Consider the following 72,089-nt stretch of genomic DNA (forward strand, 5'->3'; position numbering starts at 1 on the left):
GTATCCGGACTCCCGAATAACTTCAAGGTTTGTCTTTTTCGCCACATAATGTCTTTCTAATGCCGCATACAACCCTGCAGTCCGCCCAAGGATGATCTTCCCGCTTCGTCGAGCGGGTCCTTAGGTGCGTCGGATATGGATTCTCTTCCGACTGCCTCCACCCCCCATGCCGCGGACGATGCCGAGGTGGGATCCCAGGAAGGGACCCACCAGGAGGAGGAGGCTCCGGAGGTGTCATAGGACAACCTCCCGGACTTTGCACCGGACTCGGCCCCGGAACCCACAGTGGCTTCGGAGTCCGGCGGTCGACCCCTTCACAAGAAGGGCAAGACCGTGACGCTGGCTGCCTCCGTCCAATCGGAGGCGCCGGATAATTTGCTGGAGGCGCTCAACGGCGCCTCCATCAAAGAGGAACACCGCACTGTTATGAGTGCGGTGATTCAAAAGGTTCAGCTCGCCAAGAGTAGGCTGACCGAAGCCTGCAGCAGCCTTCTAACAGGCTTTGAGGTAAGAATTTCAATATGTATAAAATGATATCGCATAGACAGTAGCCCCTGATGCTCGGTTCGGTGTTCGGAAAGAAAAGCCGGACTAAGGATCTAAAAGGATAGACGTAGGAGTCATAATAAATATGTCAATATGGGATTGCAGGCTGCGCTGCTGACCTTTGCCGCACTGACTGCGAAGGTCAATACGTTGAAGGAAAGCCTCAAGCGGTCTGAGAACGAGCTCGGCCGTGCCAATAAGCAGCTCGAGGACAAGGAAGGTGAGTAACACCTTACTAAAATTGTACCTTACAGAAAAGGATTTTGGTTGCAAAAAGAATGACAAGGATAACGTGGGTATTGCAGGGGCCACTAACGGGGTGGCGACCCTGAAAGAGGCGGTGGCCGTGGCTGAACGCAATGCAGCCGCGGAGCGCACCGAGCGAGAGAAGCAGGAGGCCCGGGTGGCGGAGGTACAACAAGAGCTCCAGGATCTCGTGAAAAAACATGAGAGCCTGGAGCGTGACTTGAAGACTCGAGAATCTGAGCTTGCAACGGCTCTTGAGAGTGCCAAAGCCGCTAAGGCCGAAGCCTACAAGGCCCTCCAGGAGATTGAGGCGGTGAAGAAAATAGCAGCGGGTAAGGCGTTTTTCATGCAAAGTAAGCATGTCAGTGTTAATTACCTGTTGCTTACCCGAATTCGGAGCTCTCCAGGAGCGTTCGCAGATCTTCCTCGCAGCGTGTCCGATGCTGCCGCATTCTACCGGGCCGAGGAGGGGAGCTTGACGGAGAAGGTCTTTTGGTCTCAGTATGCTGAGGCCGGACATCCGGTGCCCCTTAGCGACCAGCTGAAGCAGCTGGTCGAGCTCCACAAGGCGGCCGAACAGGCCATGAAGGGCCTCATAGTTTGGCTGTGGCCTAAGGAGGCTATGCCTGGGAGCTACTTCGGCCTGGTGCGGCGGCTAGTGGATGCGTGCCCGTGGGTTGAAGTCATCAAGCACTCCGCCTGTATTGAGGGTGCCCGTCGGGCCCTTGCCCGCGCAAAGGTGCACTGGGGAAAGATGGATGCCCAGAAGCTTGTGACGGACCCGCCACCAGAGGGCAAGGAGCATCGCACGCCCGAGATGTATTATAAGAGTGTGCTGAAGGGCGCCCGCACTATTGCGGGGGAGTGCTCCAAAGATGTAATTTTTTAGTAGACTCGCATTTTGTTATCCTGTGCGCTGAAAACTTAGTTCATATGCGCTAAGCAACGCTTGTTCATTTAACATATTACCTTCTGTGCAGCTGTTTATCGAATCTGAGAGATGGCAAGTCGTCGGCTTCAGCCCCCATGCCACGAGTGCTGGGGTGTTCGGGATAAACTTGAGCACTCTTGTTCCCATTTTAGGGTCCATCTAGGGAGGCGCTCAACACAACAAACAAGGCAACCGGACTAATAATGCTTGAACACTCTCACTTAGCCATAGAATTCTATAATTTTAAATTTCGGCGAAGCCCCTAGTCTTCGGAAGGCCGGATTTGGGGCGCTATCCACGCCTGGGCCGGACAAGATCCGGCTCCTCGCTCTAAGCGGTATAAGTCTTTAAGGACTCGCAAAAAACCTCTCGAACAGCGACCGGCTCTTGCCTCATCATGACGGTCAGTTTTAGCTTTCTCCACTGAGGCGTTAACCCAGCTCAACTGGGGCGCAATCGCAGTGGTTCTCCCAGTGCTACCTTAGCCGATACAACGGAACGTAAGGTACCAAAACATGGGAGCCGGGCAAACCCAACTATTGACCCAAGACATGATTCGGGGCCGATGCATATAGTGCTATAAGTTTGGGGTGCCGCACTTGTGAAAGTGTTCGGACTTATCACACCATGATGCGGGAAACATAAGCCCCTGGTGTATTTTAGCCGTACCAAAGTGTACGGGTGCAACATGTCGTAAATGAACATATGTATAAAAAGGAAATGCAATTATAAGCAAAAAGGTGCTGCATTGTTTATTTAAGAAAGACTGATGTAAGTGCAGAACAATACAAATGGTGCGATAAGCAAGGGATGGGACTGTTAAACATGTCCCCCTCTAGGGGTAGGCTGCCGAATGGTGCGTAAAACAGATTTAATGCTCGTAATGGAGACCACCTGGATATTCGTTGTAGCCATTATCCTTCCCAGGCTGTTGCATCATTAGTTCGGCAGGTCTGCTGCCGGACAGGGCCTCTGACGAACGGAGTCCTGTGGGTAAAAAAGGAAAAAGAAAAGAAAAAAGAACGACACACTTGAGAGCCCCTGGTGTGGTTGAGCCGCAGTCTGGGCTTATCGTGGTCGTGCCCCTCTCCCCATGCCCATGGTATCTTCAGAGCGTAATGGTGTACGTGAAGGACCTGTTTTGATGTTTTACAGGGGCCGGGGTTGGGGCCGCACTGCTACGCGTGCTCAGAACGGTGGTCTTGTTGTAGGTTACTCCGGGCGCGCTTAGCTGTGTCCGGCCGCTTAACGGCCAGACTCGAGAATTGCCTTAAGAGGCTGCATTGTACTTCTGCCGTGAGAGCCGCTGTATGTTCCTCCGTTCAGAGAGAACGTTCAGTGTTTCCGTTGACCGTGATGACTCCTCGAGGGCCTGGCATCTTGAGCTTGAGGTATGCGTAGTGCGGCACCGCGTTGAACTTTGCAAACGCGGTTCGTCCGAGCAGGGCATGATAGCCGCTGCGCAACGGAACTATGTCGAAGATTAACTCCTCGCTTCGGAAGTTATCCGGGGATCCGAAGACCACTTCCAGTGTGACTGAGCCTGTACAATTGGCTTCTACACCTAGTATGACGCCTTTAAAGGTCGTCTTGGTAGGTTTAATCCTTGAGGGGTCTATGCCCATTTTGTGCACTGTATCCTGATAAAGCAGGTTCAGGCTGCTGCCGCCGTCCATCAGGACTCTGGTGAGGTGAAATCCATCGACGATTGGGTATAGGACCAATGCGGCGAATCCGCCGTGGCGGATGCTGGTGGGGTGGTCCCTTCGGTCGAAAGTGATCGGGCAGCAGGACCATGGATTGAACTTCGGGGCAACTGGCTCCATCGCGTATACATCCCTTAGCGCATGCTTCCACTCCCTTTTGGGTATGTGCGTTGCGTATATCATGTTCACCGTCCGCACCTGTGGGGGGAAGCCCTTCTGTCCTCTATTGTTGGGTGGTCGGGTCTCTTCCTCGTCATCGCTATGCAGCCCCTTGTCATTGTTTTCGGCAATTAACTTGCCTGCCTGCTTGAATACCCAACAGTCCCTATTGGTGTGGTTAGCTGGCTTTTCGGGGGTGCCGTGTATCTGGCACAAGCGTGTTGGAAATATGCCCTAGAGGCAATAATAAATTGATTATTATTATATTTCCTTGTTCATGATAATCGTTTATTATCCATGCTAGAATTGTATTGATAGGAAACTCAGATACATGTGTGGATACATAGACAACACCATGTCCCTAGTAAGCCTCTAGTTGACTAGCTCGTTAATCAATAGATGGTTACGGTTTCCTGACCATGGACATTGGATGTCGTTGATAATGGGATCACATCATTAGGAGAATGATGTGATGGACAAGACCCAATCCTAAGCCTAGCACAAGATCATGTAGTTCGTATGCTAAAGCTTTTCTAATGTCAAGTATCATTTCCTTAGACCATGAGATTGTGCAACTCCCGGATACCGTAGGAGTGCTTTGGGTGTGCCAAACATCACAACGTAACTGGGTGGCTATAAAGGTACACTACGGGTATCTCTGAAAGTGTCTGTTGGGTTGGCATGAATCGAGATTGGGATTTTGTCACTCCGTGTAAACGGAGAGGTATCTCTGGGCCCACTCGGTAGGACATCATCATAATGTGCACAATGTGACCAAGGGGTTGATCATGGGATGATGTGTTACGGAACGAGTAAAGAGACTTGCCGGTAAGGAGATTGAACAAGGTATCGGTATATCGACGATCGAATCTCGGGCAAGTACCATACCGCTAGACAAAGGGAATTGTATACGGGATTGATTGAGTCCTTGACATTGTGGTTCATCCGATGAGATCATCATGGAACATGTGGGAGCCAACATGGGTATCCAGATCCCGCTGTTGGTTATTGACCGGAGAACATCTCGGTCATGACTACATGTCTCCCGAACCCGTAGGGTCTACACACTTAAGGTTCGATGACGCTAGGGTTATAAAGGAAGTTTGTATGTGGTTACCGAATGTTGTTCGGAGTCTCGGATGAGATCCCGGACGTCACGAGGAGTTCCGGAATGGTCCGGAGGTAAAGATTTATATATAGGAAGTCCTGTTTCGGCCATCGGGACAAGTTTCGGGGTCATCGGTATTGTACCGGGACCACCGAAAGGGTCCCGGGGGCCCACCGGGTGGGGCCACCTGCCCCGGGGGGCCACATGGGCTGTAGGGGGTGCGCCTTGGCCTACATGGGCCAAGGGCACCAGCCCCAAGAGGCCCATGCGCCTAGGGAACCCTAGAGGGAAGAGTCCTCAAGGGGGAAGGCACCTCCGAGGTGCCTTGGGGGGGATGGACTCCTCCCCCCCTCTTGGCCGCACCCTTTTCTTGGAGTAGGGGGCAAGGCTGCGCCTCCCCCTTCTCCCCTGCCCCTATATATAGTGGAGGGGAGGGAGGGCATCCATACCTGAGCCCTTGGCGCCTCCCTCCCTCCCGTGACACCTCCTCCTCTCCCGTAGGTGCTTGGCGAAGCCCTGCAGGATTGCCATGCTCCTCCATCACCACCACGCCGTTGTGCTGCTGCTGGATGGAGTCTTCCTCAACCTCTCCCTCTCTCCTTGCTGGATCAAGGCGTGGGAGACATCGTCGAGCTGTACGTGTGTTGAACGCGGAGGTGCCGTCCGTTCGGCACTAGGATCATCGGTGATCTGAATCACGACGAGTACGACTCCATCAACCCCGTTCACTTGAACGCTTCCGCTTAGCGATCTACAAGGGTATGTAGATGCACTCTCCTTTCTACTCGTTGCTGGTCTCTCCATAGATAGATCTTGGTGATACGTAGGAATTTTTTTGAATTTCTGCTACGTTCCCCAACAGTGGCATCATGAGCTAGGTCTATTGCGTAGATTCTTTGCACGAGTAGAACACAAAGTAGTTGTGGGCGTCGATATTGTTCAATATGCTTGCCGTTACTAGTCTTATCTTGATTCGGCAGCATCGTGGGATGAAGCGGCTCGGACCAACCTTACACGTACGCTTACGTGAGACCGGTTCCACCGACAAACATGCACTAGTTGCATAAGGTGGCTGGCGGGTGTCTGTCTCTCCCACTTTAGTCGGATCGGATTCGATGAAAAGGGTCCTTATGAAGGGTAAATAGCAATTGGCATATCACGTTGTGGTTCATGCGTAGGTATGAAACGTTCTTGCTAGAAACCCATAGCAGCCACGTAAAACATGCAAACAACAATTAGAGGACGTCTAACTTGTTTTTGCAGGGTATGCTATGTGATGTGATATGGCCAAAGGATGTGATGAATGATATATGTGATGTATGAGATTGATCATGTTCTTGTAATAGGATTCATGACTTGCATGTCGATGAGTGTGACAACGGGCAGGAGCCATAGGAGTTGTCTTTATTTATTTGTGACCTGCGTGTCAACTTAAACGTCATGTAATTACTTTACTTTATTGCTAACCGTTAGCCATAGTAGTAGAAGTAATAATTGGCGAGGCAACTTCATGAAGACACGATGATGGAGATCATGATGATGGAGATCATGGTGTCATGCCGGTGACGATGATGATCATGGAGCCCCGAAGATGAAGATCAAAAGGAGCAAAAATGATATTGGCCATATCATGTCACTATTTGATTGCATGTGATGTTTATCATGTTTATACATCTTATTTGCTTAGAACGACAGTAGTAAATAAGATGATCCCTTACAACAATTTCAAGAAGTGTTCTCCCCTAACTGTGCACCGTTGCGACAGTTCGCTGTTTCAAAACATCACGTGATGATCGGGTGTTTTATTCAGACATTCAAATACAACGGGTGTTGACGAGCCTAGCATGTACAGACATGGCCTCGGAACACATGCAAAACACTTAGGGTTAACTTGACGAGCCTAGCATGTACAGACATGGCCTCGGAACACGGAGACCGAAAGGTCGAGCATGAGTCGTATAGAAGATACGATCAACATGAAGATGTTCACCGATGATGACTAGTCCGTCTCACGTGATGATCGGACACGGCCTAGTTTGACTCGGATCATGTAATCACTTAGATGACTAGAGGGATGTCTATCTGAGTGGGAGTTCATAAGATGAACTTAATTATCCTGAACATAGTCAAAAGGTTTTTGCAAATTATGTCGTAGCTCACGCTATAGTTCTACTGTTTAGATATGTTCCTAGAGAAAAATTAGTTGAAAGTTAATAGTAGCAATTATGCGGACTAGGTCCGTAAACTGAGGATTGTCCTCATTGCTTCATAGAAGGCTTATGTCCTTAATGCACCGCTCAGTGTGCTGAACCCCAAACGTCGTTTGTACACGTTTTGATAACTACGTGATAGTTCAGTGAAACGGTTTAAAGTTGAGGCACCAAAGACGTTTTTCGAAATGTCGCGGAACATATGAGATGTTTCGAGGGCTGAAATTGGGATTTCAGGCTCGTGCCCACGTCAAGAGGTAAGAGACCTCCGACGATTTTCTTAACCTGCAAACTAAGGAGAAAAGCTCAATTGTTGAGCTTGTGCTCAGATTGTCTGAGTACAACAATCATTTGAATCGAGTGGGAGTTGATCTTCCAGATAAGACAGTGATGGTTCTCCAAAGTCATTGCCACCAAGCTGTTAGAGCTTCGTGATGAACTATAACATATCAGGGATAGATATGATGATCCTTGAGGTATTCGCAATGTTTGACACCGCGAAAGTAGAAATCAAGAAGGAGCATCAATTGTTGATGGTTGGTGAAACCACTAGTTTCAAGAAGGGCAAGGGCAAGAAGGGATACTTCATGAAACGGCAAATCAGCTGCTGCTCTAGTGAAGAAACCCAAGGTAAAACCCAAACCCGAGACTAAGTGCTTCTGTAATAAGGGGAACAACCACTAGAGCAGAATTACCCTAGATACTTGGTAGATAAGAAGGCTGGCAAGGTCGATAGAAGTATATTGGATATACATTGTACTTTGCTAGTACTCCTAGTAGCACCAGGGTATTAGATACCGGTTTGGTTGCTAAGTGTTAGCAACTCGAAACAAAAGGCTATGGAATAAACGGAGACTAGCTAAAGGTGAGCTGACGATATGTGTTGGAAGTTTTTCCAAGCTTGATATGATCAAGCATCGCACGCTCCCTCTACCAAAGAGATTGTTGTTAAACCTAAATAATTGTTATTTGGTGTTTGCATTGAGCATAGACATGATTGGATTACGTCTATCGCAATATGGTTATTCATTTAAGGAGAATAATGGTTACTCTGTTTATTTGAATAATACCTTCAATGGTCTTACACCTAAAATGAATGGTTTATTAAATCTCGATCGTAGTGATACACATGTTCATGCCAAAAGATAGTAATGATAGTACCACCTACTTGTGGCACTGCCACGTAAGTCATATCGGTATAAAACGCATGAAGAAGCTCCATATTGATGGATCTTTGGGCTCACTCGTTTTTGAAAAGTTTGAGACATGCGAACCATGTCTATTGGTGTATATGCATGAAGAAACTCCATGCAAATGGACCGTTTTGACTCACTTGATTTTGAATCACTTGGGACATGCAAATCATACCACATGGGCAAGATGACTGAAAAGCCTCGTTTTCAGTAAGATGGAACAAGATAGCAACTTGTTGGAAGCAACACATTTTGATGTGTGCAGTCCAATGAGTGCTGAGGCATGCAGTGAATATCGTTATGTTCTTACTTCACAGATGATTCGAGTAGATGTTGAGAATATTTACTTGATGAAACACAACTCTGAATTATTGAATGGTTCAAGTAATTTCGGAGTGAAGTAGAAGATCATTGTGATAAGAGGATAAAATGTCTATGATATGATCATAGAGATGAGTATCTGAGTTACGAGTTTTGGCACACAATTAAGACATTGTGGAAATTGTTTCACAATTAATACAGCCTGGAACACCATAGTGTGATGGTGTGTCCGAACATCATAGTTGCACCCTATTGGATATGGTGTGTACCATGATGTCTCTTATCGAATTACCACTATCGTTCATGGGTTAGGCATTAGAGACAACCACATTCACTTTAAATAGGGCACCACGTAATTCCGTTGAGACGACCCCGTTTGGAGAAACCTAAGTTGTTGTTTCTTAAAGGTTTGGGGCTGTGACGCTTATGTGAAAAAGTTTCAGGATTGATAAGCTCGAACCCAAAGCGGATAAAATACATCTTCATAGGACACCCAAAACAGTTGGGTATACCTCCTAATTAAGATCCGAAAGCAATATGAATTGTTTCTAGAATCGGGTCCTTTCTCGAGGAAAGGTTTCTCTCGAAAGAGTTGAGTGGGAGGATGGTGGAGACTTGATGAGGTTATTGAACCATCACTTCAACCAGTGTGTAGCAGGGCACAGGAAGTTGTTCCCGTGGCACCTACACCAATTGAAGTGGAAGCTTATGATATTGATCATGAAGTTTCGGATCAAATCACTGCCATACCTCGTAGGGTGACAAGGATACGTACTACTTCAGAGTGGTACGGTAATCCTGTCTTGGAAGTCATGTTGCTAGACAACAATGAACCTACGAGCTATGGAGAAGTGATGGTGGGCCCAAATTCCGACAAATGGTTAGAAGCCATGAAATCCGAGATAGGATCCATGTATAAAAACAAAGTATAGACTTTGGAAGAACTACTTGATGGTCGTAAGGCTGTTAAGTGTAGATGGATTTTAAAAGGAAGACGGACAATGATGGTAAGTATCACCATTAAGAAAGCTCGACTTGTCGTTAAGATGTTTTCCGACAAGTTCAAGGAGTTGACTACGATGAGACTTTCTCACTCGTAGCGATGCTAAGGGTCTGTTGGAATTATATTAGCAATTACTGCATTATTTATGAAATCTTGCAGATAGGATGTCAAAACATTGTTTCCTCGACGATTTTTGAGGAAAGGTTGTATGTGATACAACCGGAAGGTTTTGTCCATCCTGAAATATGCTAATAAGTATGCAAAGCTCCAGCAATCCTTCTGAGGACTGGAGTGAGCATCTCGGAGTTGGAATGTATGCTTTGATTATGATCAAAGATTTTGGGTGTATACAAAGTTTATGAGAAACTTGTATTTCCAAAGAAATGAGTGGGAGCACTATAGAATTTCTGATGAGTATATGTTGTTGACATATTAATGATCGGAAATGACGTAGAATTGCATATAGGGTTATTTGGAAAGTGTTTTCAATGGAAAACGTGGATTAAGCTACTTGAACATTGAGCATCAAGATCTATAAGGATAGATCAAAACGCTTAATGGTACTTTCAAATGAGCACATGCCTTGACGTGATCTTGAAGGTGTTCAAGATGGATCAGTCAAAGAAGGAGTTCTTGACTGAGTTGTAAGGTATGAAGTTAAGACTTAAAGCTCGACCATGGCAGAATAGAGAGAAAGGAACGAAGGTCGTCCCCTATGCTTAAGACATAGGCTCTACAGTATGATATGCTGTGTACCGCACCTGAAGTGTGCTTTACCATGAGTCAGTCAAGGGGTACAAGAGTGGTCCAAGAATGGATCACAGGACAGCGGTCAAAGTTATCCTTAGTAACTAGTGGACTAAGGAATTTTCTCAATTATGGAGGTGGTAAAAGAGTTCGTCGTAAAGGGTTACGTCGATGCAAGCTTAACACCTATCCGGATAGCTCTGAGTAGAGATACCGGATACGTATAATGGAGCAACAATTTAGAATAGCTCCAAGTAGAACAGTTATTTGGGATAGCTCCAAATAGAACGTGGTAGCTGCATCTAGGAGATGACATAGAGATTTGTAAAGCACACACGGATCTGAAAGGTTCAGACCCGTTGACTATAACCTCTCTCACAAGCATAACAAGATCAAACCCAGAACTCATCGAGTGTTAATCACATGGTAAATGTGAAGTAGATTATTGACTCTAGTAAACTCTTGGGTGTTAGTCACATGGGGATGTGACCTTGAGTGTTGATCACATATCGATGTGAACTAGATTATTGACTCTAGTGCAAGTGGGAGACTGTTGGAAATATGCCCTAGAGGCAATAATAAATTGATTATTATTATATTTCCTTGTTCATGATAATCGTTTATTATCCATGCTAGAATTGTATTGATAGGAAACTCAGATACATGTGTGGATACATAGACAACACCATGTCCCTAGGAAGCCTCTAGTTGACTAGCTCGTTAATCAATAGATGGTTACGGTTTCCTGACCATGGACATTGGATGTCGTTGATAACGGGATCACATCATTAGGAGAATGATGTGATGGACAAGACCCAATCCTAAGCCTAGCACAAGATCATGTAGTTCGTATGCTAAAGCTTTTCTAATGTCAAGTATCATTTCCTTAGACCATGAGATTGTGCAACTCCCGGATACCGTAGGAGTGCTTTGGGTGTGCCAAACGTCACAACGTAACTGGGTGGCTATAAAGGTACACTACGGGTATCTCTGAAAGTGTCTGTTGGGTTGGCACGAATCGAGATTGGGATTTTGTCACTCCGTGTAAACGGAGAGGTATCTCTGGGCCCACTCGGTAGGACATCATCATAATGTGCACAATGTGACCAAGGGGTTGATCACGGGATGATGTGTTACGGAACGAGTAAAGAGACTTGCCGGTAACGAGATTGAACAAGGTATCGGTATACCGACGATCGAATCTCGGGCAAGTACCATACCGCTAGACAAAGGGAATTGTATACGGGATTGATTGAGTCCTTGACATCGTGGTTCATCCGATGAGATCATCGTGGAACATGTGGGAGCCAACATGGGTATCCAGATCCCGCTGTTGGTTATTGACCGGAGAACATCTCGGTCATGACTACATGTCTCCCGAACCCGTAGGGTCTACACACTTAAGGTTCGATGATGCTAGGGTTATAAAGGAAGTTTGTATGTGGTTACCGAATGTTGTTCGGAGTCCCGGATGAGATCCTGGACGTCACGAGGAGTTCCGGAATGGTCCGGAGGTAAAGATTTATATATAGGAAGTCCTGTTTCGGCCATCGGGACAAGTTTCGGGGTCATCGGTATTGTACCGGGACCACCGGAAGGGTCCCGGGGGCCCACCGGGTGGGGCCACCTGCCCCGGGGGGCCACATGGGCTGTAGGGGGTGCGCCTTGGCCTACATGGGCCAAGGGCACCAGCCCCAAGAGGCCCATGCGCCTAGGGAACCCTAGAGGGAAGAGTCCTCAAGGGGGAAGGCACCTCCGAGGTGCCTTGGGGGGGGATGGACTCCTCCCCCCCTCTTGGCCGCACCCTTTTCTTGGAGTAGGGGGCAAGGCTGCGCCTCCCCCTTCTCCCCTGCCCCTATATATAGTGGAGGGGAGGGAGGGCATCCATACCTGAGCCCTTGGCGCCTCCCTCCCTCCCGTGACACCTCCTCCTCTCCCGTAGGTGCTTGGCGAAGCCCTGCAGGATTGCCACGCTCCTCCATCACCACCACGTCGTTGTGCTGCTGCTGGATGGAGTCTTCCTCAACCTCTCCCTCTCTCCTTGCTGGATCAAGGCGTGGGAGACATCGTCGAGCTGTACGTGTGTTGAACGCGGAGGTGCCGTCCGTTCGGCACTAGGATCATCGGTGATCTGAATCACGACGAGTACGACTCCATCAACCCCGTTCACTTGAACGCTTCCGCTTAGCGATCTACAAGGGTATGTAGATGCACTCTCCTTTCTACTCGTTGCTGGTCTCTCCTTAGATAGATCTTGGTGATACGTAGGAAATTTTTTGAATTTCTGCTACGTTCCCCAACAAAGCGGTCGAGTATTCGGTCCAAATTGGACGGACCCGGAGCAGTTCTTTTGAATGGCTTTTTCCGCTGACCGGGTTTAGAGCCTCTGAATCCGGCATTGACTGCCGTATCCTCACTATTGTCGCCGTTAATGCGGCGTTTGTTTTTGTTACGACGCGACCTGCCACTATGGTCCTTGATGTCCGGACTGCCAGAATTTTTGCTGAGGTTGTTGCTGCGTGCTAGCCAGCTGTCCTCACCCGCGCAGAAGCGGGTGATGAGTGATGTGAGGGCTGCCATGGATTTCGTATTTTCCTGTCCCAGGTGCCGGGCAAGCCACTCGTCGCGGATATTATGCTTGAAGGCCGCGAGGGCCTCCGCATCCGGACAGTCGACGATTTGGTTTTTCTTGGTTAAGAACCGTGTCCAGAATTGTCTGGCCGATTCGTCTGGCTGCTGAATTATGTGGCTTAGGTCATCAGCGTCTGGTGGTCGCACATACGTGCCTTGGAAGTTATCGAGGAATGCGGCTTCCAGGTCTTCCCAACTCCCAATTGACTCTGCTGGCAAGCTGTTAAGCCAATGCCAGGCTGGTCCTTTAAGCTTGAGGGGGAGATATTTGATGGCATGAAGATCGTCACCGCGGGCCATGTGGATGTGAAGAAGATAGTCTTCGATCCAAACCGCAGGATCTGTTGTGCCATCGTAAGATTCGATATTCACGGGTTTAAACCCTTCAGGGATTTGATGATCCATTACTTCATCTGTGAAGCATAGTGGGTGTGCGGCGCCTCTGTACTGGGCGATATCACGACGGAGCTCAAAAGAGCTTTGTCTGTTTTGTTCGGCCCGGCCGGACTTACTGTGCCCGGCGCGACGGTTGTCGTCACGTACCGTGGGGCGCCCACGCGATCCATAGATCGATCTTGATTGTCTTGCCTTATCCTCCAATATATCTCGCAAGTCCGGAGTGTTCCCCTGTGGCCTTGTGCTTTTCGAGCGATGCCGGGGTACGGGTCTAGTGAAGGGCCAAGAGGCCTCTCTGTCGCGACCACGTGGTGGTCGGTCAGCCGTATTGTCTCCTGGTGATGCGGGTTCATACGCTTCCTCCTCTAATCGGGGGAGCAGCTTGCGTTTGGGGTAGCTTTTGGAGGGGCGTTCGAGCTCATGCTCTTCGGCCGCGAGGACTTCAGTCCATCTGTCGGCTAGCAGATCTTGATCAGCTCTAAGCTGTTGCTGCTTTTTCTTGAGGCTGTTCGCCTTGGCCATAAGCCTGCGTTTAAAACACTCTTGTTCGACGGGATCCTCAGGCACGACGAATTCATCGTCATCGAGGCTTGCTTTGTCTCCGGAGGGAGGCATATAATCCTCTACCTCTTCTTCTGCCGCTCTCTCATGAGGGCTGGCGTCTCCGTCCTCTTGCGCTGGATCTTGCTGGAGTGGGTTGTCTTCGGCACTGTCCGGTGTATTATTATCTTTGGTGCCGGAATCTTCATTCTTGTTGTGGCGGGATTTAGAGCGGCGCCGCTGACGCCGGCGCTTGGGCTGTTTCTTGGAGGGGTCATCCTCCGCTGTTCCTTCGAGATTCCCATCTTTTGGGATATCCACCATGTTTATGTCATATGATGACGTGGCTTTCCAGTGCCTGGTGGGCGCTGGTTCTTGGTCGTCTCCGGCATCGTCGTCCATACCGTCGATGTCTTCGGAGTCGTAGTCTAGCATGTCGGTTAGATCGTCGACAGCGGCTACCAAGTGGGTGGTGGGTGGGCTTTGAATTTCTTCGTCGTCCGTATCCCAACCGTCCTGACCGCAGTCCGGCCAGGGCTCTCCTCATAATGAGAGACACTTTAGCGAACTCAAGATGTCGCCAAAAGGTGAGTGTTGAAAGATGTCCGCTGCGGTGAACTCCATGATCGGCGCCCAATCGGGTTCGATCGGAGGAGGCGCTGGAGGTTCGGAGTCCGGCGAGGAGTCCGACACCTCGGAGTCACGAGCTTTATGAGGGACAAGGTCAGTGTTCGGCTCTATCGCCGTAGAGGTTGCAGCCCCCGAGGCGGTGTCTAGCCATCCGTCCTCGATTTGCGCAGCCGGCTCCGAATTGAAGATCGGAGCGGGTTCGAGTGCGGCCTCCAGGGTACTGTCCGGCTGCAGAGCTAAATCATGCTCGCCGTGACAGTGCGGCACGCTCGGCTGTAGCTCGAATCCATCGAGGATCAAGTCCCCGCGGATGTCACCCGTGAAGTTCAAACTTCCAAATCTGACCTGACGGCCAGGGGCGTAGCTTTCGATCTGCTCCAGATGGCCAAGCGAATTGGCCCGCAGTGCAAAGCCGCCGAGTACGAAGATCTGTCCGGGGAGAAAGGTCTCACCCTGGACTGCATCGTTGATGATGGTCGAAGAAGCCATCAAGCCTATCGGTGACGACACAGAGGAACTCTCAATGAAAGCACCAATGTCGGTGTCAAAACCGACAGATCTCGGGTAGGGGGTCCCGAACTGTGCGTCTAGGCGGATGGTAACAGGAGACAAGGGACACGATGTTTTACCCAGGTTCGGGCCCTCTTGATGGAGGTAAAACCCTACGTCCTGCTTGATTATTGATGATCTGTGTTACAAGAGTAGATCTACCACGAGATCAAGGAGGCTAAACCCTAGAAGCTAGCCTATGGTATGATTGTTGTTCGTCCTATGGACTAAAGCCATCCGGTTTATATAGATACCGGAGAGGGCTAGGGTTACACAGAGTCGGTTACAATGGTAGGAGATCTACATATCCGTATCGCCTAGCTTGCCTTCCACACCAAGGAAAGTTCCATCCGGACACGGGACGAAGTCTTCAATCTTGTATCTTCATAGTCTTGGAGTCCGGCCGATCATGATAGTTCGGCTATCCGGACACCCCCTAGTCCGGAACTCCCTCACTTACCGTTACTAGTCCTATCTTGTTTCGACGGTATTGTGGGATGAAGCAGCCCGGACCGACCTTACACGTACACTTACGTGAGACAGGTTCCACCGACTGACATGCACTAGCGGGTGCCAGTCTCTCCCACTTTAGTCGGATCAGATTCGATGAAAAGGGTCCTTATGAAGGGAAAATAGCAATTGACATATCACCGTTGTGGCTTTGCGTAGGTAAGAAACATTCTTGCTAGAAACCCGTAGCAGCCACGTAAAACATGCAACAACAATTAGAGGACGTCTAACTTGTTTTTGCAGGGTATGTTGTGTGATGTGATATGGCCAAAAGGATGTGATGAATTATATATATGTGATGTATGAGATTGATCATGTTCTTGTAATAGGAATCACGACTTGCATGTCGGTGAGTATGACAACCGGCAGGAGCCATAGGAGTTGTCTTAATTTATTGTATGACTTGCGTGTCATTAAATAACGCCATGTAATTACTTTACTTTATTGCTAAACTGTTAGCCATAGTAGTATAAGTAATAGTTGGCGAGACAACTTCATGAAGACACGATGATGGAGATCATGGTGTCATGCCAGTGACGAAGGTGATCATGTCGTGTCTCAAGATGTAGATCAAAGGCGCAAGATGATATTGGCCATATCATGTCACTTTATGATTTGCATGTGATGTTTGTCATGTTTACATCTATTTGCTTAGAATGACGGTAGCATAAATAAGATGATCCCTCTTAAAATTTCAAGAAAGTGTTCCCCCTAACTGTGCACCATTGCGAAAGTTTGTTGTTTCGAAGCACCACATGATGATCGGGTGTGATAGATTCTAAAGTTCACATACAACGGGTGTAAGCCAGATTTACACACGCAAAACACTTAGGTTGACTTGACGAGCCTATCATGTACAGACATGGCCTCGGAACACAAGAGACCGAAAGGTCGAACATGAGTCGTATAGTAGATATGATCAACATGAATATGTTCACCGATGATGACTAGTCCATCTCACATGATGATCGGACACGACCTAGTTGACTCGGATCATGTATCACTTAGATGACTAGAGGGATGTCTATCTAAGTGGGAGTTCATTAAATAATCAGATGAACTTAATTATCATAAACATAGTCAAAAGGTCTTTGCAAATTATGTCGTAGCTTACGCTTTAGTTCTACTATTTAAGATATGTTACTAGAGAAAATTTTAGTTGAAAGTTGATAGTAGCAATTATGCGGACTGGGTCCGTAAACTGAGGATTGTCCTCATAGCTGCGCAGAAGGCTTATGTCCTTAATGCACCGCTCGGTATGGTGAACCTCAAGCGTTGTCTGTGGATGTTGCGGACATCTGACATACACATTTTGATGACTACGTGATAGTTCAATGCATAATGTTAAACGGTTTAGAATTGAGGCACCTAAGACATTTTAAAACGTCGCGGAACATATGAGATGTTCTAAGAGCTGAAATTGGGATTTCAGGCTCGTGCCCACGTCAAGAGGTGTGAGACCTCCGACTAGTTTCTTAAGCCTGCAAACTAAGGGAGAAAAGCTCAATCGTTGAGCATGTGCTCAGATTGTCTGAGTACTACAATCGCTTGAATCGAGTGGGAGTTATCTTCCAGATGAGATAGTGATGGTTCTCCAAAGTCACTGCCACCAAGCTACTAGAGCTTCATGATGAACTATAACATACCAGGGATAGATATGATGATCCTTGAGCTATTCGCGACGTTTGACGCCGCGAAAGTAGAAATCGAGTAGGAGCATCAATTGTTGATGGTTAGTAAAACCACTAGTTTCAAGAAGGGCAAGGGCAAGAAGGGATACTTCATGAAATGGCAAATCAATTGCTGCTCTAGTGAAGAAACCCAGGTTTGAACCCAAACCCGAGATTAAGTGCTTCTGTAATGAGGGAACGGTCACTGAAGCAGAACTACCCTAGATACTTGGTAGATGAGAAGGCTGGCAAGGTTGATAGAAGTATATTGGATATACATTGTATTAAATGTGTACTTTACTAGTACTCCTAGTAGCACCAGGGTAATAGATACCGGTTCGGTTGCTAAGTGTTAGTAACTCGAAATAAAAGGCTACGGATAAACGGAGACTAGCTAAAGGCGAGATGACGATATGTGTTGGAAGTGTTTCCAAGGTTGATGTGATCAAGCATCGCATGCTCCCTCTACCATCGAGATTGGTGTTAAACCTAAATAATTGTTATTTGGTGTTTGCATTGAGCATAGACATGATTGGATTATGTTTATAACAATACGGTTATTCATTTAAGGAGAATAATGGTTACTCTGTTTATTTGAAAAATGCCTTCCATGGTCTTGCACCTAAAATGAATGGTTTATTGAATCTCGATCGTAGTGATACACATGTTCGTGCCAAAAGATATAAGATAGTAATGATAGTACCACACACTTGTGGCACTACCACTTGAGTCATATTGGTATAAAACGCATGAAGAAGCTCCATATTGATGGATCTTTGGACTCACTCATTTTTTGAAAAGATTGAGACATGCGAACCATGTCTATTGGTATATAAGCATGAAGAAACTCCATGCAGATGGATCGTTTGGACTCACTTGATTTTGAATCACTTGAGACATGCGAATCATACCACATGGGCAAGATGACTAAAAGGCCTCGTTTTCAGTGAGACGGATCAAGAAAGCAACTTGTTGGAAGTAATACATTTTGATGTGTGCAGTCCAATGAGTGCTGAGGCACGCAGTGGATATCATTATGTTCTTACTTCATAGATTATTTGAGTAGATGCTAAGTATATTTACTTGATGAAACACAAGTCTGAATTATTGAAAGGTTCAAGTAATTTTAGAGTGAAGTTGAAGATCGTCGTGACAAGAGGATAAAATGTCTATGATATGATCATAGAGATGAATATCTGAGTTACGAGTTTGGCACACGATTAAGACATTGTGGAAATTGTTTCACAACTAATACCGCCTGGAACACCATAGTGTGATGGTGTGTCCGAACATCATAACTGCATCCTATTGGATATGGTGCATACAATGATGTCTCTTATCGAATTACCACTATCGTTTATGGGTTAGGCATTAGAGACAACCGCATTCACTTTAAATAGGGTACCACGCAATTCCGTTGAGACGACACCGTATGAACTATGGTTTAGAGAAACGTAAGTTGTCGTTTCTTAAAAGTTTGGGGTTGCGACGTTTATGTGAAAAAGTTTCAGGCTGATAAGCTCGAACGCAAAGCGGATAAATGCATCTTCATAGGACACCCAAAAATAGTTGGTATACCTCTTGTCTCAGTTCCGAAAGCAAAAGGGATTGTTTCTAGAATATGGTCCTTTCTCGAGGAAAAGTTTCTCTCGAAAGAATTGAGTGGGAGGATGGTGGAGACTTGATGAGGTTATTGAACCGTCACTTCAACTAAGTGTGTAGCAGGGCACAGGAAGTTGTTCCTGTGGCCCCTACACCAATTGAAGTGGAAGCTGATGATATTGATCATGAAACTTCAGATCAAGTCACTATCAAAACTCGTAGGTTGACAAGGATACGTACTACTTCAGAGTGGTACGTAATCCTTTCTTGGAGGTCATGTTGCTAGACAACAATGAACCTACGAGATATGGAGAAGCGATGGTGGGCCTGGATTCCGACGAATGGCTCGAGGCCATAAAATCCGAGAGAGGACCCATGTATGAAAACAAAGTATGGACTTTGGAAGAACCACTTGATGGTCGTAAGGCTGTTGGGTGCAGATGGATTTTAAAAGGAAGACGGACAATGATGGTAAGTATCACCATCAAGAAAGCTCGACCTGTTGTTAAGATATTTTCCGACAAGTTCAAGGAGTTGATTACGATGAGACTTTCTCACTCGTAGTGATGCTAAGAGTCTGTTGGAATTATATTAGCAATTACTGTATTATTTATGAAATCTTGCATATATGATGTCAAAACATTGTTTCCTCGATGATTTTCTTGAGGAAAGGTTGTATGTCATACAACCAGAAGGTTTTGTCAATCCTATAAGATGCTAACAAGTATGCAAAGCTCCAGAAATCCTTCTAAGAACAGGAGTAAGCATCTCGGAGTTGGAATATACGCTTTGACGAGATGATCAAAGATTTTGGGTTTATACAAAGTTTATGAGAAACTTGTATTTCCAAAGAAGTGAGTGGGAGCACTATAGAATTTCTGATGAGTATATGTTGTTAACATATTGTTGATCAGAAATGCTGTAGAATTTCTGGAAAGCATATAGGGTTATTTGAAAAGTGATTTTCAATGGAAAACCTAGATTAAGCTGCTTGAACATTAATCATCAAGATCTATAAGGATAGATCAAGATCGCTTGATAGTACTTTCAACCGAATACACACCGTGACAAGATTTTGAAGGAGTTCAAAATAGATCGGCAAAGAAGGAGTTCTTGGCTGTGTTATGAGGTGTGAGTATTGAGTAAGACTCAAGACCTGACCACGACACAAGATAGAGAAAGGATGAAGGTCGTCCCCTATGCTTTGGACGTAGGCTCTACAGTATGCTATGATGTGTACCGCACCTGAAGTGTGCCTTGCCATGAGTCAATCAAGGGGTACAAGAGTGATCCAGGAATGGATCACATGACAGTGGTCAAACTTATCCTTAGTAACTAGTTGACTAAGGAATTTTCTCGATTATGGAGGTGGTAAAAGAGTTCGTCGTAAAGGGTTACGCCGATGCAAACTTTGACACTAATCTAGATGACTCTGCGTAGTAAACCGGATTCGTATAGTAGAGCAGTTATTTGGAATAGTTCCAAATAGCGTGTGGTAACTGCATCTAGAAGATGAAATAGAGATTTGTAAAGCACACATGGATCTGAAAGGTTCATACCCATTGACTAATAACCTCTCTCACAAGCGAGATATGATCAAACCCCATGGGTGCTGGATTCATTATAATCACATAGTGATGTGAACTATATTATTGACTCTAGTGCAAGTGGGAGACTGTTGGAAATATGCCCTAGAGGAAATAATAAAATGGTTGTTATTATATTTCCTTGTTCATGATAATTGTCTATTGTTCATGCTATAATTGTATTGATTGGAAACAGTAATACATGTGTGAATACATAGACCACAACATGTCCCTCGTGAGCCTCTAGTTGACTAGCTCGTTGATCAATAGATGGTTATGGTTTCCTGACCAGGGACATTGGATGTCATTTATAATGGGATCACATCATTAGGAGAATGATGTGATGGACAGGACCCAATCCTAAGCATAGCACAAGATCGTGTAGTTTGTTTGCTAAAGCTTTTCTAATGTCAAGTATCATTTCCTTAGACCATGAGATTGTGCAACTCCCGAATACCGTAGGAATGCTTTGGGTGTACCAAACGTCACAACATAACTGGGTGGCTATAAAGGTGCACTATAGGTATCTCCGAAAGTGTTTGTTGGGTTGGCACGAATAGAGACTGGGATTTGTCACTCTGTATGATGGAGAGGTATCTCTGGGCCCACTTGGTAATGCATCATCATAATGAGCTCAATGTGACTAAGTAGTTAGTCACGGGATCATGCATTATGGAACGAGTAAAGAGACTTGCCGATAACGAGATTGAACAAGGTATAGGGATACCACCGATCGGATCTCGGGCAAGTAACATACCAATGGACAAAGGGAATTGTATACGGGATTGATTGAATCCTCGACATCGTGGTTCATCCGATGAGATCATCGTGGAACATGTGGGAGCCAACATGGGTATCCAGATCCTGCTGTTGGTTATTGGCCGGAGAACGTCTCGGTCATGTCTGCATGGTTCCCGAACCCGTAAGGTCTACACACTTAAGGTTCGGTGACGCTAGAGTTGTTATGGGAAATAGTATGTGGTTACCGAAGGTAGTTCGGAGTCCCGGATGTGATCCCGGACGTCACAAGGAGTTCCGAAATGGTCCGACGGTGAAGATCGATATATTGGACGAAGGGTATTGGAGTCCGGAAGTGTTCCGGAGGTACCAGGCTATGGCCAGCATGACCGAAAGGTGTTTCGGGAGCCTCGACAAGTGTTGGAGGGCCTCATGGGCCAAAGGGGAAGGGGCAAATCAGCCCACTAAGGGGTGGTGCACCCCCACACCCTTTCCCACGTTATTTGGGAAGGTGGGGCGCCTCCACCTGGCTTGGGAGGCAATCCTCCACCTGCTTGGCTTAGGGGGCAAGTCTCCCTAGGATTTTCCCTAGGGAGATCCAATCTGCTTGGCCGCCGCCCCCTAGGGGAAACCCTAGGGTGCCTCCCCCTCTCCCCTTGCCCCTATATATTGTGGAGGGGTGGGAGGGCAGTCGCACCTCTTCCCTGGCGCAGCCCTCTCCCTCCTCCAACACCTCCTCCTCCTCCTCCGTAGTGCTTGGTGAAGCCCTGCTGGAGAACCACGAGCTTCACCACCACCACATCGTCGTCCTATTGGAGTTCTCCCTCAACTTCTCCTCTTCCCTTGCTGGATCAAGAAGGAGGAGACGTCCCCGGGCTGTACGTGTGTTGAACGCGGAGGCGCCGTCCGTTCGGTGCTAGATCGGATCTTCCGCGATTTCAAATCGCTGCAAGTACAACTCCATCATCCGCGTTCTTGTAACGCTTCCGCTTAGCGATCTTCCAAGGTATGAAGATGCTCATTCTCTCCCTCTCTTGTTGCTAGAATCTCCATAGATTGATCTTGGTGATGCGTAGAAAATTTTGAATTTCTGCTACGTTCCCCAACAAATTCTACACTCACTGTTTCTATAGTGAGGCACACTGGTTATATTTGCAACTGCATGTGGATCGACTGCAGTCTGCAGCCTCACTATTTTTGCCTACAAGTATATCATAGTTTTGGACAGACTTGTCACATACATTGTTGGTGCTAAATTTGTTTTTGGTAATTAATGCTACATTTACACTGAGCCTTGCAACCCCAACTTGGTGACATGTGTTTATTGTAAAAGTAGTGTGTTCGTGCATATCTACTTTGAAGGCCTTCACTTGCTAACATGAGTGACATCTAAGAATCAGAGTCCACTGATTATAATTGCACTGTATATCATTTCTCCTGGGGGTTATTTGTTAGTCTTCTCTGACAATTATCTGTAAAATGCGTATTTTTATCATTTCATTGATAGTATAATACTGACTTAAACATGTATTCTTGGATGATATGTGTGAGTTGTGGACTTCCTACCCTTTATCACAAATCGACAGTACGTACTTCAGAATTTGGTTGACATAAGATTAATCACACTTCCTATTTTGAGCAGGAAAGAATACCTTGTTGAACCAACTCTTTGGGACTAATTTCAGGGAGATGGATGCGTTCAGGGGAAGGTATCCTCAATTTTCTTTACATACATTTCTTTCATTTTTCACTTCTCTTATCATGAAACTGTACTTCAAATGTAGTACACCCTTAGATTTGATAGTATATTTCTATCACTAGGAGCCAAACTACCAAAGGCATCTGGATGGCACGCTGTGTTGGTGTCGACCCTGTACCGTTGCAATGGATTTTGAAGGAATTGATGGAAGAGAAAGAGGAGAGGTATGTTTACTTGCAGTTTGATTCCCTTGTTCTTTTGACCTTTCGAGTAGCAAAGTGCAACATTAGAGAGATACTGGAAGGTTATGGACTTGGTAACTAGAATAGTTACTGGTACGGTTTGACATAACAATCACTAAACTGCCAATTAGACCTAGAAGATAAGAAATAAAGACACTATGCATTTCTTCTTCTTTCTGTCATTCTGTGAGTATTCAGTGCCCCAACCAGAAAAACTTGGACCTTAAAGCATATAATGTACATCTGTTCATCAGAACTGGCCAGAGTTATATAACTGTAGACCTCTTGCGTTCGATTACAAATGAAGCAATTGAGGAAAATTGCCATATCTGTGACCTCTTATGTGTAGATTCTTGCCTCCTTGGTTGAAATTTGTAGCTGCTGGTACCAATGCCATTCTAGCTTTTCCCCCAAATTCTTGATTGATCGATCTTGAACTGTGGGAAGTGCTCACAAACTTAACAAATGTCAGGGCCTTCAGTTTAGTGCAGAACCAGATGCAGCCATAAATGCAGGGCAGCTGGTGACTCCACTATATAAAGATCTCCGAAGAAATGAATTACATACAACTTTATAGCGGTCTGTATAGAATGGAAGCAAGTCATGTCTCTCGCTGGAAGGGGAAGAAGGAGAGCTCGACCGGAGCTCAGCGGATGAGGGTCGCCTTGATCCACCCGTTGGTGAAGGCGACTGCCTTCAAGATTAGAAGGGGAGACCATCGCTCACTATACATACGCTTTAGTGGGAAATCACAAGTGCATTTTCTATACAAAACCATTACGTGGTCATCTATCTTACAAACTATTCACACCAGATTCATAGGGAATAGCACTCATGGAGGCAGTTGAACCAAGCTATCTATGCCTAACTATGACTTCATAGTTTTATCGCCTTCATTGCCGCTGTGGTGGCTTTTGCTCTCTTATATTCCTGCTCGTATAACTGGACTTAATGTGAGCTAATTAGTTTTTGTAATCTCAGGACTGCATTGAACTTGTTGTTGCGCTACTTCTGGGACGAGTTGGTTTTTACAATCTCATGATTTTGTTGAACTCGATGATGTTACTCTTCTCGAATGTTTATTCTTTCCCCTGAACTAGAAAATCGGTTGCTGACGTTTTACATGTGCTAAACTTGCTTCCTACTGATGCATCATGCGGTTTGATCTTGCACCGCTTGGCCATATCGGTTGGACTAGCACCCTCTTGCCGATCTAGTCAACAAGATTGCAAGCATGATAAGAGCATCATCAGCTCGACATGGCAGTCAAACGTCGCGTTGTGGTTGGTCAACAACTCTTTGCCACAACGTGACAAGTTTGTATACCCATGTGTTACATTTTGAAAGTTTGTGGACCAAACGACCACATGCGAGCCAAATTTATACTTTTACGTATTACCTTTGTCCTGATTTATTAGTCCCTTTTGAATTCCGTGCCAAAGTTTGACCTTAAATTTAACTAACAAAATATTAATGCATGTCATAAAAATAATATAATTGGAAACTATGTTCGAATACGAATTCAACAATATAATTTTTGATGACATACAATAATACTCCCACCGTCCGGAAATACTTGTCGAAGGAATGGATATATCTAGACATATCTTAATTTTAGATACATCCAATTTTATTCATTTCTCCGACAAGTATTTTGAGACGGAGGGAGTACTTTATTAGTTAAATCTATAGTCAAAATTTGGCATAAAATATAAAAGGGACTTATAAACCAGAGGTAGTACTTGAGAAGAGTTTAAACTTCCACTGACAAAACTCTCACTTACAAAAGCCAGCCATGTGCATCATAGACCTGCTCAGGGAGGGAAGGGGAAAAAAATGCCATGGGCGTTGTTGCCTCATCTCAGTCAACATTGGGCACATACTAGCGAAGCGAGTAAAAAAGGCTTTGGGTGAGAGTGGCGTGGGCCTCCACCACCGCACGTCCTAGATTAGCACGAACCCAGAATAGTAGAAGAATCTAAAATCCAGAACCCACGCCAAAAGAAAAGAAAAAACAATGGGCGAGACAGGGGCACCGCCCGCCCAGGCGCCCAGCCCACTCCCAGAGACGGAAAGAAAGTGGGGAGAGAGGAGAGACCGAGATACAGAGGCCGACCGCGACGACCCTGACGGACCGCCTCCCTCCATTTCCGACTCGTCCTATTCCTGGCTTGGCCTCCCCTATCGCCTCGCCCGTCCGCGATCGCATGCCGCCCCGACCCAAAAAAAAGGGCGACCGATTTCCTCGGTGCCCGGACGAGGGAGCGCCCCGTCCGATGGTGGTTGTGGTGGTCAAGCAGGAGCAGGACGACGACGCGGCCGCCGCCGCCTGGGGCACGTGGGAGGAGCTCGTGCTCGGCGGCGCCGTCCTCCGCCACGGCGCCGCCGACTGGCGCGCCGTCGCCGCCGAGCTGCGCGCCCGCTCCCCGTGCTCCTTCTCGCCCAAGGTCCGCCCCCACGGCCGAACCCTAGCCTGATACTGCTCGGTCGATTACGATTGCGGGTCGCGTGCCTGTAATGTTGCTTCGATAAGGGCGGATTAGGGCATATATTCAATTTTTTTCGTATTATTAGGGATGCCGAAATGGTTATCCTTGGGGCTGGGAGGGATTGCTTGGTGCTGGCTAGGGTTTCGTGATCATTGCTGGAGATACACCCTCGGCCTTGTTGATGTAGAATGGTTTCGTAGGGATGCAGAGCAAATGTTAGGTTCTCATTTTAGAGATAGTGATTAGGCTGTCATTTAGAGATTGTGCTTAGGCTGCCATTTTGGAGATTGTGATTAGGCTGTCATTTTAGAGATTGTGCTTAGGCTGCCATTTTAGAGATTGTGAGCGTAGATTGATCATGAGTTCCGCGTTCTGAAAATGCAGCAAATGATGACTTGAACCAAACGAGTTGAATCAACGCCCAACCACCATCCACCGATGGAATGTGGCATAATTTCTTCATTTCTTTGTGAGGAAGAATGTGGTCAATTTCAGTTGGTCCTATATTATATAATTACAGTACGACACAGGTTGCACAATTTTTGCTTGCTTTGGTACCAATTACCCAGCGCAATTTGTCCAACAGTTTGGATATGTGGGAGCTCTGTGCCTATACACAGAAACATTTTGAACACTCGCACAGTTGCTTTTACAGATCAAAATATTTGTAATTTTGAAATTGTGTGGGGAGCAGGGAACTTGAATCCCTTACGGCCTGTCCCATCTCATGTTTGGAAGAAGTTACAGTATTGATTGGTTGGCTGTTTTTCTTGTTTGCAGGAATGCGAAGCAAAATTTTCAGAGATTCAAGCACGCTACTCTGCATGCGAGTAAGTGTTACCTATCCCTGTGATGTCTGTACTAACTTGTCCATGTTAATGATCTTCCCATTTAGTTTGAGGTTGTGTATACTACATACCATGATGTATTCCAAGGACAATGTTTGACTTTTTAGTAGAAGAATTTTCAATGTTAATCTATCATTGGCACTGGGCAGGACTGGGAATCAGGTAGAGGTGATAGAAGAAGAAATATATTCAATAATGATTATCAACATTCTCGTATGCAAATTTTAGTATCTTAGCCAATATGCGCAGAACATTTCAACGGACTGTAGTTTAACATAGATAGTTTTGTGTTCTATAGCGAAGTAACTTCTACAATGATGTAATAGTACTTAGCATTGTATTTGCTTCATTGCAGTGCTTGGTTTGAGGAGCTTCGCAAGCAGAGAGTTGCTGAATTGAAAAGGGAGCTGAGGAAATCAGAAAGTTTTATTGGGTTAGTACTTAGTATGTCAATATACACCTTGTTCTTGTTTTTTTTTTGGCATTTTCACATGTAATCTTCATAATTTGTTTTGGATATATTTTAGTTACTTATTGTCCTGCACGTGCAATGCACGTCTTTCTCTATACATAATGCATCAGCTAAACTAGCCATTGACCAGATGACTGAAAGAATGATAGAAGTTGATTAAAAATAGCTCCTCCGAAATCGTCTTTGCTGATAATTAGTCATTAGTTTTTCTCATATAGACTGAAGTTCAAGGAAATGTATGAAGGGAAGGGCATGAGGCAGGGGAGAGAGATTGAGGGGCTGGGAGCACTTTTTGAAGAATTTAAATTTTGATAAATAGAACCAAATAAAAATGCAAAAAGGACAGACCCAGTGCATAGAAGCTCCCACACAAGGTGGGGTCTGGGGAGGGATTATAGGAACCTAGTCTTACCCCTGCAAAGTGCAATGCAGAGAGGCTGGTTCGAACCCAGGACCTCTTGGCACAAGTGGGGAGGACTTCACCACTGCGCCAGGCCTGCAAACATTAGATTAATCATGTTATACAGTGGGGTTAATTATATGGCTTATTTAAACACTCTTTGAACTTAAGACAAATAAAATATAATTAGCAGTCATGAGAAAAAGTCCCACCTTGTTATCGTCGTTGATCAGGTTTCATGGATGGTTAAGGTGATCAGTATCCCAACACAACTTGTACTAAATTAGTAGTTTAGATATTTTTATATTATTCTGTCATCTTGAAGCCAAGTGAAAGTTATCTTAGACACTACTTATGCCATCTGGCTGGAAAATTTTCTTTTTGTTTAATAATGTGCGATTTGGCTTTTCCCTGTTCCAGGTCCTTGCAGTCTGTGATCGAGAGTCTCAGCAATAGCAAACATGATAATGGTAATAACTTAGGATGTCACACTGAATCATGTTCACACACTGAAAATGCAGCTGATACTACTTCCTCGAGCAAAGAATTGTCCAAAGACAGATCATCCGCTGCTAGTTTCACAGAGGAAGCAAGCAACAGTCAAAAATCTCAGAAAGTTCAAAATACATCAGCAGAGACATTATCAAAGCCCCATGCTGAAAAGAAGCTCTGTGCCAAAGATGGTTTGCTTTGGGGCTCTAGAAAGAAAAGGGGATTGAGGGATAAAAGGGCTATTCTGATGGCTGTTGATAGTAGCAGAGATGGTGAAAATACATCTACGCCATGCATACAGGGAGAGGGTTCCTCTGAGGGCTGCATGAAGAAATTGAAAACTCCAAAGGTAGAGCCTGGTGTATCTGTGTGCAAAGCTCCATGCGTACAGAGAGAGGTTCCATCTGAAGTCTGCATCAAGGAACTGAAAAATCCAAAGATAGAGCCTGGTGTATCTGCGTGCGAGGGAGCAAAACCAAAATTGGCAGATATTATGAATAGTATATCCGCTCAAGGTGACTGTAAGATGTTGCAACATCAAATTGATATCCAGGTATTTAATCAGTCTTGTATCCGTACTGCTTCAGTGGGCGTTTTAAATTGTAGTCTTATCTTTTAAAAAAAATTATTGGAGTTGCCCGCTATTTGTTCTGAGAGGATCAAGAAAGTCAGATCTTTGTGGACATAGTGAATTTCCTTTTCGTTTTCTTATTACCTGAGTTACACTATAGTTGGTTAGTGTGGGCGGATTGGGTAAACTGTACATAGTAATATTATATGCTCTGAAAGAGAACTTTTAAGTGGCTCAAATCTTCTGTACAGTTGATCTATTCTAGAGATGAACATAATAGCACAGGTACTTCTGATTTTGTCATCTTATGTCCAATTGTTTCCATCTACAGCGGAAGAGAGCTAGATACAAGAAGATGATCCGTCAGCATATGGATTTCCGAATCCTTCGTTCAAAGATCAAGAGTGGTGCTATCTCTTCTGCCAAGGAGCTCCTAAAAGACATGCTTGTGTTTGTGAATAATGTCCTCACTTTTTTTCCAAAGGCCACACTGGAGCACATGGCTGCAATCGAACTTCGAGGTCTCATATGCAAAACGTTGCAACAGAGTTCAGTTGTTCTCTCCATGAATTGTGAAGCGGGAGGGACAGCTGGTGACCCTGTAATCAAGAAGACCAAGGCAAGGATCGCTAGTGGCCCTGTAATCAAGAAGACTGCTGCTGCAGGGATAGCTGCTGAGCCTGTATTAAAGAAGGCCATGGCAGCGATAGCTAGTGAGCCTGTAATAAAGAAGACAATGGCTGGGATAGCAAGTGAGCCTGTGATGAAGAAGACCGGGGCAGGGATAGCTAGTGAAGCCGTAATCAAGAAGACCGCTGCAAGGGTAGCAAGTGACCCTGTAAGCAAGAAGGTGGCGGCTGGGGCCACTAGTGCCCCTGCATCCAAGAAGATTTCTCGAACATTGCCGCCAGTACGTCATGTGCCTCGTGATGCAAAGAGAAGCAAGGTTTCCTCAAGGGAGACTGGAAGCATTGTCAGTCAGGGTGAGAGCGAGACCAGGGACGTCCACGCCAATGCAGCGGCAACAGCTGAGGAAGAAACTGTCGAGAGAAGTGCGCCAGCCGCCAAGAAGCGAGGGGTCGGGCGGCCTCCAAAGAGTGGTCAGAAGCGTGCTGCACCGCGGCCGCAAGACAGTCCTAGCAAAGGCAGGAAGAGGACTCGACGGTGACAGGGAGAAGCAACGCGGCGGATATGCAGTAGTGTTGTGTACAAATCCTACAAGGAGGTCCTAGAGTAGCTCCATCCAGTGTTGTGTACCACCCTGTCAAAGACTAGGTCAGGGAATCAGGATGTTTTGTAACAGGAAGGAGTGGTGGTTTTCCTGGTGTTTTGTTCAAGGTCAGCTAGATGAACCGCAGCTTTTTGCCTGTAGAGATGTGATCCGAGTTGTTAGGCGCTATACATGTGTCTGTGTTATATAACTGTATGTAATACCCATAGAACTTTCGTTGGTCAAGTATATGGCATCGCAGAATTTTGGAGACAAGTGTTGATGATGTGGACATAGCCATTATAGATATGTCTACAAATATTACATGACATATTTTTCAGGTGATTTCTAGTAATAAATATTTAATTATTTGTTTTAATAACAAGCACAAATATACTACAAATTTATTTATTGTATGTGGAATCAAAGAAGATTTTGACAAGGACATACATGCTATAGAAACAATTACTATCATCTCAAGATTTTACTACCAGAAACAAATCCAACATATATGCATTCATGCCACGCTCCAAAATGAGCTAGTGTCATGCAATGCAACGTGGAAGTGCCCATTGCCTTTTTTTTAGGACAAAGCTAAGCTTTATTGATCATAAGCCACATGAAGTGGGATACAATTCGGATCATGAGGGTTAGCCAACCACATATGGCGCCCCGCACCGAGAGAGAGTGCATGCTTAGCTAAACTATGAGCTTCACCATGTGAAGAACGGTTTTTAAAAACGAAATTACAAGTAAAATCCAAAGAGCGAAGTTTAATTTCTGTTATCACCGAACCATAAGATCCTGGGTTCCCGAGCTTGATGTCATCAACAATCTGCTTGCAATCAGACGCGACAATTAGGTTCCCCAGGAGAAGATCATCAGCCAAAGCGAGGCCTTCTCTACATGCAATTGCCTGCAATGTAGGAGGGTTGATGATCCCTGGCAAAACCAGAGCAGAACTTCCCAGGTAATTTCCCGCCTGGTCCCGGCATACCGCCGCCGCAGACCCTCGTCGATCGCGAAAGACCGCTCCATCGACATGGATCTTTGCAAATCCCGCCGCTGGTGCTTTTGGCCTTGCATGTGCTGCCATATTTACCTGAGGGGCTCCCTGCAAATTGTTTTGAGGTTTTGCATGAATCAGCTCTAGTTCTTTGATGAACCTGCTCACAAAAAGAGAAATGGCCTGCGGGCTTTGTGTGATTCTCTCGTGTATATACTTTCGTCGTGCCGCCCAGATGGACCAAAGAGTGACCGCCACTCGGACAAAGCTGTTATGAATCAAAGACGCCATGAGAGTGAAGATCCACTGTTTCGCGTTTGGTTCCTTCGTGGCGATCATCCGGTCCACCGTTTCACCATCTTCTAACGCCCATACACATCTTGCCACTGAACACTCGAGGAGGGAATGTCTCCAAGAGTCTTGCGAGCCACAGAAACAACAAGAGCTAGTGGTAGACATATTACGGTGAGCTCATACATCTTCTATAGGGAGGGATTGTCTTGCTAATCGCCACAGCAACATTCTGATTTTTGCTGGTACCTGCACATTCCACAGTTGCTTCCATGACTTCTCTTCATTACGCACAGTCGAGGGTCCTGCCGCTCCTTCAAGCCAAGCTCCCCTGCGATTTCGTGTCGCCACCATCATTTTGTACGCCGAGCGGACTGTAAAGTTGCCGCTTCTTTCGAAGTGCCAAGCCCAATAATCATCAAAGTTGCGGGTGCAGATAGGAATCGCTAGGATAGCTTCAACATCCATAGGCATGAAAGTTTGTTCAACTTTTTGCTTGTCCCATGAGGCGGTACTTAAGTTGAAGTAGTCTGAAGCAAGCCTTGGTGGATTAGCAACCTTGCTTCCATAAGATCGGAGCGTTTCATCCCTGGGTATCCAATTATCCATCCATACACCAGTAGTATTCCCATTACCAATGCGTTTTATCAGACCCAACTTCAAAAATATCCAATCCTTCTTTGATAGCTCTCCATATTTGACTTGGGCGGGAGCCTAACTCCGCTTGCAATATCGTTGAATCTGGGAATTACACACTCTTTAGAATCCGGGCGCTCAACGAGTTTGGTTGTTGCAAAATTCTCCAGCCCTGTTTTGCTAGCATTGCAAGGTTAAAAAGTTCAAAGTCTTTGAAGCCTAATCCACCCATAGCCTTCGGTTGAGTCATTGCCTCCCAAGATACCCAACTTGGTTTCCGGTGACCATCTTTGCTGCCCCACCAAAACTTCCTTATTAGCATATTGAGATGTTCACAAAGTCCCCTCGGAAGTTTAAAGCAAGACATGGAGAAAACAGGTATAGCTTGTGCCACCGATTTTACCAATACTTCCTTGCCTACTGTAGAGAGTGTCTTTTCAATCCACCCTTGTATTTTACTGCATAATCTATCTTTCAAAAACTTGAAAGCTTCGTTCTTTGAAGATCCCACATCAGAAGGCATACCCAAATATTTCTCATTTAGAGATTCATTAGGGACTTGGAGAGTTTGCTTGATTTCATCTCGAACACTTTCCGGAACACCCTTGCTGAAAAATATTGATGATTTACCGTAGTTTATACATTGTCCCATGGCTTGACAATAGATGTCCAAGACCTGGTTAACCTCATCTGCTCCCACACTATTCACCTTGAAAAACAATAGGCTGTCATCTGCAAAAAGAAGATGGTTTACATGTGGCGCCTAGGGTGCCACTTATACTCCATTAAGGTTTGATGACTTGTCTCGAGATTTTAACAGGCACGAAAGGCCCTTTGCTGCTAACAAGAACAAGTACGGGGAGATTGGGTCCCCGGGTCTGATGCCTCGTGAAGGGATAAATTGTTCCAACTTCTTACCATTAAACATTATCGAGAATTTCACCGATGTGGCCATGCCCATGACAATATCCACCCATCTCTGTGTGAAGCCGATATTAACCATAATAGCGCGGAGATATGCCCACTCGACCCTATCATAGGCTTTCATCATATCCAGTTTCAAAGCACAGTGTTGATTCTTCTTTGCCTTATTTCTCTTCATGAAGTGTAGGCATTCATAAGCTGCAATTATGTTGTTAGTGATCAACCTACCCGGGACAAAGGCAGACTGCTCCGGAGAGATAATGTCAGGGAGTACTACTTTCAAGCGTTTCGAGATCACTTTTGAAGCAATTATATATAGGACATTGCAAAGACTAATTGGACGGAATTGAGTTAACTGGTTCGGATCCTTTACCTTAGGGATCAAAACGAAAAGAGTCTCGTGTTGGGGAACGTAGCAGAAATTCAAAATTTTCCTACGTGTCACCAAGATCTATCTATGGAGAGACCAGCAACGAGTAGAAAGAGAGTGCATCTACATACCCTTGTAGATCGCTAAGCGGAAGCGTTCAAGTGAACGGGGTTGATGGAGTCGTACTCGTCGTGATTCAAATCACCGATGATCCTAGTGCCGAACGGACGGCACCTCCGCGTTCAACACACGTACAGCCCGGTGACGTCTCCCACGCCTTGATCCAGCAAGGAGAGAGGGAGAGGTTGAGGAAGACTCCATCCAACAGCAACACAACGGCGTGGTGGTGGTGGAGGAGCGTGGCAATCCAGCAGGGCTTCGCCAAGCACCATGGGAGAGGAGGAGTAGGGAGAGAGGTAGGGCTGTGCCAGAACTTCGTGTATAGCTCCCATGCGCCTCCCCACTATATATAGGGGTGGAGGGGTTGGTTTCTTGCCCTCCAAGTCCATTGGGGCGTTGGCCAAGGTGGGAGGAAAGAAATCTCATTATTTCCTTCCCCACCGATTGTTATCCCCCCTTTTTAGGGATCTTGATCTTATCCCTTCGGGATATGATCTTATTCCTTCTAAGGGGGGATCTTGGTGCGCCTTGACCAGGGGTGTGGGGCCTTGCCCCCACTACCCACGTCCATGTGGGTCCCCCCATGCAGGTGGGCCCCACTCCGGAACCTTCTAGAACCTTCCCAGTACAATACCGAAAAATCCCGAACATTTTCCGGTGGCCAAAATAGGACTTCCCATATATAAATCTTTACCTCCGGACCATTCCGGAACTCCTCGTGACGTCCGGGATCTCATCCGAGACTCCGAAGAACATTCGGTAACCACATACAAACTTCCTTTATAACCCTAGCGTCATCGAACCTTAAGTGTGTAGACCCTACGGGTTCGGGAGACATGTAGACATGACCGAGACGTTCTCCGGTCAATAACCAACAGCGGGATCTGGATACCCATGATGGCTCCCACATGTTCCACGATGATCTCATCGGATGAACCATGATGTCAAGGACTTAATCAATCCCGTATTCAATTCCCTTTGTCTATCGGTATGTTACTTGCCCGAGATTCGATCGTCGGTATCCAATACCTTGTTCAATCTCGTTACCGGCAAGTCACTTTACTCGTTCCGTAACACATCATCCCGTGATCAACTCCTTGGTCACATTGCGCATATGATGCTGTCCTACCGAGTGGGCCCAGAGATACCTCTCCGTTTACACGGAGTGACAAATCCCAGTCTCGATCCGCATAAAACAATAGATACTTTCGGAGATACCTGTAGTGCACCTTTATAGTCACCCAGTTACGTTGTGACGTTTGATACACCCAAAGCACTCCTACGGTATCCAGGAGTTACACGCTCTCATGGTCGAAGGAAGAGATACTTGACATTGGCAAAGCTCTAGCAAATGAACTACACGATCTTTTGTGCTAGTCTTAGGATTGGGTCTTGTCCATCACATCATTCTCCTAATGATGTGATCCCGTTATCAACGACATCCAATGTCCATAGCCAGGAAACCATGACTATCTGTTGATCACAACGAGCTAGTCAACTAGAGGCTCACTAGGGACATATTGTGGTCTATGTATTCACACGTGTATTACGATTTCCGGATAATACAGTTATAGCATGAATAAAAGACAATTATCATGAACAAGGAAATATAATAATAATACTTTTATTATTGCCTCTAGGGCATATTTCCAACATCTCGTTGATGCATTCAGTAGACTCATTGCCTTCAACTATTCTCAGCACCATTTCAGTGGCTTCTTCCCCACACAACCCCCAATGTCTCTGGAAGAAATGAGCGGGAAAGCCATCGGGACCAGGTGATTTCATAGGGAACATCTGAACAAGGCGTCCTTTTACCTCTTGCTGTGAATAGGGCGCATTCAACTGGGCATTCATATCATCTTTTACTTTCCTTGGCACGGTCCCAATTACTCTCTCCATATCATGAACTCCCTCGGACATGTATAAGTTTCTGTAGAAAGAGTTTACCATGTCCTCCATCTCACCAGTTTCCTCCATTGGGCTACCATCGGACCGGAGGAGGGCCTTAATCTTGTTCTTTCTTCTTCTACTACTAGCTCTTAGGTGGAAGAAATAAGTGTTTTTGTCCCCATGAGATAGCCACTCAATTCTAGCCCGTTGGCGCCACAAGATCTCTTCACGGTGGTAAAGTCCCACCAATCTGTCCATCACCTTCGTCTCTAGATGAGTCGGCCCAGACCTGCCTGGTTGGGCACGCAAGGCATCCAGGTCAGATTTTAGTTTCTTTATCTCTGCCAAAACTGATCCAAACTCCGTTCGGTCCCAAGCAGACAATCCTTTAGAGAGGTTTTTAAGTTTTCCATGCAGCTCCCCTACCGTGGTAGCAGTAGATTTGTTCTAGTTCTCATTTACCATATCCAAGAAATCTGGGTGTCTTTCCCACATAAGCTCGTACTTGAATGATCATGGCCGCATAGTGAACACACTCTCATCGACCAGTGTTCAGAGGATAGCTGCATGATCCGAGCTGGCTGTGTTTTTGTGTTCTAACTTTGCTGGTGGAAATCCCAAAGACCAATCCGGCGAAGCAACACACTGATCCAGCCTTACCCGAGTAAAAGTGCCCCATGTGACTCTTTTTTCAAACGTCCAAGGGTTCCCCTGATATCCAATATCCGCTAACCCACAAGTGTCGAGCGCATCACGGAATGCATCCATTTGGGCCTGACTTCTGTTGCCAACTCCATCGTGTTCATCTGCTCGCAGGACCTCATTAAAATCCCCCAAGGCCGCCCAAGGTAAAGAGCTTGAGCTAGTTATGCCCCTCAACATATTCCATGTTTTGAACCTCTCATTTACCTGGGCCTCTCCATAGACGAAAGTAAACCTTGCGTGAACACCTAATAAGCAATCCACCTCAACATCCACATGGTACTCAGAGTAACCGATAATTTCAACCCTTATTGAATCATTCCAAAACACACCTAAACCACCACTCCTACCAGAGCTAATAACAGCAAAACCTTTATTGTAACCAAGTGTTTCAGCTAAACTTTCCACACGACTACCCTCTAATTAAGTTTCAACAATGCATACAATAGAGGGGGCAAACTGCTTTGCCATATTGCGAAGCTCTCGAACTGTCGCTGTTTGCCAGCACCACGACAGTTCCACACGAGGATACTCATTGGGCCCAGCGGCGCTCGTCATAGGGGCCCGCCTCACTTGGTTTAGCTGCTGCATTGTTTCCTTCACTTTCATCAGAAGCTTTGACTCTCTTTGTGAAAGGATCGATATAGTTGACTAGAGGGGGGGGGGTGAATAGGCAACTAACAATTTTTAGCTTTTCTTTACCAATTTCAACTTTGCATCAAAGTAGGTTGTCTAGATATGCAACTAGGTGAGAAACCTATATGATGCGATAACAACAAGCACACAAGCAAGCAAGAGATGCAACACAATATAAGCTTGCACAAGTAAAGGTGAGAGATAACCAAAAGGGGAACCGATGGAGACGAGGATGTGTTACCGAAGTTCCTTCCTTTTGAGGGGAAGTACGTCTCCGTTAGAGCGGAGTGGAGGCACAATGCTCCCCAAGAAGCCACTAGGGCCACCATATTCTCCTCACGCCCTCACACAATGCGAGATGCTGTGATTCCACTATTGGTGCCCTTGGAGGCGACAACCGGACCTTTATAAACAAGGTTGAGGCTCTCTCCACAACTTAATTGGAGGCTCCCAACGAAACCCCGGAGCTTCACCACAATGGAATGTGGCTCCGAAGTGACCTCTTCCGTCTAGGGCGCCCAAGCACCCAAGAGTAACAAAATCCACACAAGAAAGTATGGGGGAATCAAATATCCTTTGGTGGAAGTGTAGATCTAGGTCTCCTCCTTAAATCCCTAGCAAATCAACGAGTTTGAGTGGCTAGAGAGAGAGATCGGGCAAGAGAGATTTAATGGCAGTAATGGAGGAGAGAGAGAGGCAGGGGTGGATGGGAGGTAGGAGAAGCACCTCCTTAAATAGGCCCCCAAGATCCAACCATTATGTGCAGAAACGCGTAGGAGCGGAACTTCCAGTGGCTCACCCGGCAGTATCAGTTTATCGAAACAAACCGAAACTACCGCACAACCACCGCTCAACTACCGGGCCATATACAAAAAGTAAACCCCTCAGGCCGGTAGTTGGAGTGGAGGTTGGACCGGAACTACCGCTGGGCCAGCAGTTCCTCGGCGGTGGGGTCCGAGGCGGTACTACCACCGTGAACACTGGTAGTACCGGTTTATCAAGAAAAATTGGAACTGCCGTTCCACCGCTGGTCTACAACCGCACCCGATATAGAAGGGAGTCACCCCAGAGCGGTACTATGGGCGGTGGTAAGACCGGAACTACCGGCCAGGAGTACAACCGCTCAAAGAAGTGGTACAACCGCCAAGAGCAGGACTGCACAGAACAGAGGATGGGGAACCTCTCTCTCCTCGAACAGAGGGTATATGGTGGGTGCAGAGAATGTGTACGTGAAGGATTCACCCAATACCTTCCGATGTGGATTCCCTCTTAATAGTACGGATATCCTACGACCAAAGGAAATAAAACGTCGGAAACTCCGTCTTCGATCTTTTCCGCACAGAGGGAAATCTAACCGTCTTGCGCCATGCAAAGTGTACCTGAGAAAACAATGGCGCACGATTAGTCACGTGTGTTGTCATCATCACCAAAACCCTAAGGCAAAGGATGCCTTTACAATCTCCCCCTTTTTGGTGGATGATGACAACCACACGATTAGTCCGGGAGTTCTAAAAGAAAAGGAGGGGCTCCCCCTGAGTGTGAGCACTATTTAGAGTTTGCTTTTGGAATGCAAAGTGCGCACACTAGGGAATGCTCCCCCTAGATTTTAGAGACCAACCAGAGACAGCAAAACAACCGCAATAAACATAAAGCAGTAGAGACAAGGGAAGGTCACCAACAACATATAATAAACTCGACTGAAGGAAGGGTGCATATATAAATAGAACGACGCATGTCTTACACCATGCACGAGATCACAACATAGAATAAGTCCATAGAGTACTAAAAACAAAGGGCACTAGAAAGAGCAAGCAAATAAACTAGAAGGACCAACTGCAAATAACCACCCATGCAACTCCCGTGACCTAATGGAGCTCTCTCCCCCTTTGGCAACGAAACATCAAAAAGGAAAAGAGCGAAGCTAGCGTCCCGGGGCTCAGTAGACCTCCTCGCCAGTAGCCGCAGAGCTGTCAGACGCATCATCATCAATATCATCATCAGGATCCTAAGCCTCATCAGACTCCTCAGACTCCTCAGACCTCGCAGTAGCTGCCTCAGGAACACGGACAGAGGAAGTGGCAGGCGCTTCATCAAACCACTGACAGTTTTCCATGCACCACGAGTCCTCAGGAGTGATAGACTTCTCAGAGCCACTCTGCACACCTGGCACATTGAGGTGCTTCATCAACTGAATCTGCCTGTGACGCGCCATCTTCTCAGCAACATGGGCCTTGTAGAGCTTCTTCTGAATGTGAGTCTGTAAGCAGAAGGTCTTCTTGATCTTTGAAGTCAGCTTCTCAACCCACAAGGGCTGGACCCCAGGCTCTAGCTCAAAGTCCTCGTCGTCCGAGGTAGCAACCACATCCTCCTGATTGCCTGAAGCAATGCGAGGGGTCTTATGCTTCTTTTTCCTTAGCTCCTTAACCTCATGCTCTGTGAGGTTGTCAGGGGTGGTGAGAGGCTCGCCTGGCCTACGGATTGCCCAAACTATGCTCAGAAACTGCATCACAAAAGGAGCATATATTGGTACCTTGCGGTACAACACCATAATGTACATCTCCTCCCATAGCCACTTGGAGACATCAAACGTGGCACCGGATCCCCTCTTGGTCTTCATGGCCACAAGCAAATCCACCAGATAACCATAGATATCATCTTGATTCCCAACCTTGGGAAGCAGCACACAACGGAACACATGATGCATAATGTCATAGACTGGCAAAAGATCATTGGACTTGCCCACAATACCATGTCCAGGGATGTATAGAGGGGCAAGCTTCACCTTTTCCATGGGGTGAGCACGGTCATGAGGACGGATGCCACCTTGACCCTCAATCCCGGTATCCTCATAACCAAGAGCATTGCATAAAGCGCTCCACGGGACATGAAAGAACTCATCACGACACATAAAGGAGAGATGGTGTTCCGCATCAGAGCCAAAGTGGACTGTAGCATAGAACTGATGGACGAGCTGCACATTGAAATCACAGTTCACGGTCATGAGCTTGATCAAATCAAACTCTTCACAGATCGCCAGAGCTTCTCCAAAGTAATCGGGGTGGTCCCTCCAATGATCGATGTTAATGGACCACATCCGAGTGAACTTGTTCTTGTGATGCTTGAACACTTCTGACACAATCCTCATCTGTAACTCATTCCGGAACGGAGGGTTGTTCCAACGGGGATTCGATGCAACAGTGTAGGGATCCTGGAAATGAAGCTTTTGCCAGTCCGACATCTTGCATTTGTGCACGGGCACCGCAACTCGTTGCTTGGCAGCAGCAGACTTCTCCCGATGAGTGGCCTTGGTAGGAATCACCACCTCATGAGAGTCCTCGTTGTCATCGGACGGTTTGCCCCTACGGGCCCTTTTCTTGGTGTTTTGAGGCTTTCGAGCAGTACGGGAACTAGAACCACCGGTATCCATGGAAGAGATCAAAGAGGAGGCGGCCTCCACGGAGCGAATCCGATGAAGGGCCGACCGATCCAGAGAGCCTGAGGGCGCTCCGGGGCGAAGGACGAAGCAACCGGCGGTGAGGGATAAGAGGAGGGATGAGCATGAAGTGGAAAAGAAAGACCCTTTCTACCCGCTCCCCTTGTATAAGCCCTAGATGTCAACCGGTAGTACTGCTCCTAGGAGCGGTAGTACCGGTCCTGTAGCTACCTGTTGGTTGAGAGCGGTACTTCCGCTCCAGAAGCAGCGGTAGTACCACGTCTAAGCACCGGTAGTACCGGTCAGAGATACTGGTACAGGAAGGAGCGGTACAACCGCTCATGCAGGATCGGAAGTACCGCTGAGACTATACAGCAGAAGGGAAGAACGGTAGAACCGGTCTGACCATCGGTTGTACCGCCAGGTTGCAACAGCCCAAGCACAAGGGGAGATCAAACTTGTGTACATTTGGAAAAGATGGCTTGGGATGAGGAGGCTTAGGATGGAAAGAAGACACTGGAAACAAGAAAAATCACTCTTTAGAGAATTCAAACATCTAGGAGACCGAAAAGAGCTAGGCAAAAAGAAACACACAACAAGGAAAAAACACCTAAGCTCAAGGGCGGTGGCCGGAGCCACCTATGTTTGAGTTAAAAGGGTATGGCACCATGAAGAATTATCCTTGGGCCCATGACCAAAACTCGTCTTTGAAGCACAAGTACCATTAACAATGGCTAATGTGAAAGAGTTGATCAATTTATGCATAATGGGGGGAGGAAGAGTTCATTGAGAGACCAACACTCCCCGTATGTCCATGCCTACACCCAGACAAGAAAGCATGATGAGTATGGTGGGGTGTGCAAGGGTTCAAACCACATTGCTCGAATCAATGATATTTAGCTCATGCCTTAACTCACAAAATCTTGCTTCGTCCAAGGGCTTCGTGAAAATATCTGGAAGGTTATCATGAGTGTTGACATACTTGAGCTTGATCTCCCTTCGCCTAATGTGATCCCGAATGAAGTGATACCGAATCTCAATATGCTTAGTCTTGAAGTGTTGCACCGGGTTGAGAGAGATCTTGATGGCACTTGCATTGTCACACCAAAGAGGAACTTCGTCACAAGTGACACCATAATCCTTCAAAGTTTGCCTCGTCCATAGGAGTTGAGCACAACAACTACCGGAAGCCACATACTCCGCTTCGGTGGACGAGAGAGATACACAACTTTGCTTCTTAGAAGACCAACTCACTAAAGAGCAACCAAGCAATTGGCACCCTCCAGAGGTGGACTTCCTATCCACTTTGTCTCCCGCCCAATCTGAATCTATATAGCCCAAAAGATCAAAGTTGGCTCCTCTTGGGTACCATAAGCCAAAGTTTGGGGTATGAGCCAAATATCGAAAGATTCGCTTGACCGCCACAAAGTGGCTTTCCTTAGGTGCGGCTTAAAACCATGCACAAATTCCCACACTCAACATGATATCCAGTCTAGATGCACAAAGGTAAAGCAAGGATCCAATCATGGAGTAATATACCTTTTGATCCACCGCTTTACCATTGGGATCAATGTCAAGTTGGCATTTGACGGGCATTGGAGTGGAGGCCGGCTTGACATCACTTAGCTTGAATCTCTTGAGCATGTCTTGAGTGTATTTGGCTTGGTTGATGAAGGTTCCTTCTCTTATTTGTTTGATTTCGAACCTGAGAAAGAACTTCAACTCTCCCATCATAGACATCTTGAACTTTGAGGTCATGAGAGCGGCAAATTCTTCATTGAAAGCTTTGTTAGGGGAACCAAAATAATATCATCAACATATAGTTGGGACACAAACAACTCCCCTTTGACCTTCTTACTAAAAAGAGTGGGGTAAATTTTCCCGATTTCGAACCCATGATCTTGTAACAACTCTATAAGATGCTCATACCACGCACGTGGGGCTTGTTTAAGTCCATAGAGCGCCTTGTGGAGTTCGTACACATGATCGGGGAAATAGGGATCCTCAAACCCCGGGGGTTGTTTGACATACACCAACTCATTAATGGGATCATTAAGAAAAAGCACTCTTCACATCCATTGTTGCAGCTTGAAATTATGATGAGAAGCATAAGCAATCAACAAACGAAAAGATTGAAGGCGAGCAACGGGCAAAGGTTTCACCGTAGTCAATACCCTAAATTTGGGAGTAGCCTTGTGCCACCAAACGAGCCTTGTTGCGAACAATGATCCCATGCGCATCTTGCTTGTTCTTGAATATCCACTTGGTTCCAATGACATTATGATTCCCGGTCGGCCTTGGCACTAACTTTCATACTTGATTGTGCTCGAAGTTGTTGAGTTCTTCATGCATGGCATTGAGCCAATCCGGATCCTCGAGCGCCTCATAAAACTTTTGGGGTTCAACACAAGAAGCAAACGCATGATGTTCACAATAGTTTGCTAATTTTCTACGAGTGCTTACCCCCTTTCTTAGGCTTCCAACCACATTCTCCATGAGATGACCTTTGGTAGTGAGCTTGGAAGCGATCTTTGCGGCACGACGCTCTAATTCCTCCTCAGATGTGAAAAGAGGAGGGGTTACATGGTCATCTTGAGAGCCGTCTTGAGCTTGTTCTTGATCTTGAACTTGCTCTTGATCTTGAACTTGCTCGAAGGGGAGAACTTGACCTTGGGCATCATTTGGTGGTTCACCACCATCTTGAAGTTGATCTTGCCCTTGATCTTGTTCACCAGGTTGAGGGCCTTCACTTTGTTCTTCGGAAGCGTGTGGGTCTTGGGTTGGTGATGGCTCCACTTGAGTGGAGCATTGTCCTTCTCCTTCGGCCACAAGGGTTCCTCAATGGGTAGGATATGACCAACACCCATTCTTCTTATGGCTTGGGGGAGGAATTTCATCACCAACATCACAAGTACCACTTTCCTCCACTTGGGAGCCGTTATTCTCATCAAACTCCACGTTACACGTCTCCTCAATGAGTCTGGTGGACTTGTTGAGGACACGGTAAGCATGAGAGTTTGTAGCATAACCAACAAATATGCCCTCATGAGCTCTAGCCTCAAATTTAGACAAGCGAACACCTTTCTTGAGAATGAAACACTTACACTCAAACACCCGGAAGTACTTGAGGTTGGGCTTGTTACCGGTAAGTATTTCATAAGGAGTCTTGTTCAAGCCTTTGTGGAGATAGAGCCGATTGGATGCATGACATGCTGTGTTGATGGATTCGGCCCAAAAGTTGTAAGGAGACTTGAACTCCGCCATCATGGTCCTTGCCGCATCCATCAACATCCGGTTCTTGCTCTCTGCGACACCATTTTGTTGAGGGGTGTATGGTGCAGAATATTGATGCTTGATCCCCTCATCACTAAGAAACTCATCCAAGGTGTAGTTCTTGAACTCGGTGCCGTTGTCACTCCTTATTGTCAAGATCTTTGCATCATGTTGACGTTGAGCTTCATTTGCAAAGTCGATGACGGTTTGTTGAGTCTCACTCTTCCTCTTGAAGAAATATACCCAAGTGTATCTTGAATAATCATCCACAATCACCAAGCAATACTTACTACCCCCATGACTATCAAAGGATGGAGGCCCAAAGAGATCCATGTGAAGGAGCTCCAAGGGTCTCTTCGAGCAGATGATAGTCGTGGGAGGGTGAGCCTTCTCATGTAGCTTTCCTTCGATACAAGAACTTCAAGCACGATCTTTGGCAAAACTAACATTTGTTAGTCCACGGACATGGTCCCCCTTGAGAAGACTTTGCAAAGATCTCATATTGACGTGGGCTAAACGGCGATGCCAAAGCCATCCCACATCAACTTTAGCCATTAGGCATGTCGCGGTCTTAGTGGGTCGCTCCGAAAAGTTAATCACATAAAGACCATTCTCGACATGCCCAACAAAGGCTACTTTAAGAGTCTTGCTCCACAAGAGGGCCACGTTATCAATATCAAAGAAAGTGGCAAAGCCCATGAGTGCAAGTTGACAAACAGAAAGTAGATTGTAAGCAAGGGACTCAACAAGCATGACTTTCTCGATCGTGAGATCATGAGAAATGACAACCTTTCCAAGACCCAATACCTTAGAAGACAAGGCATCACCCCACTCGATGTTGGTGGGCATAGAAGGGATCTTGTGCACGTCCACCACCAAGTCCTTGCTTCCGGTCATATGATTTGTGGCTCCACTATCGAGCAACCATGACCCCCCACTGGAAGCAAATACCTACAAGAGATCAATGCTTGGTTTTAGGTACCCATTTTGTAATGGGTCCTTTGATGTTAGTAACAAGGATCTTAGGAACCCAAATAGACCATTCAATGTACTCATAAGGAGAACCAACAAATTTAGCATAAACATGCCCATCACTAGCACGACACAACACATAAGATGGGTTAAACTCCTCGGCTTTGTTAGAAGGGGTGGCATTGCCCTTTTTGACATCACCACCCTTTACATTGTTCTTCTTCTCCTTAGGAGCATCCTCTCCCTCCTTCACAAAAGTTTGCTTGAGAGGGGGAGGTCGTTTGGTCTTGTCGTTCTTCTTCTTGTTCTTGGACTTGGGTGAAAACCCAACTCCCTCCTTGGCCACAACTTCCTTTTGATTGCTCAAAAGGTCATTGAGGTTCTTCTCACCTTGTATGCACGTTACACAACCTTTCTCAAGTTGCTCCTTCAACCTGGCATTCTCCTCCACAAGATGCACATGCTCACAACACGGGTTAGTAGCATTTGCATTATCAATTAATACCATATGAGGAAAGGTAGCTTTTTCCTTGGTTAGCTTCACTTGGAGTTGATCATGAGACTCTTTGAGGCTAGCATGAGTACCCTTCAAGACTTTGTGGGCCTTGTTGAGTATATCAAACTCCTCCTTGAGTTTAGCATGGTCAACCCCAAGTTTAGCCTTCTCGAAATTTAGCACACAAGATACAACAAGAGCATGATCAAGATCTTTCTTTAATTTAGCATGGTCTCATTGTGTGACTCCTCAAGAGCCAAACGATGCCCACGCTCTTCCTCAAGAGAATTAGAGAGATCCGATATCTCATCGGCATAGTCACGACTATGACCTTCCATCTTAGAGATGGTTTCTTCATGAGCCTCGATCATGCCATTGGCTTCACCAAGTTGTTCCAAGAGAGCAATAAAGTGCTTCTTGGATTTGCCCTTGAGCTTACTCATAAAAGACTCAAATTCATTCACTTCCTCATTAGACCCCTCACTTTCATCAATGCAATCCATCAAGGAGGGATTAGTAATGATGGTGGTTTTGATGTTGGGGGTTACCTTGTTACAGGCTTTAGCCATGAGTCACTTGGCGGTGATGTTCTCGTTGGGTGAATCGAAGAGAGACACCCGTGGAGTTGTGGCAATGGCAACGGAGGCTGACGGTGTCCTGGACTAGGGGGTACTCACCACGTCGTCTCCCGATCAGTTGGATTGGGCCGAGGATCCCCATGGCCGTATACTCATGGGCCAGTCCGGACAGTTGCCGCATACAAGGAAGATTCCACAAGACTTGGCGATCAAGACAAGGACTCCTCCCTCACCGGCGTATTCGGCTAGGACTCTTGTTATCCTAGGCCTTTGGTGCATTATATAAACCGAGGCCAGGCTAGTCGATAGGGAGATAGACAACAACAATCATACCATAGGCTAGCTTCTAGGGTTTAGCCTCTCTGATCTCGTGGTAGATCAACTCTTGTAATACCCACATCATCAATATCAATCAAGCAGGACGTAGGGTTTTACCTCCATCAAGAGGGTCCGAACCTGGGTAAACATTGTGTCCCTTGCCTCCTGTTACCATTGATCCTAAGACACACTGCTTGGGACCCCCTACCCGAGATCCGCCGGTTTTGACACCGACATTGGTGCTTTCATTGAGAGTTCCGCTGTGTGATCGGCGAAAGGATCAATGCCTCGACTGCAGGTCAACTGCGATGTCGGCTTCTTCGTCACCAGCTCGACTGGTCCCCTTGGCTTGACCGAGGACTGCGCCCTACCTCCGATCGTCATGTTCGGATGAAGGCCTTCATCAACACCAACTCCGATCTCTATCAAGATCATGGAGGAGTCATCCATGGAGCTCGGGGGCTCAACGTCAACATTGCCCTCAGGCGACCGTGCTGTTTTTCTGGACAGCAAACTTGTATCCGCCGCCACTGCCTCCTCGAGTGTCGCTTAAATGATTACTTCAGTGGAATTATGCGGAATTAAGTCTACATCAACCCTGCAAAAATTTCGTCGAGTTCCGATGGAGGAATCTCCTGCAATCTCCGATATACCGGAGCCCTGTTGAACCTGGACGAGAATCCGGACGAGTTTAGGGCGTGGTATCCAGCATCTAGCTCGGATGTCCTTTGAAGGATCCAACCGTTGATTTGCTGCGGAATTTCCATATATACCACCTGCCAAAAATTTAGCTCGATCCGACCGTCCAAACTCCGGGAAACTTCCGATTAGTGCATCACTTTTTGGATCTGTTTTCTGCGCGAGAACGAATTCGACCCGAATTCATCTTCTTTATGAACGGGATCTCGGACATCCTTTTTGAAGGAAGTTTTCGTATGGGGTGTTGTGTTTTATTCTCAAACACATCCCAGTAGTATTAAAAGTATTCTTGCAATACGAACTTCACCGTCGCGCCGGTGTCAAACCAACCCGACAACATCACTCCACGGCGGTCGACCTGCGTTAGACACGTCGTCGCTTTGTTGAGCCGAGCTCAACTTCTTCGGATCATCATCTCGGCAAGCCGAACAAGAGTCCGGCATTGCGAAGGATAAATCATCACCAACATCGCCGCCCCACGGATTACACGGAGCGGGCATAGCGGCATCGCCGCACGGTCGCTTCATCAAGCCGGCATCGACCACATCATGACCTGCATCGGCAGGGCCGCACTATTGCTTCTTCAAGCTGGTGTCCATCACGCTGACCTACTTCGACATCTCGGCTGGATCGGGGGCTTCGCCATCTCTTCATCAACCTACTCCGGACACTTCGGCGTCACTAGCCGACCAGGCATGGGTGCGCGGATCGAGTCCGAATTTTGGGAATCACCTTCCTTCGGATTGCTACAACAAATAAACCAGGTGCTATTAATCCTAGTATTTCTTTTTGCTTGTTTGGGTTAAATTTTTCCCAAGGAATTATTACTCTGGTTAGTCCAGCATATGTACACAGGTCTATCAAATGGTAGCCGCATTATCGATGATCGCATGATGGTTCGGTCAGTTTCTGTACACAGTCCGGCGAACGCCGCATCCGGAACTCGGACCGACCTGTGAATCCAGGCTTTGCCACGCCTTTATTGCATTACGCTGACGACCTGCATCGACATCGACTTGGGCGCCAGGCCATATTTCTTTTATTACTCACTTTGCATAAATTATTTATTATGCAACATTTTTTTATTCCTATTATTACTATTATCCCCGGTCTGCACTATTTTTTGTGCACAGGAAAATGATCCAGCCGGACTATATCATTTGACGTCACCTCGGCTGGACGGGGGGCTTCGTCAACACTTCATTACCCCATGCCGGGGACTTCGGCATCACTCTGCCGTCCTGCACTGACCGTGCTATGTCACCACTTCGGAGTGTCGAGCTCCTTGCTCCGCCACCTCGGGACCGGCTTGGGGGATGGAACCTTGTTCCGCATCAAGCTCGGACTGTGTCGTCAATACCGAACACACTAACCAGCTAAGTTGCCTTCATGCTCAAAGCTTTAAATTTTTGACTTGTGTTCGGCTCGACCAAGCATTATACTTTTTTGGAAAAAAGTTGCTTGTAAAAATTTTTCCTTGTCCAAACTCTGTTCGCACACACTTGACGCACTACCCGCGCTCATTATACCTGGGGGCTTCTTTAACAGAAGCTTATTAATACGGGCTTTATGCCCAACACATGTGTCACACTTCCGCATGTACCTTTTATTCACCATTATATGCATCGATATGACTTAAGTTTTGGCCAAGCTGGGTTGCCTGGCTCCTGTGCTTACCCCTACGTTCCCGATTGTTCGGCTAGGTGGTAAAGGGAGCACCTCTGCGATTGTTACTGCCGGGTCAGCCGGATGTGTACCTCAGACTGGGTGAAGCCGAAAGCTAGCGTTCTTAAGGGAATACTCGGTCGATGAACTAAAAGATGATTTCTTACCTATTTATTTACCTGCCCCCAGATGTTTTTCTGCTCTTTTTGCAGTCCGGACATGCACTTTAGGGCATGCCTCCCAGGGAAAGGAACCCCTAACGGAACTATTCTCCCTGGAAGATGTTTCTTACTAACCATGTAATATAACATAACTAGTTGGGCACTTGTCTGATAAAGCACTAATGACCCCTACGCCTGGTCTCCACGCATGCCCCGGTTTTTATAACCGCGAGGGTATTCGGACACACTCCAGACTATTGGGTCCAGAGGTTGAAGCGAAAAGGTCCGCTACGACAAACGATCTACAATCCGGCTAGAAGGCATTCTACATGTCACCTTACATTTTATAGTCAACTTTTACCCAAGTCGCTTGGGGGCTTTTAAATTTATATGAGCCGTTTTATGATAAGTGTTTTTCTTCTTAGTCGTTGCAAAGTTTTTATTATTATTTATCACTCTTTTTTTCGACACAAGTGTGCGGTCACTAGCCGGGGAGCCTAATTTCTCTCTCAAAGCCGCTAGAGTTTAGTTTGCTAAATTGGCCTAGTAAGAAGTACTCCGCCTTCGGGATAGGAGGTTGAAGTCATAGGCTGACCCGCTTGAAGTTTTGAGATAGGATGTGTCATATTAAAGCACGACGGAAGCACCTTTTTTTTTCTAAAGTCCAATTTTCAGATTGGCACCGAACACTTGATCTAGTTCGGACATTAGCCTTGTGAATAAGTTTTTTGGCTTTTCGAGCCCATGGCACTTTTAAACTATTTGTGTGTTTTCAGCACAAGTCTCGCAGTGCAACGCCGGACACCTTTAGAGATTCGGCAAAAACATTCTCGGATATTGCTATATATGCATCGGTTTCGAATTGTGTCTTCGGTCAATAGTTGGGTTGCCCGGCTCCTGTGCTTGCCTCCTATGTTCCGCTTTGTTCGGCTAGGTGTGCAAAGGGAGAACCACTGCGATTGTGCTTCCAGCTTACATGGTTAAGCACCTCAGTGGAGAAAGCCGAAAACTGACTGTCACAATAAGCGTAAACTGGTCGGCAATCCGATGACGGCGTTAAACGACGGGCCATTCATAACAATGGCCGAAGTGTTTACGGCTTGACCTCGACTGTCGCCGAACACTACCGGGGGCTATTAACTGGCCTCCCAAACTAATTCCTCAATATTTTGCTCTTACATTGGAGCTGAGGTTTCATGATCATGCTTAGCATGACAACCCAAAGAAAGGAACCGATAGCGGGACTATTTTCTTTGGAAGACATTTCTTTTGTTAAACAGTAATATAACATGTCTCTCCGCGTACCTTTGTTTATAAAACCGTATGGCCAGATTGCCTTGTTTGTTGTAAATCTTTGCCCTCATAAAGGCTTTATAAAGTAGGACAAACACTCCTCGACTATTGGCCGAGGAGGTGGAAGCCGATGGTCGGTCAACAAAGTTTTGTACAATGCGGATCTGAGCATTAATGATGTAAAGTACTTGGATACATAGAGTCATTACACATAATTTGTGACTTTACTATGGATATCAATCCTTAATTCGGCCTCCCATGCTCGCATTAAGGCTCGGGGGCTACTGGGCTTCGGGCTTATTATTTACAAATATTAAAGGGGCACATCGATCCCCTGATCTGGTGTTGCCACCCGACCAGTGTCTCGGGGGCTAATGCATTGCCTGTTCTATGCAGGAGAAAATTTTAAGTGCAATATAGTTTCCGAGGAGATTTTGATCCTCAGGTTGGTCGGCCGCACCCAACCTGAGTCTCGAGGACTGAGCAGGCCGCTCTTTGTGTCCCGAAGTATTCTGCCGAGCTAGGACTTGATCCTCAGACCGATTTTGCAAATCAACCTGAGTCTCAGCGGCTACGGGGATCAGCGGTCTTATGTCATCCTTCATGTGCATCTTGGGTTTTCAAACGATACACACCTTGAGGGCTACTGGCTATATATCTCGTCAGAGAATAAATTGCATCAACAAAAAATATTGACAAAAATCAGCCCACATTCGGGGTGGTGCACCACCTCAGAAGCAGTCTGGCATAAAGCTCGGGCGCTAATGGCTGGCTCCATAGAGGGCATTTCCGGCATTAAGCTCGGCTAAACTCTTTCAAACTTCTTTGAACCAAGGTGATTTACGACACCTCGGATATAGTCCGGCGTTGGAGCTCGGATACCGTCCGGCGTTGGAGCTCGGATACCGTCCGGCGTTGGAGCTCGGATACATAGTCCGGCGTTAGAGCTGGGAAGCAGTCCGGCATTGGTGCTCGGCTGCAAAAGATACCTCGAATGCAGTCCGGTGTTGGAGCTCGGACGCAAGAGGACGTTGCCGCCCGGGAACAACTTCAAACCCGAGGTGTGGCATAAAAATAACAAGGCATTGATAAAGGCCGGAAACTTAAAGGGGCTCCTCGGATACCCGACGTGTAAACTCGTCGAATGCATTTCGGCGATCCTCAAGATCGAAGATGAGAAGATTTGTTGAACCAGTTTTCAAGACCAACGACCAAAGATGAAGAACAGTTCGGAAGAATCGAGGAGCGTCCCCAACTTGAAGACCGGTTCAGGGGGCTACTGACGGTGTCCTGGACTAGGGGGTACTCACCACGTCGTCTCCCGATCAGTTGGATTGGGCCGAGGATCCCCATGGCCGTATACTCATGGGCCAGTCTGGACAGTTGCCGCATACAAGGAAGATTCCACAAGACTTGGCGATCAAGACAAGGACTCCTCCCTCACCGGCGTATTCAGCTAGGACTCTTGTTATCCTAGGCCTTTGGTGCATTATATAAACCGAGGCCAGGCTAGTCGATAGGGAGATAGACAACAACAATCATACCATAGGCTAGCTTCTAGGGTTTAGCCTCTCTGATCTCGGGGTAGATCAACTCTTGTAATACCCACATCATCAATATCAATCAAGCAGGACGTAGGGTTTTACCTCCATCAAGAGGGCCCGGACCTGGGTAAACATTGTGTCCCTTGCCTCCTGTTACCATTGATCCTAAGACGCACTGCTTGGGACCCCCTACCCGAGATCCGCCGGTTTTGACACCGACAGAGGCCATGGTCATTGCTTCACCATCTTCATCATCATCGTCATCCTCATTGTATTCTTCTTGAACCACCAACCCTATAGTAGGAGTCTTTTTGGTGAAGTTGTTCTTATTGGAGAAGGACTTGGCTTTGTCTTTTAGGATGAGCTTGCCACCATTGTATTCCCGCTTCTCGTAAGGGAAATCCACAACAAAGTGGCTCACATTGCCACAATTGTAACATGTTCTCACACGTTGCTTGCCCTTGAAACCACTTGAGTTGTTCTTGTTGAAGTTGGGCCTTGTATTCTTATTGCTCCAAAATTGCCTTGAAGCAAGAGCCATGTGCTCATGATAATCATACTTGGTATCTTTGGGGTTGCTCTCGTCATCTTCCGCTTCTTCCTCTTCTTGCACAATAACCTTGGCCTTCAAGGCAAGGCTTTGCTCTTTGAGAACGCAACACCGTGTTGTCGGCGGTCTTGTACAAGATCCTCATTGCCACAAACTCATCCAACACTTCATTTGAGGACAAGGAGTGGAAGTCCGGTCTTTGACGGATGACGGAGGACATGGCCTTGTGGTAGGGCATCATGGCCTTGAGGAACTTGCGCTTGATCCAATTGTCATATGTATCCTTACTCCCATGATCTCGGAGTGAGATTACAAGAGTGGTCAATCTCCGATAAAGCACACGAGGTTCTTCATCTTCATTCATTGCAAACTCATCGGCTTCATCTTGCACCACTTCATAGTTGGAGCGTTGAATGCTAGCGCTTCCCTTGTAGAGGGAAACAGCATGGTGCCATGCTTCCTTGGCCATGGTGAATGGTTGGAGATGAGCAATGTCTTCGGGTGGAATTGCATCTTGAATGATGAAGAGAGCATTCTCGTTGAAATGATTATCCGCGGCTTCTCTTGGAGTGAAGTTGCTTGGGTCATGCAGATAGAAACCTTCTTCAATAATTCTCCAAAGATTAGTGTTAACATGTTTTAAATGACGCTTAAAGCGATAGACCCAAGCATCAAAATCTTCATTTTTCACAATCTTAGGAGGAGGGCCGGCATGATTTAAATGAGTAGAGGGAATCGGTCCGCCATAAGTAAGTGGAGGTTCCACATGGGCAAAGATGCCGGTGCCATTTCTACCACTAGTAGAAGGACCCTTTTCACTAGTAGCTTCCCCCTGTCGGAGTTGGCATCTGTCACCTTGTTAGTGGGATCACCCACTTTGATCGGCGAGGTAGATAGTTTAAGTCCTTCTAAGAATTTATTAAACATGCTTTCAACCTCGATTGTCATGGAGGTTTTCAATGTGTCCAAAGCCACATTGAATTCCTCACGAGAGACCGCGGTTCCCCCATCGGCCGTAGACGAGCTCGGTTTCACACCGGAGTGCTCCTCCCCACCATCTACGGTGTCAACCATACTCTTTGGATGGAAAAGTCCTTAATAAAGAGACGAGGCTCTGATACCAATTGAAAGGATCGATATAGTTGACTAGAGGGGGGGTGAACAGGCAACTAACAATTTTTAGCTTTTCTTTACCAATTTCAACTTTGCATCAAAGTAGGTTGTCTAGATATGCAACTAGGTGAGTAACCTATATGATGCGATAACAATAAGCACACAAGCAAACAAGAGATGCAACACAATATAAGCTTGCACAAGTAAAGGTGAGAGATAACCAAAAGGGGAACCGATGGAGACGAGGATGTGTTACCGAAGTTCCTTCCTTTTGAGGGGAAGTACGTCTCCGTTAGAGTGGTGTGGAGGCACAATGCTCCCCAAGAAGCCACTAGGGACACCGTATTCTCCTCACGCCCTCACACAATGCGAGATGCCGTGATTCCACTATTGGTGCCCTTGGAGGCGGCAACCAGACCTTTACAAACAAGGTTGAGGCTCTCTCCACAACTTAATTGGAGGCTCCCAACGAAACCCCGGAGCTTCACCACAATGGAATGTTGCTCCGAAGTGACCTCTTCCGTCTAGGGCGCCCAAGCACCCAAGAATAACAAAATCCACACAAGAAAGTATGGGGGAATCAAATATCCTTTGGTGGAAGTGTAGATCTAGGTCTCCTCCTTCAATCCCTAGCAAATCAACGAGTTTGAGTGGCTAGAGAGAGAGATCAGGCAAGAGAGCTTTAATGGCAGTAATGGAGGAGAGAGAGAGGCAAGAGGTGGATGGGAGGTAGGAGAAGAACCTCCTTAAATAGCCCCCCCAAGATCCAACCGTTATGTGCAGAAACGCATAGGAGCGAAACTTCCGGTGCGCACCCGGTAGTACCGGTTTATCGAAACAAACCGGAACTACCGCACAACCACCGCTCAACTACCGGGCCATATACAGAAAGTAAACCCCTCAGGCTGGTAGTTGGAGCGGAGGTTGGACCGGAACTACCGCTAGGCCAGCAGTTCCTGGGCGGTGGGGTCCGAGGCGGTACTACCGCCGTGAACACCGGTAGTACCGGTTTATCAAGAAAAACTGGAACAACCGTTTCACCACCGGTCAACAACCGCACCAGGTATAGAAGGGAGTCACCCCAGAGCGGTACTATGGGTTGTGGTAAGACCAGAACTACCGGCCAGCGGTACAACCGCTCAAAGAAGCAGTACAACCGCCAAGAGCAGGATTGCACAGAACAGAGGATGGGGAACCTCTCTCTCCTCGAACGAAGGGTATATGGTGGGTGCAGAGAATGTGTACGTGAAGGATTCACCCAATACCTTCTAATGTGGATTCCCTCTTAATAGTACGGATATCCTATGACCAAAGGAAATAAAACGTCAGAAACTCCGTCTTCTATCTTTTCCGCACAGAGGGAAACCTAACCGTCTTGCACCACACAAAGTGTACCTGAGAAAACTATGGTGCACGATTAGTCCACGTGTGTTGTCATCATCACTGAGGGAGTCCCGGACTAGGGGGTGTCCGGATAACCGAACTACCATCATCGGCCGGACTCCAAGACTATGAAGATACAAGATTGAAGACTTCATCCCATGTCTGGATGGGACTTTCCTTGGCGTGGAAGGCAAGCTTGGCGATATGGATATGTAGATCTCCTACCATTGTAACCGAATTTGTGTAACCCTAGCCCTCTCCGGTGTCTATATAAACCGGATGGCCTTAGTCCATAGCACGGACAACAATCATACCATAGGCTAGCTTCTAGGGTTTAGCCTCCTTGATCTCGTGGTAGATCTACTCTTGTAACCCACATCATCAATATTAATCAAGCAGGACGTAGGGTTTTACCTCCATCAAGAGGGCCCGAACCTGGGTAAAAACATCGTGTCCCTCGTCTCCTGTTACCATCCGCCTAGACGCATAGTTCGGGACCCCCTACCCGAGATCCGCCGGTTTTGACACCGACATTGGTGCTTTCATTGAGAGTTCCTCTGTGCCGTCACCGATAGGCTCGATGGCTTCTTTGATCATCAATGACGATGCAGTCTAGGGTGAGACCTTCCTCCCCGGACAGATCTTCGTATTCGGCGGCTTCGCACTGCGGGCCAATTCGCTTGGCCAGCTGGAGCAGATCGAAGGCTACGCCCCTGGCCGTCAGGTCAGATTTGGAAGTTTGAACTTCACGGCTGACATCCGCGGGGACTTGATCCTCGACGGATTCGAGCCACAGCCGAGCGTGCCGTACTGTCACGATGGGCATGATTTAGCTCTGCAGCCGGACAGTACCCTGGAGGCCGCACTCGAACCCGCTCTGATCTTCGACTCGGAGCCGACTGCACAGACCAAGGTTGGATGGCTAGACACCACCTCGGGGGCTGCAACCTCTACAACGATAGAGCTGAACACTGATCTTGTCCCCCATGAAGCTCGTGACTCCAAGGTGCCGGACTCCGGACCTCCCGCGCCCCCTCCAGTCGAATCCGATTGGGCGCCAATCATGGAGTTCACCGCGGCGGACATCTTCCAACGCTCACCTTTTGGCGACATCTTGAGTTCGCTAAAGTACCTCTCGTTATCAAGAGAGGCCTGGCCGGACTGCGGCCAGGACGGTTGGGATGCAGACGACGAAGAAATTCAGAGCCCACCCACTACCCACTTGGTAGCCACTGTCGACGATCTAACCGACATGCTAGATTACGACTCTGAGGACATCGACGGTATGGACGACGATGCCGGAGACGACCAAGAACCAGCGCCCATCGGGCGCTGGAAAGCCACCTCTTCATACGACATATACATGGTGGATATCCCAAAGGATGGGAACGGCGAAGGAATAGCGGAGGATGACCCCTCCAAGAAACAGCCCAAGCGCCGGCGTCAGCGACGCCGCTCTAAATCCCGCCATAGCAAGAATGAGGATTCCGGCACCGGAGACAATAATACACCGGATAGCACCAAAGACAACCCACTCCAGCAAGATCCAGCATAGGAGGAGGGGGACGCCAGCCCTCATGAGAGAGCGGCCGAAGAAGAGGTAGAGGACTATATGCCTCCCTCCGAAGACGAGGCAAGCCTCGACGACGACGAATTCGTCATGCCTGAGGATCCTGTCGAACAGGAGCGTTTCAAACGCAGGCTTATGGCCACGGCAAACAGCCTCAAGAAAAAGCAGCAGCAGCTTAGAGCTGATCAAGATCTGCTAGCCGACAGATGGACCGAAGTCCTCGCGGCCGAAGAGCATGAACTCGAACGCCCCTCCAAAAGCTACCCCAAACGTAAGCTGCTCCCCCGATTAGAGGTGGAGGCATATGATCCCGCTTCATCAGGAGACAATACGGCTGACTGACCACCCCGTGGTCGCGACAGAGAGGCCTCAAGGCCCTTCACTAGACCCGTACCCCAGCATCGCTCAAAAAGCACAAGGCCACAGGGGAACACTCCGGACCTGCGAGACATATTGGAGGATAAGGCAAGACAATCAAGATCGATCTATGGATCACGTGGGCGCCCCACGATATGTGACGATCACCGTCACCCCGGACATAGTAAGTCCGGCCGGGCCGAACACAACAGACAAAGCTCTTTTGAGCTCCGTCGTGATATCGCCCAGTACAGAGGCGCCACACACCCACTGTGCTTCACAGATGAGGTAATGGATCATCAAATCCCAGAAGGGTTTAAACCCGTCAATATTGAATCTTATGATGGCACAACAGACCCCATGGTCTGGATCGAGGACTATCTCCTCCACATCCACATGGCCCGCGTAGACGATCTCCACGCCATCAAATATCTCCCACTCAAACTTAAAGGACCAGCCCGACACTGGCTTAACAGCTTGCCAGCAGAGTCAATCGGGAGTTGGGAGGACCTGGAAGCCGCATTCCTCGATAACTTCCAAGGCACGTACGCGCGACCACCAGATGCAGATGACCTAAGCCACATAATTCAGCAGCCAGACGAATCGGCCAGACAATTCTGGACATGGTTCTTAACCAAGAAAAACCAAATCGTCGACTGTCCGGATGCCGAGGCCCTCGCGGCCTTTAAGCATAACATTCGCGACGAGTGGCTTGCCCAGCACCTGGGACAGGAAAAGCCGAAATCCATGGCAGCCCTTACATCACTCATGACCCGCTTCTGTGCGGGTGAGGACAGCTGGCTAGCACGCAACAACAACCTCAACAAAAATTCTGGCAGTCCGGATATCAAGGACCGTAGTGGCAGGTCGCGTCGCAACAAAAACAAACGTCGCATTAACGGCAATAACAGTGAGGATACGGCAGTCAATGCCGGATTCAGAGGCTTTAAACCCGGTCAACAGAAAAAGCCATTCAAAAGAACAACTCAGGGTCCGTCCAATTTGGACCGAATTCTCGACCGCTTGTGCCAGATACATGGCACCCCTGAAAAGCCAGCTAACCACACCAATAGGGACTGTTGGATGTTCAAGCAGGCAGGCAAGTTAATTGCCGAAAACAGCGACAAGGGGCTACATAGTGACGACGAGGAAGAGAACCGACCGCCGAACAATAGAGGACAGAAGGGTTTCCCCCCACAGGTGCGGACGGTGAACATGATATATGCCACGCACATACCCAAAAGGGAGCGGAAGCGTGCACTCAGGGATGTATACGTGATGGAGCCAGTTGCCCCGAAGTTCAATCCATGGTCCTCTTGCCCGATCACCTTTGACCGAAGGGACCACCCCACCAGCATTCGCCATGGCGGGTTCGCTGTATTGGTTCTAGACCCAATCGTCGATGGATTTCACCTCACCAGAGTCCTGATGGACGGCAGCGGCAGCCTAAACCTGCTTTATCAGGACACGATGCGCAAAATGGGCATAGACCCCTCAAGGATTAAACCTACCAAGACGACCTTTAAAGGCGTCATACCAGGTGTAGAAGCCAATTGTACAGGCTCAGTTACACTGGAAGTGGTCTTCGGATCCCCGGATAACTTCCGAAGCGAGGAGTTAATCTTCGACATAGTCCCGTTCCGCAGCGGCTATCATGCCTTGCTCGGATGTACCGCGTTCGCAAAGTTCAACGCGGTGCCGCACTACGCATACCTCAAGTTCAAGATGCCAGGCCCTAGAGGAGTCATCATGGTCAATGGAAACATTGAACGCTCCCTCCGAATGGAGGAACATACAGCGGCTCTCGCGGCAGAAGTACAAAGCAGCCTTTTAAGGCAATTCTCGAGTCCAGCTGCCAAGCGGCCGGACACAGCTAAGCGTGCCCGGAGTAACCTACAACACGACCACCTGGCACGTTCCGAGCACGCGTAGCAGTGCGGCCCCAACCCTAGCCCCTGTAAAACATTAAGACAGACCCTTCGCGTACTCCATTACGCTCTGAAGATACCATGGGCATGGGGCAAGGGGCTCGACCAAGATAAGCCCAGACTGCGGCTTAACCGCACCAGGGGCTCTTAAGTGTGTCGTTTCTTTTTCTTTTCCTTTTATTTTTTACCTACAGGACTCCGTTCGTCAGAGGCCATGTCCGGCAGCAGACATGCCGAACCCACGATGCAACAGCCAGGGAAGGAGAAAGGCTACAACGAAAACCCAGGTGGTCTCCATCATGAGCATTAAATCTGTTTTATGCATTATTCCGTAGCCTACCCCTGGAGGGGGACATGTTAAACAGTCCCATCCCTTGCTTACCGCACCACTTGTATCGTCCTGCACTTACAGCAGTTTTTATTGAATAAAGCAATGCAACACATTTTTGCTTCTAATTGCATTTCTTTCTTACACATATGTTCATCTATGACATGTTGCATCCGTACATTTTGGTACAGCTAAATACACCAGGGGCTTATGTTTCCCGCGTTATGGTGTGATAAGTCCGAACACTTTCACAAGTGCGGCACCCCGAACTTATAGCATTATATGCATCGGCTCCGAATCATGTTCTTGGGTCAATAGTTGGGTTTGCCCGGCTCCCATGTTTTGGTACCTTACGTTCCGTTTTATCGGCTAAGGTAGCACTGGGAGAACCACTGCGATTGCGCCCCAGTTGAGCTGGGTTAACGCCTCAGTGGAGAAAGCTAAAACTGACCGTCATGATGAGGCGAGAGATGGTCGATGTTCGAGAGGTTCTTTGCGAGTCCCTAAAGACTTATGCCGCTTCGAGCGAGGAGCCGAATTCTGTCCGGCCAAGGCGTGGATAGCGCCCCAAATTCGGCCTTCCGAAAACTAGGGGCTTCATCGAAATTTAAAATTATAGAATTCTATAGCTAAGCGAGAGTGTTCAAGCATTATAAGTCCGGTTGCCTTGTTCGTTGTGTTGAGCGCCTCCCTAGATGGACCCAAAAATGGGAACAAGAGCGCTCGAGTTTATCCCGAACACCCCAGCACTCGTGGCATGGGGGCTGAAGCCGACGACTTGCCATCTCTCAGATTTGATAAACAGCCGCACAGAAGGTAATATTTTAAATTAACAAGCGTTGCTTAGCGCATATGAACCAAGTTTTCAGCGCACAGGATAACAAAATGCGAGTCTACTCAAATATTACATCTTTGGAGCACTCACCCGCAATAATGCGGGCGCCCTTCAGCACACTCCTATAATACATCTCGGGCATGCGATGCTCCTTGCCCTCTGGTGGGGGATCCGTCACAAGCTTCTGGGCATCCATCTTGCCCCAGTGCACCTTTGCGCGGGCAAGGGCCCGACGCGCACCTTCAATACAGGCGGAGTGCTTGATGACTTCAACCCACGGGCATGCATCCACTAGCCGCCGCACCAGGCCGAAGTAGCTCCCAGGCATGGCCTCCTTAGGCCACAGCCGAACTATGAGGCCCTTCATGGCCTGTTCGGCCGCCTTGTGGAGCTCGACCAGCTGCTTCAGCTGGTCGCTAAGGGGCACCGGACGTTCGGCCTCAGCATACTGAGACCAGAAGACCTTCTCCGTCGAGCTCCCCTCCTCGGCCCGATAGAATGTGGCAGCATCGGACACGCTGCGAGGAAGATCTGCGAACGCTCCTGGAGAGCTCCGAATTCAGGTAAGCGACAGGTAATTAACACTCACATGCTTACTTTGCATGAAAAATGCCTTACCCGCTGCTATTTTCTTTACCACCTCGATCTCCTGGAGGGCCTTGTAGGCTTCGGCCTTAGCGGCTTTGGCACTCTCAAGAGCCGCTGCAAGCTCAGACTCTCGAGTCTTCGAGTCACGCTCCAGGCTCTCATGTTTCCTCACGAGATCCTAGAGCTCTTGCTGTACCTCCGCCACCCGCGCCTCCTGTTTCTCTCGCTCGGTGCGCTCCGCAGCCGCATTGCGTTCGGCCGCGGCCACCGCCTCCTTCAGGGTCGCCACCTCGTTAGTGGCCCCTGCAATACCCTAGTTATCCTTGTCATTTTTCTTGCAACCAAATCCTTTTCTGTAAGGTACAATTTTCATAAGGTATTACTCACCTTCTTTTTCCTCGACCTGCTTCTTGGCATGGCCGAGCTCGTTCTCGGACCGCTCGAGGTTTTCCTTCAAAGTTTTGACCTCCGCAGTCAGTACGGCAGAGGTCAGCAGCACAGCCTGCAATCCCATATTGACATATTTTCATGACTCCTGCGTTTATCTTTCTAAAGATCCTCAGTCCGGCTTTTCTTTCCGAACACCGAACCGAGCATCAGGGGCTACTGTCTATGCGGTACCATTTTACATATATTGAAATTCTTACCTCAAAGCCTGTTAGAAGGCTGCTGCAGGCTTCGGTCAGCCCGCTCTTGGCGAGCTGAACCTTCTGAATCACCGCACTCATAACAGTGCGGTGCTCCTCTTCGATGGAGGCGCCGTTGAGCACCTCCAGCAAATTATCCGGCACCTCCGGTTGGACGGAGGCAGCCGGCGTCGCGGTCTTGCCCTTCTTACGAAGGGGTCGCCCACCAGACTCCGGAGCCACTATGGGTTCCGGGGCTGAGTCCGGTGCAAAGTCCGGGAGGTTGTCCTGCGACACCTCCGGGGCCCTCTCCTCCTGGTGGGTCCCTTCCTGGGATCCCACCTCGGCATCGTCCGCATCACGGGGGGTGGAGGCAGTCGGAAGAGAATCCATATCCGACGCCCCTAAGGACCCGCTCGACGAAGTGGGGAGATCATCCTTAGGCGGACTGCAGGGTTGTATGCGGCATTAGAAAGACATAATGTGGCAGAAAACGAAAACCTTGAAGTTATTCGGGAGTCCGGATACTTACGATCTCGCCAGATGCTTGGCCCTTGGAGGCCAGTCCTCGTCGTCGTCACTGGCGTTGGCGGAACAGTCCGAGGGAAGAGTTTTTCCCCTCTTGGACCCTTCGGCTTCCCTTGTTGGGGAGGCCTTCCTTTTCTTCCCTCCCCCCGCTGGGGGAGAGGCTTTCTTCTTCTCCTCCTCACCTTGGTGGGAGGAGTCGGCCTCGGATTCATCGTCTGATAGCACCTGAAAACGGGAGCTCTTCCGAGTCCCCGTGGCCTTCTTCTTGGCCTTCTTCTCCGGCACCACGTGGGGTGCCGGAGCCAGCAGCCCCATTAGGCGGGCGTCAGCTGGGTCCTCTGGCAATGGGGCCAGACAAATAGCCTGTGCGGCCTTCTTCAGCCAGTCCTGTCAAAGGAAAGGGAGTTTAGATCCTGCATAGAGTCAAACTATGAATAACAAGCGTCCCGTAAAGGACAATATCACTTACCTTGTCAGCTGGACGCTGCGAGCTGAATCCGCGATCTTCGGTAGCGGATGCGGGAGCCTCGGCGCCCTTGAACAACACCTTCTAGACCTCTTCGCACGTAGTGTCGAAGAGCCCATTCAAAGTCTGGTGCTGCGCCGGATCGAACTCCCACATATTGAAGCCCCGTCGTTGGCACGGGAGAATGCAGCGGATGAGCATGACCTGGACTACGTTGACAAGCTTGAGCTTCTTGTCCACCAGCTTCTGGATACAGGCTTGGAGTCCGGTCAGCTCCTCCGAATCCCCCCAGATCCGGCCACTCTCTTTCCAGGAGGTGAGCCGTGTAGGGATACCGGATCTGAATTCGGGGGGCGCTGCCCAATCAGGGTCACGCGGCTTGGTGATGTAGAACCACCCCGATTGCCACCCCTTAATGTTTTCCACGAAAGTACCCTCCAGCCACGTAACGTGGGACATCCTGCCCACCATGGCGCCTCCGCACTCCGCTTGGCTGCCCTTCACAACCTTCGGCTTGACACTGAAGGTCTTGAGCCACAATACGAAGTGGGGCTGGATGCAGAGGAAGGCCTCGCACATGACGATAAACGCCGAGATGTTGAGGATAAAATTCGGGGCCAGATCATGGAAATCTAGGCCGTAGTAGAATATGAGCCCCCGGACAAAGGGATGAAGTGGGAAGCCCAGTCCGCGGAGGAAATGGGGAAGGAATACTACCCTCTCATGGGGCCTAGGGGTGGGGATGAGCTCTCCCTCGTCGGGGAGCCGATGCGCGATGTCGCTGGACAAGTATCCGGCGTTGCGCAGCTTCTGGATATGCCCCTCCGTGACGGAGGAGGCCATCCACTTGGCTCCCGCTCCGGACATATTTGGAGAAGGTTGAGGTGAGATGTGCGGGCTTGGGCGCTAGAGCTCGAGTTTGCAGAGATGGATAAGCCAAGGAGGAAGAAGGCGCAGGTAAAAAGGTTGGATCTTTATCCCCTTATATGGGCGGACAGAAACACGCGTCCCCACCGGCCTGGTAAAACTTGCTTATCTCCCAAGCGTCACAATCAATGGCGCGGTTGGGTTACCCACGTCCGTATTGATGGGAATCCCGGAATAAGGGGAACACTATCTCTGCTTCGACAAGACGTGCCAAGGAAACCGCCTCGCTAAACGCGCTAAGGTGGAACAATAAAAACAACTCGAGTAAAGGCTTGGAAGTGGTGTGACGTCACGCCGCAGAATACGTCAGCAGATTGATCTTGTGTAATATTATTCTCTCTAAGGTGGTATGTGGAATTTATTTTTGCAGAGCCAGACACTATCCTGGTGTTCACAATCTTCTATAAATTATTCGGAGGAGGAACCCATCTTGCAATGCCGAAGACAACATGCGCGCCAGACTCGTCGTCATTGAAGCCTGGTTCAGGGGCTACTGAGGGAGTCCCGGACTAGGGTGTGTCCGGATAGCCGAACTACCATCATCGGCTGGACTCCAAGACTATGAAGATACAAGATTGAAGACTTTGTCCCGTGTCCGGATGGGACTTTCCTTGGCGTGGAAGGCAAGCTTGGCGATATGGATATGTAGATCTCCTACCATTGTAACCGACTCTGTGTAACCCTAGCCCTCTCCGGTGTCTATATAAACCGGATGGCCTTAGTCCATAGCACGGACAACAATCATACCATAGGCTAGCTTCTAGGGTTTAGCCTCCTTGATCTCGTGGTAGATCTACTCTTGTAACCCACATCATCAATATTAATCAAGCAGGACGTAGGGTTTTACCTCCATCAAGAGGGCCCGAACCTGGGTAAAAACATCGTGTCCCTCGTCTCCTGTTACCATCCGCCTAGACGCACAGTTCGGGACCCCCTACCCGAGATCCGCCGGTTTTGACACCGACAATCACCAAAACCCTAAGGCAAAGGATGCCCTTACACTTTGGATCCCTCTTGGGAGGGGGGACTCATAGGGTTTGAAGCTGACGATACTATCGGTAACGGGTTGCCAAAAATCTTGAGCTGATGTTGGGTTCTGCTACCTTGGCCGATATCTTCCCTTTCACCTCTCTTCCTATTTGCTTCAGACATATATATTTCCGCCTCCAAAGCCATATGATCTCTGTTAACAACTTCCATGTCCATCGACGTAGTCTTCTTAACATCCCTTGCTGTTGCCCGTCCACCACGAGCACCTCTGCCTCCCCTACGTCCACGACCCCCACCAGGGCTAGTTCCAGTCCACATCGCCCAAGAACCGCGGAGGTCTTGGAGTACATGGCTGACGGTGGGTGAATCACATCACCATGTTCCTTGAAAACATGGCCAAGATGCCCACAAACTCACACCAGTCTGGTAGTTTTTCATAGCGGACTCTATAGATCTGACGCGAGCCATCCCTCACCATTGTTACAACATTCTTCAAGGGTTTCAGAACATTGATCCTAACCCACACACGGTAAAAATTACCTGCGAAATCTTGGGATAGCTTCTCTAAAAAAGGACTTCACCCACCCTACTAGCGAGGGCATCAACCAGGTGTGCATATTTATCCGGGACGTCATGGATCTGAATCCATATGTCAAGTGTGTCCAATGGAACCATGGAAGGTTGTGTTATACCATCATACGGTGCAAGGATGATTGCATTCCCCCAGAAGTTCCAAGGGTCCTCCTGCATGACCCGTACCCAGTCTCCTAGATAGAAGAACTACATCGTATAGACATTATCCTCCAAAGGACGAAACTTGCAATCCTGGGCCAGATACCATGCGGCGCGCATATTCTTAAAGAACCAATACTGGCTATATGTTTTCTGTATATGCACCCACGCCACAACGATCCATCTGGCTGAATCTGGTGGTGCCTCCCTCTCGTCGTAGATCACATCGTCTAGGTCCTCCTCGCGATGCCCAAGCTCTGCCATCATCCTCTTCATCTCAGCAGCGGGATCAGCTCCGGACGTGTTCGCCGATGCTGAACTATTCACTGCCATACTCGAAACCCTAACCCGATCTTGAAGCCAACCGGGTATTGGAAGGAACCCAAAAACCCTAACCCTACCTATGAATATCAACCAAGGCCGGGCGATGATGCAAGATCACCCCTTGATCAGCCCGAGTCGCTCCAGAGGAGAGGTCAGGGGAGGGGAGGGAAGGTCCCGACGGCAGGCGCGAAAATCGCCTCCGGGAGGAGGAAACCCCCTAACGAGAGGGAAGTACTTATTGGTTCTAATTAGGGGAGTGCCCATTGCCTGTACGCATGTGTTTGCATGCCTCCAGAATATACCTGGCCATAGGCCGGGCCGGGCCGGGCTTGGGCGGGCCCAAAAAAGCCCACGGCAGAAAACTAAGGCCCAGGCCCTCCTAGGCCCTACCATCGGGCCTACTTTTCAAGCCCAAGCCCAGCCCATCTGGTAAAAAGCCCTGAAAAGCTAGCTTAGGGCTGTGGGCCAGGCCTCTTTCTTAAAATGCCAATATGCCAAGCCCAAGTCCATCCAGGGCCTGCTGGTGGGCTCAAAACTCAGGCCCAAGCCCGGCCCACGGGCAAGCCCATCAGGCCTAGGCCCTGGATTTTATGGCCGGGCCAGGGTGGGCTGACAGGGACGGGCTGGAGATGACCAGAACTACCAGACATTCACGTCGACCGCACGCACGCACGTACAGTTCTGCTCCAGAAGCAACCAAGTAGATGGGCCTGGGCCTTAATTGCTCATGTGATGATGGGTGGTGCCAGGAGGAGTGTCCAAGGTGGGCTGTTGCTACAAGGCGAGTCCGTCTGTGCTTTGGAGCCGCCGTCGACTTCATCTACATTTAATAAGTAGCTAGTCTACGTTAGGGTTTAGACTCAGGTTTTGTTTAGAGAAGTTTAGCTATTGCTACTTTTATTTGTCTTTGCTCGTAGCGGCTAGTGCGACCATCAAGACATCCTATCGGAACCCCATCTTGTGAGATTATTCCATCTAGCATATTTGCAATTTCAGATTGCTTGGTTATTATTTTCTTGCATGTTCATCGATTTGCTTGCAGGAAAAATCCCTCGTGGATAGGTCGATCGCACCGTTGGCTCGGCCGATAACGCTTGGTTCAGCGATTGCCATAGATATCAGTCGTGTACGGTTCTCCCTGTACGGTCAGTAGTCGGATCGTGATGGTCAAGTCCCACAAAAATCGTAATTATCCTCTCTCATCGAAAGATCGGGTCCCCAGTTCACATCGGGTGGTATCAGTTTTTAGGTTCATCACTGAGAGATTTGCATTTTTATTAGGTTAGATTGTTTTTCAGTCCTACAACCCACAAAAAACAGGCAAAAAAAGATTAATTCATCCGGTTGTTGAATTTGTGGTTGCATTCATCCTAGTATTTGCTTTGTTGAATTTTTGGTTGCATTTATCCTAGTATTAGTGCTGGTTTAGATTTGTTTGGGACAAAATTATCTACTACTCCCTCCGTTCCAAAATAGATGACTCAACTTTAGCGGAGGGAGTATATCACACTTGTTTTTGTCCACCAAATTTCCTGCCGCAAGTTTTTTTTTTGACGGCAAAATTTCCTGCGGCCAGTTAGTTCTTTTTTTGCGGAAAAACTTCCAATCTATTCATCTTCAATCATGGCAGTACAACGAATACCAGAAATAAAAATTACAACCAGAATCATAAACCACCTAGCGACGACTACAAGCACCGAAGCGAGCCGAAGGCGCGCCGCCGTCATCGCCCCTCCATCGCCGGAGCCGGGCACAACTTGTTGTAGTAGACAGTCGGGAAGTCGTCGTGCTAAGGCCCCATAGGACCAGCACCCCAGAACAGTAACCGCCGCCGATGAAAAATAACGTAGATCGGAAGGATCCAAACCGAAGGCACACGAACGTAGACGAACAACAACGAGATCTGAGCAAATCCACCAAAGATAGATCTGCCGGAGACACACCTCCACACGCCCACCAACGATGCTAGACGCACCGCCGGAACGGGGGCTAGGCGGGGAGACCTTTATTCCATCTTCAGGGAGCCGCCGCCGTCTCGCCTTCCTGAGTAGGACACAAACCCTAACAAGATTGAAAAAAACGACTAAAAACGGAGCCCTCCCGCCGGCCCTTGCCAGGATCCACCGCGTCTCCATGGCCCTAGGGCCACCGAAGACGAGGCGGACCTGCGCCGGCGCCAGCGAGAGGCACGAACCCTAACTTTCTTTCTTGGAGAAGGAGGAGGACGGGTCAACTGCGTCCAGTTAGTTGTTCATCAGAAGAAAAACAATCAAGATTCGATCTTCTGTAATGTATCCATATACCGCTGTCTCCGCTCGCCACGTATCATTGTTTTTTTTTCAGTATTTGCTGCGTGCAATCCAAGTCCACGTGAGTTAACATACTTGCTGTCCGCCGCTCTTCACGCACTCACGTTTGGTTTTCTGTCACCTGCGCCAGCCCAGCCACGTACTCCAGCCCAGCCACGCACTTTTTCTTCGAAAACCAGGTCTCGAGTGCACGTTGCTGTCCCATCACTAGCATGCTCGTGCACCCAGGGAGCATCACCGTGAGTCACCTTGTCCGGTAGCCGCATCCATGTATCACCATAGCAACCATCTAGTAGCACTTCTCTCTTATAGCAACTTGTCCAGCAGCTCCCACGTGTTGCTTAAATTGTGTACGTACCATCACCTAGTACCGGCTTGCCAAAAAAAAGGGAGAAAATAGAGAAAAGAGAAAAAGAGAAAAAGAGAAAAAAAGGAAAAAAAAGAAAAAATAGCAAGACCAGGCCGGCTAGCATATCTTTTGGACTCTTTGTTCTATTTGCTGGACATCGTTTTTGCTGCTTGATCGCCAGTCCATCTATCATGGATCGAGATCCAGTGACATGCTGTGAGCATGTCACCGATGAACAGTAATGGTAACATGCGCCCCTCTCTGGTTCTGATTTGATTTGAGAATAGCCCATACTCAAATCAAAGTTTTAACAAGATAATAGGTCCAACAACTGATCAGGGACCAATCGATGAAGACATCATCTTTCTTCAACATACATACAAAGGTATCCCTTTGAAATGAACTAAGTCAGGTAAGCTTTTATCTTCCAACTCTCCAAGTTGTTGCTTGGCTTAACAAACTAGCTCAGGTATCCAACACAGATTCTTGGAGAAAGGGTGGTTAACAGGATAACCCAACTTGATCACGAGCTCAACATAACAGTCAGGTGACAACCTGGTGACACTTTCGAGAAGATATTCGGAAAATCACGAACCACCGATATGTTACTAAGCTCGAGAACAATCTTGCTCTTCAGGACAAGACGATAAGATCCCAAGAGCGAGGGACTGACTCAATCCTAACTCATTGATCAGAGAGTGCATCGGAAAAAAGGACTAGGTAGCACGATTAATCTTAGAATCGTGATTCAAGAACCAACACACTAAAAATAAAATTATTGTCCCTTAACTACCAAGCAACAAGGTTGCTATGAGTATTGATTTCACACATCACGATTCACTTGTCGATATTCCAGTTGCAACAACACGGGAACCGAGAAATGAATAATGATGGAGAGAAGTATCACTGTGTCAAGAGTTCATAAGAGGTGGTGCAATTCTCATGACAATCCTGACATAAAGAGGGTAACACTTCAAGGTAGAACAGAACAAAAGTTGGATTGGCATTTTGATCTGCGGAATACAACTACTTTGACCCAATCCTGGAAATGGATAAGGTACTGGAGTTTGTTTCTCCTAGTCATTCTGGAATAGAATGGCTTGACGGACCACAAGAATAATAGGCATCGATGAACGAATGCATACATACTCTTGACTATCAATTGATATACGACGGTCAGAAGACAACTAAAGGGGGGGACAACTCAAAGGAACATATGTTTTTCTGAGTTGTGGATGCATGGACTAGCATGTCGAACCAAGTTCAACATGTTTCTTTCGGATAATCCATGCAGAAAAGTTGAACTAGCAGAGTCGCAATATAGAATAGAGGACCCATCGAGAGCACTCCTGTTATGATCTTTTGATCCAACAAACTACTGCCATAAGTGGTTCATAGTATTTGGAAGAAGGAAAATACCATGGACCTCGAGGACTAATGCAAAAGTTACTAGTTTCCTAAAGGAACTAGCAAACACTATCAACATGAAGTAAGTAGGGTGAGTATTGGGCTCAGAAACCCAGGAGTAGAATACCTACTACTAAGTGGCATCACGGGATGATTTCGAGAATGATAGCCAGAATCATCACACTGGGAACACAAGGCATGACTGGATTACTAGGTGGTACTCTAGACACCTAGGGTCATAATAATAACTCCAACATATATGTCAAGGCAGCAGAGTACCTCAACTCACCGATTTGTGTGATTAATCTGGCTCAAAGGAACATCGAAACGGGAGGAAGGGATTTGCAAATTGCTTCAGACTATTTAGAAACCTGGGATGACTCGGACAGCATAACGGTTGTAAATGCTCAGAAAAGATTTGAGACATTCACAAAAATGGTGGCATAACCACTTGATCATCATAATATCAAGGTTTGGAGATCAACAGTTAACACACAGAGGTAGAAACTAAGCTGAGGCTTAATTCCAACAATGCTATAAGTCTACGGATTAGTAACACGTGATCCTGATAGAAAGAAGAGAAATCCTAATTCCTTAACCCCGTAGGAAAGATAAGATGACTCGGATCAGAAGGGCATAAGGTATAAGGAGTAAAAGAGCCTTACGTTCCATCCCACAATCAATTCCCTTATATAACTAAAGCATTTCTAGACTCAACTTCGACCAGTTTGGCTTGGTAATCCTACAGGCAGTCCAGCTCTGATACCAACGCTGTCAGGACCCCGACTCAATGCCACATCGATCTAGCATGTAACACCTCATATCACTTTGCGGCCGCACGCACGGTATTCCCACGGGTGTCGCCTTACCTTTGCCCGGGACCGTTTGCGCCTTTTGGCACACGTATATGATAGTGTCGCTAGCATCCATATGGTAAGGAGCCCGGGCTGACATGGCTAGTCGTAAACCCAAAGTGGCACAAACTTACAGGGACAGGCATCCATGACCCAGCATCGAACGTGTCGGTCATCAGCGAGTGAATCCAGGCTGTAGCACTGGGCTAGCAGGACTCCGGTGAACCGGGCTGTAGCGGCTAACAGGACTCCGGTATTCATCGCGTGACATTTCCCCGAAGGGACAGACACAGGAACGAAGAAGGACACATGCCGGCCAGCCTAAGTGTTCCGGAGCAGTAGCAAGCTACCATGGCTCGGTGGAAACACTAGGAGACATTTTCCGGTAAGAGAGGCTACTAAGAATAAACAACTAGATAGCCAGATCCCACACATACCAAGCATTTCAATAACATACACACAATATGCTCGATATGTGCAAATACAACATGGCATCACAACATGACTCTACGACTCAAGTATTATCAATAGGCTCCGAGGAGCGAGATATTACAAACAGGGGTCTCATGACCCAACATTCAGAGCATACAAGTCAAAGCACATGCGGAAGCTTAACATGTCTGAGTACAGACATCTAGAAATGAAAAAGGCTGAGAAGCCTGACTATCTACCAGATCCTGCCGAGGGCACAAGATCGTAGCTGAGGTAACAAACTAAACGTCGAAGTCCAAGCGGAACTACTAGTGAGACTGAAGTCTCTCTGCAAAAACATAAAATAGGCAAACGTGAGTACAAATGTACCCAGCAAGACTTACATCAGATCTATCTACATATGCATCATTATCAACAAAGGGGATGGTGGGGTTTAACTGCAGCAAGCCAGCTTTGACTCGGTGGCTATCCTGAACTACGACTGCAAGTAACTCTTTTGAGGTGGCGCACACGAGTCCACATATTCACCATATCAATACACCACTATGGATCCGCTCCCGTCTCCCTACGAGAATGCCATCCATAGCACTCACGCTTATCTTGCGTATTTTAAAGTATCCACTTTCACTTGTCTATGAACTATGCAAGGGGTCCAAGTTTCCATATCTGAGGAATCCGGCTATTCGAATAGATAATGATAACCCTGCAAGGGTGTACTTCTTCACACACGCTTTCGCCACTTATCGCCCTGTACACGTCATGTACCTCGGCAACCTTCAAGCGGAAGCCGGGCGAGGGAGTCGGCCACGACCTGACTAACCGAACAAGTCTCTAGTCCAGGTTTATCGCCTATTCGGGTTCCATCCGCAAGGAGATCCGGCCGGGGTGTCGCTTACGACCCCAAACGATGTGAGCAGGGTTCCCAAGCCCACCATCTGGGTGCCACTTGGTACACCGTGCCACTGTGCCTAGTCTGTCCCAAGCCCACCTGTACCGGGTGCCACTTGGTAGACTACTAACACTACCTACAAACACCAGAAACTAGTTGCAACTCCTGGACAGAGATCAGGTTGATTAATAAGTCGAGAGGGGCACTTAAGCATTCCAATGTGTGGTAGTAGCTGGTCATGGATCACAAACACATAACTCAGTTCCTGAGGACGGCTGCAATGAGACAACCCACCATGTACTCCTACATGGCCTCTCACCGCTACCTTTACCAAATCGTGTTCACACACTTAGCTCTCAACGGTAGGACATGTTCACACACCTCTGATTCATCCCCGATGAATCAGACCTGACTCAACTCTAAGCAGTAGCAGGCATGACAAACAAACATGAATGAGTAGGCACAACAGGGCTCAAACAACTCCTACTCATACTAGTGGGTTTCATCTATTTACTGTGGCAATGACAGGTCATGCAAAGGATAAAGGGTTTCAGCTACCGCAACAAGTAACAGATGAATTGTTGTTGTCCTAATGCAGTAAAAGAGAGCAGGAGCGAGAGAGTGGGATTTTATCGGAATGAACAAGGGGGTTTTGCTTGCCTGTCACTTCTGAAGATAATATAGCTCTTCATCGGTGTCATCGATCACATCGCCGGTACACGTCTATCGAGAGGGGACAATCACCGGCAACTGAGGAAAAACACAATCAATGCAATGTGCAATATGGTGCATGAATGTGACATGGCAATATGCTGTGGTTTGTGCTAATGCAACTAAAACCAGATTAAATGAAGTTGGTTTGAATCCAAGATTCAAACTCAAACTCCATATGTGGATATTTAAATGCCATTAATATGATTTGTGCTAAACAGCACTATAAATTGCTCTAACATGCATGAAAATGGTACATATGGATAGATTGGATTTTTCTGATCATTTTTCATATATAAATTATTTGATTTGGAGTTACGGTTGAATTTCTATGAATTTTTGAAGTTTATACAATTTTCTGGAATTTTCTGAATAAAAATAAATCCAGAAAACATTATTACGTCAGCATTGAGTAAGCATGATGTCAGCAGGTCAACTGCGGCTGGCTAGGGTCAAACCTGACGTGTGGGGTCCACACGTCAGTGACACGGGTTAGACAGGGGGGTTAGTTTAGTTTAATTAAAGATTAGGGGCACTAGGGCCCACATGTCAGTGTCAGGGGGTTAGATTAGGTGGTGATTAGCTTAAGCTAATCACCTGATGGCGGGGTCCACCTGTCATGGACCCAGGGGAGGTCAAACCCCTGGTCAGTACGGTCAATCCCGCCGGCGTCTCGACGCCGGCGACAATAGGTGCGGCGGAGGGGCTCGGGTTTGAGCTACGGACGACGGTTTCGAGCAAGGTTTGCGGCTATGGGTTGCTGGCGCTTGCGCGCATCCATTGGTAGCATCGGGAGGGTGAGATGTGGCCTGAGTCGACAGCGGCGAGCACGAGTGCGGCGGCCGGAGCTCGGGTGGTGGCGGGTTTGGCGCTACGAGCGGTGGTTTGGCGCGCTGGGGGCACTAGGGAGGAGCTCTTGCTCGTCCGCATCCAAAGGAACGGACGGGAGGCCGCGAGGTGGCCGGAGTTGAGCACGGCGTCGACCTCGGCGGCGGCCGGAGCTCGGGCGAGCTCGGGGTGGGTGTTAGGGAGCACGGCAGGAGGAGCTGGTGCATGCGTTCGGCTCCTGGGAGCACGGTGAGAACGGCGACACACTCAAAAGCGGGCGGAGGCAGCTCTGGCCGCGGCAGCGACATGGCACGGCGGCAGCAAGATTCGGGCACGGCGGAAGAGGCGGCTAGAGGGCGGGAACGAGCTCTAGGAGGAGGGGAAAAGGCGGCGGGGCTCACAGTGGATCGAACGGAGGGGTCGGCGAGCTCGGGGAAGCTTCTGCGACGGCGAATTGACGGCGGCGATCTCCGGCACCGGAGATGAAGACGACGATGCTCCGGTCGACTGGGGCCTCCTCTGGTCGCGTGCGTCGGGTGTGTAGCTCCACGGGGTCGGGACGGAGCTCAGGGATGCGGAGGGGAAGCAAGGGGGTGGCTGTGGCCGCGGC

At 47.7% G+C, this 72,089-nt stretch overlaps 1 protein-coding gene across 1 annotated transcript; it reads left to right on the forward strand.

The window, feature by feature from the left end:
* The first annotated feature begins 25,063 nt into the window (after positions 1-25,063).
* Positions 25,064-29,721, forward strand: LOC123044529 (uncharacterized). The gene is made up of 5 exons (XM_044467289.1): positions 25,064-25,410; positions 26,233-26,282; positions 26,656-26,733; positions 27,593-28,217; positions 28,567-29,721. Exons 1-5 carry the CDS (start codon positions 25,171-25,173, stop codon positions 29,401-29,403), a joined length of 1,830 nt encoding a protein of 609 aa, XP_044323224.1. The 5' UTR covers positions 25,064-25,170; the 3' UTR covers positions 29,404-29,721.
* The last annotated feature ends 42,368 nt before the right edge of the window (positions 29,722-72,089 follow it).

This window comes from Triticum aestivum, chromosome 2B (assembly GCF_018294505.1).
Source record: "Triticum aestivum cultivar Chinese Spring chromosome 2B, IWGSC CS RefSeq v2.1, whole genome shotgun sequence".
NCBI lineage: Eukaryota > Viridiplantae > Streptophyta > Magnoliopsida > Poales > Poaceae > Triticum > Triticum aestivum.

What these genes read in the sequence shown, in the direction of transcription:
- LOC123044529 (XM_044467289.1), top strand. Translation starts at nt 25,171, where the DNA reads ATGCCGCCCCGACCCAAAAAAAAGGGCGACCGATTTCCTCGGTGCCCG. An exon ending in GCACGCTACTCTGCATGCGA is followed by an intron (nt 26,283 to 26,655) that starts GTAAGTGTTACC and finishes GCTTCATTGCAG; the next exon opens with TGCTTGGTTTGAGGAGCTTC. An exon ending in AAATCAGAAAGTTTTATTGG is followed by an intron (nt 26,734 to 27,592) that starts GTTAGTACTTAG and finishes TCCCTGTTCCAG; the next exon opens with GTCCTTGCAGTCTGTGATCG.